The 72,089-nt window shown below is 39.9% G+C and overlaps 1 protein-coding gene across 2 annotated transcripts; it reads right to left on the reverse strand.

Moving 5' to 3' along the window:
* Nucleotides 1-2,678: 2,678 nt before the first annotated feature.
* COG2 (component of oligomeric golgi complex 2) lies at nucleotides 2,679-54,806 on the reverse strand. Of its 2 annotated transcripts, XM_049868648.1 has the most exons (18): nucleotides 54,607-54,806; nucleotides 47,867-48,028; nucleotides 46,478-46,543; nucleotides 44,604-44,684; nucleotides 42,782-42,885; nucleotides 37,842-37,950; nucleotides 37,120-37,299; nucleotides 27,445-27,569; nucleotides 22,401-22,527; nucleotides 18,522-18,661; nucleotides 13,165-13,226; nucleotides 11,843-11,994; nucleotides 9,885-10,082; nucleotides 8,884-8,956; nucleotides 8,456-8,598; nucleotides 6,389-6,528; nucleotides 4,923-5,103; nucleotides 2,679-3,360 (listed from the first exon to the last, which is right to left on the reverse strand). In XM_049868648.1, exons 1-18 carry the CDS (start codon nucleotides 54,676-54,678, stop codon nucleotides 3,259-3,261), a joined length of 2,217 nt encoding a protein of 738 aa, XP_049724605.1. In that variant the 5' UTR covers nucleotides 54,679-54,806; the 3' UTR covers nucleotides 2,679-3,258. The 2 variants fall into 2 exon arrangements, 1 of the variants encoding a protein (XP_049724605.1); XR_007515316.1 differs by lacking the exon at nucleotides 6,389-6,528 and having other exon boundaries at nucleotides 3,274-3,360.
* Nucleotides 54,807-72,089: the final 17,283 nt, after the last annotated feature.

A 72,089-nucleotide genomic window follows, 5' to 3' on the forward strand; every position in this document is an offset into this window, starting at 1 on the left:
AGCAGTCATCCTTGGAACAGGCTGCGATTCAGGCTTCCTGCTCCCTCACCAAAGTGCTGTGAATTCTAAGTGCTGATCACAGTCCCTTTGTTCACACATGAGGGATTCTGTTTACTCCAACAGTCCCCATAGTTCTTTGTTCATGATTCACCATCATTCACCTCTCAGCACTCCCTGAGTTGTTCCACTCTCAAAGGCCCAGTGTGGGGTAGGTGCCTGGCACAGGTCCTCCTGTTAGGATCTTTTTGAAACAACTCTTGGATGCCAAGTGTCTTGGGAGAACTGGGAGCCCAGAGAGCTGTAAATCTTGCTCCTCCAAGTGTGGAGCTTGGACCAGCAGCAGCATCAGTATCCCCTGGGAGATTATTAGAAATGCAGAATCTCAGGCCTCACCCCAAACCTCCTGAATCAGAATCTGCATTTTTGCAGGATGCCTGGTCATGCACATTAATGTTTAGGAAGTCTCCTTTAAGTGGTGCACAGTGTCTCAACGCCAAGCACAGGCTTCCAGAAGGGGCAGTGGCCACGAGTCAGTCACCTTTAGCTTCAGCTCTCAGGTGGATGATACATCTTAAAATCACAACTCTCACTGTGGCGTTTTTTCTTCTTTTTTATAACTCTTAAAACAACTGGAAAAAAAAAAAAAAAAAAAAGACCCAAATACGTATTGTCTATTGAATTCAGAAGTGCCAGCGGGGTGCTGGGCTTTGTGCTGGACACTGCGAGTCCAGCAGGAAGCCAGCTCAAGCGGCCCCTCGCTGACTCCTGCCATCAGCAGAGATGCCATCCTAAGATGTAAACAGGGATGTTGTCGCCCAGTGACAGCTAGGGGAACAGAACATTTGTGTTTTTAACTTTATTTTAAAATGCAACTGGCAAGAGACTAACCCATTTCTTCTACTTAGCAGGCTGCTTCAGCTTCTGGCAGTTGCTAGGAGCACAGTGTTGCCAACAGACTGCTGTTCTCCAGCTTTTTTTTTTCTATGTGCACACTTATAAATGGGAAGTTAGGTCAGAACAGATCTCTCAAACCTTACAAAGACACAAAATACCCAACTTTCTCAGATTACTTAGCGTAAAAGTATTAATCCTACGGTTTCAACTCTTTTAAGTATTTCTTCACTGAAGTCTACATCTTCCAGGGGTTGAAAGCGCTTATGCCTTAGACAAGGCAATTATTTAGCAACTAAAATCACTTTGCCAGGGGAATACTTCCTATGGCCCACCAAGGAAATTTAGATCCCAAATTTGTCACTCAAGTTTAGAAAACAGAAAATTTTGGTTACTCATTTTGCAGCAAAACCTGATTTGAACAGAAATGAGGGTATTTAAAGTCTTTGCGTTTCCCTTCAGAATTGTACTGAGCACAACTACACCATCTTTTTGCTTCCTCCAAAATTTATGTAACAGAGAACTAAATGGGCAGAGCTCATTCCCTCCACTGCTCTAGGCTACAAGGCCTCCTTCTGAAGAGGAATAAATAAACATTTGGGGCAGGTTATTCTGATGTGGCCTAGACCAAGAGCTAGGTATTATTATAGTATCACTCCTTTAAAACGCAGCAAAGAAAAACTTGACCACTTGCAAGGAAGAATTCAAAGTGTGCCAAATAACAACTCTGAAGTTTAATTTGCTTAGGAACAAGTCAGAGCTGAAATAAACTCAAGACATGGACATGAGGTACCAGCAGCTTTCTTCTCTATAGTTTTATACTTGTAAACACAACACAAATCAGTAGTGTGCTCAGCACAATTTCTGTAGGGAAACCTGCTGCAATGCTGGGCTCAAGTTGTCCTGGGCCCCTTTCTCATCATCAGGCAACATGCTGGCTGGCTGGGGTTCTGGAACATGATTTTTGAGAGTTACCAGTATCTAACAAAACAGCAAACGTGGCATATACTATAGCAAGTAGTCAAATCAAACAAGCATTAAAAATAAATTCCTATACAGTAAGTTGCAGTTGCACCAGATGCTTTGTTTAGACTGTGTGGCGCTCCCCTCTGCCCTTTTGGTGTGTGCCCGCCCACAGTCACAGTTTATGGATGGCACTGGGGAAATGCTGGGGAGGTAGGAGGAGAAGGGAAAGCAATAGTTCTACCTGGTAACTTTGTGGACCATGTGATTCTAGAAATTAATTGATTACTGAATCTGCTTCCTTCATTCCCTACCATTTGTTTCTTCTTTTCCTTTTTCTCTTCATAGTTAACCGCTGAACAAAGAATAGGAGGTTGAGAAGCAAAGAAATGTGAAGGTAGAGTAATAAAAATGCCTGCCTTCATATAATCATCAAACTGAAGGGACCACTGCTGTCTGGGTAGAAACTACAGCTAAGCGCAAGCTCCAATAAGCACGATGCTCCACAAAAGGAAAAGACGTGTGAATGAACGAGCCAACTAAAACCTTTTAGTGCCTCTCTCCACTATTAGGACGTCTTTCCACCCTATATCCATGAGCAGCTTTCAGAAAGGGCGGTACCTAGGGACTTCCATGGTAAGGTGCATTGATTCTTCTCTCATGGAGCAGAGCTCCCACTGTGGGACTGTCATGCACAGGACCCTTCATTAGGTGCTAAAAAGAGGCATTTTCCTGTAGGGAAACACCTGTCTTTAGAAGGCACAAGTGACAAGGAGTATCTAACTTGTGCTGAATTGGCAAATGAGAGGTGCACACACTCTTGGCAGACACTTTTTATTCAGGAAATATAATTTTTCCTACTGTCGCAGCTCCTGACACAGGTGTGCAGAATGAGCATGATCAGAAGCACTGTCCTTAAACACCAGTGTTGACGGGGACCCCCACTTCATAAACTCTCTTAGAAAGTCAATACATTGACGGTTCTTGTCATTTCAGAGAAGAGCGCTTCCATACAGTACGCTACGGTAACTCACTGCAGTCGTCTCTTCGACCTGAAGGCTAGGGAGACAACTTTTTATAGTCATATTTTTACTTTAATCATATTTTAGAAATCAGCTCTTCCACGCTAAGATTTACAATAAAAATAAAATAATTTGCTCTGTAAACTCTAGTAGAAAGTTTCAAATGTCTTAAAAACTATCTTCCATACAATGGAAAAAGGCTTTGTGTTCTTCTTTTTGGGTGAAAGAAGACCCAGCTATGCTGAGAGAAGATGCATTGACATGTTGCTGGAGATACGCTGGAAGCACTTCTTTGCTACACAGACGAGTAAGAGAACAGAGTCACTTTCTTCCCACAGGGCCAGAAGTCCAACTTTCTCTCCCTCAGCGTCTTCCAAGATGCTTAAGGCTGCTCTGCTGTTGCCTGGTCCTTGGCTGCAACAACAAGCTCTATGAGAGCCGGAAAGCTTTTTATGTTGCTTGTTTGCAGGCCCATCTTTTGTATCTGCGAAGGCCATGAGAGAATGAATTATATTACTGGGATCTAAGCTGAGTGTGAAAAAAAGACCCTTATAAAAAACATGACGAAAAATCCACCCCACCCTCAATCAGAAAAAACACAGCTCCCTAGAGATCGGTAGGATATTTTTTCCTTTAGGAAAAAGATTTACTTATTGTAAAAGTTTAATTTTTGGAGGTCAAACACTTCGCATTCTAAGCAGCCAGTATGTTAATTTATCTCAGTCCATCAAATCAGACTCTTACCAGGAAAACAGCCTTTTTTGTGGACTTAAAAAAATGCTAGAAAAGAAAACTCGCACTAAGAGAAGTAGGCAATTAAAAGTATTAACCTGGGCTCTTAATTTCTTAACATATCATCAACATTTCTTAGAATCTGATGAATTGAAAACACTTTGGCACAGCAACTGTTATGGATTATTCTGGTAACTAAGACATGGCCTAGTATGTTTCCACTTTTGTTTAAAAGAAAAACATACACACACCCACACACCCCCTCAGAGAAAGATCTGGAAAGATATACGCGAAAGTATTTGTTAGCGTTTTGTGGTTTGTTTTGGGGGACTGAGATTACGGTAGTGCCTTGTCTTTTCCTTCCTCTCTCTCCCTGCCTTCCTTTCTTTCTTTTGCTTATCTGTTCTTTGCATTTCTATAACAAACTGTCTTGCTTGTAAAAGACTTTAAGTTTTTCTTGTGAAATAAAGAAATATGACAACTGAATTTTGCCAGATATATCTCTAAATTCACCCCAAAGCAGAAAAAATTTAGACTTTTAGTGACAGCCCTGAGATGTAAGAGATACTTCACAGTCAGCTAGAAAACCAAGTATCTTCTGATAGAAATTTTACAATTTCATTTCTTTCTCTCTGGAAAAACAGTTCTTTCTCTGAGGATCTATTGCTATATAGAAAACCTAACCAGTCTCTGAACATCTAAATGTTTTATGATACTCCATGAAGTCACTTTAGTAAAAATACAAGTACATGTTACCCATATCTGCCTCCTGAGTGACACATATATCAATATGCATCCAGGTTTACAGAAGGCCTACAAAACCTAGGCAGAGATGCAAAGAAGTTATGCTTAGATAATTTCTCAAGTAATACAGGAGGGGTAAGGCTTTTCTAGTTCTAAGTCAAACCAACAAACATTTCAAAAGATACTGACTTAGCACTAATTATGTCTCAGGTACCTTCTAGGCGGTGGACAAAAATGATAGCCATCTCTGTCCTTGTGAGCTTATAGTTTAGTGGGTTTCATGCAGATGAGCACTACTGAACAAAGATGTCAACAGCACTAATTATCAATTCATGAGATTTTACATAGTTAATGTACAGTATTTTTCTATATATTCTTTCTCATAATTCCTAGGTGCAAAGTCCTGACTTTCAAAGTATTTTGGGGCTCTAACCCTTTTCTTCCTACCACTTGGGAAGTCAGCTCCCTAGGTACCTTGACAGCATCTTGGCCCACATGAAGCACCAGGCAACTTCCCAGCCCTTAAGATTCATTTTCGGAGTTGCTGGAACTGATGATGCTGACTGTTACCTGCTCTCCTAAGTACTCAACATCTAAGGCCAACTGTAGCCTGATCTTGTCGTCATCACTCATGCCGCCACTGGAGCCAATGGGGCTGGCTGAGGTGGTTTTCCTGGCTTGTTTCAGCCTTTTCAGGCTTTCCTCCATTTTCTTCACGGAGTTCAGTACGTCTGACACAGTTTCGTAGTACCTTGAGAACAAGACACATTTACTGGTGAAACGGAGGCATTTGTGTATAACATCAAACACAGTAACTGGCTTTGTTGACAAAAAGATTTTTAAGATAAAAAAATAATCTCCAATAAAGCATTCAGCCGTGGTAAATATTTAATGTTTCTTCAGACTGTGAGAATAATAGGGTCTGAATTATCTAGTACTACATTCCTCAGAACATAAGAGATAGGTACATGGGTTTTGTTTGAAATTTTAATCCCAAACGCTAAAAGGAAATCGTCTTTCACATATTCAGGGTGAACACATATAGCTTGTTCCATAAATGCAACTAACAAGTTAATTTATAGTAAGTTCTAGGAACAGCTTATCTTTTAAAGAGTAAAAGTATTTTAAAATTTAAAATAAAATTGTCTTCAAAATATACTTAAGTACAACTAAATTTTCAAATTATAAATGAGTTCTGTTTCAAAACCTTGTTTACAAACCATTAATTGGTATTTGGAAGACATCTGACCATAAAAACATTATAAATTACTGTTATGTTATAAATTAACCCACAAATGGCTGCTTAGTTCTAAGTAATTAAAATGCTGTTATGAAATTAATAATTAAACAAAATTCAACAATTAAATTGAATATTTTTTAATATCTTTAATGCTGGCATTTGGCGAAAAGGAGATTTAATTAGAATTGAAGAGACATTCAATCACAGTGATTCTGGAGACTTTCTCATATTTTTTCACGGGTTTTAGACATTGATTCTTTATCAGTTGTAATTCACTTCAAAATGTATGTTTTCTATTTCCCAATTACAGGGTCTCGCCAGTCTAAGCCCTTATCTGACAGATGAGAGCTGTTTTTGAACAAGCAGAGCTGGGGAGAGCAGGGGTATTAAAGGGAAAGATGGGAGTGGACCTGTGAGAATGATGTCTGCTGGGACAGCAGTAAGAGCAGTGACGGGTGGCATGTTTAGAGGGAGCACGGGATGTGCTTGCACCCCAAGGTGGGGGATCGAGCTGGTGGGGCAGCATGTGACCTGAGAGGCCAGGTAAACATGGACCAGCCTGGCTGCAGTCACAGGTATAAGGCAGCAGCCCTAAGAGCCTTGTGTGTGGGTGGTAGAGAAACCACACCTCGGTCTGCAACAAAAATGGGCAGTTTGAGTCAGGCACTGGAACTAACTGAGTGCCTACCTTCCGACATGTGTCTAGTGACTGTATCTACGTACAATCCAAAAGTTTTAGTGATCTCTGCCTCAGGGCTCTTCTAAGTTCCAGATGTTGTACTTTGAAGTTACTTACTTATGAGTGCTCTCAGAAAGTGCTCCTTCTAACCACTGTTGAATTATTGCTTGTTTGAGCTTATCCTTGTGTTCACTCTGAAGCTGGTAAAATGGCTTCAAAGCACTGTCCACATAGGAGGAAGCTTTAGTTGGGACCTCCTGTAATAGTGTTGGCAGGGGTTAAATATGCACAGAAGAAATAATGCAAGAGAACAGTTAACCCAGCCTCAAGTTCAAAAGGATACTACTAGTATATCAGTTTTGAGACATGTACAACCTCTGTCCCCTGCCTCAAAAAGTAACAATGATACCACAGAAGGATACCTGGAGAACAGGAGGGAGTCTACAAGACCAAGTAAGTGCGGATGATGTTTGGAGCCAGACTAGGTTCAGGTTCTTGTTCAGCCACTTACAGCTTATTTACCTACTAATGTCTACACAAATCACCCGAGATCTCACTAGTTCAGGTTCTGATTCAGTAGGTGGGGGCTTGAGCTCTGATCACCTATATTTCTAACAAGCTTCCACTAGGTGATGCTAATGTGGCTGGCTAATGGACCATCATTTGAGAAGCAAGGATCTAGGGCAAGTACCCAAGGTTTGGTTTCTTCATCTGTAAATAAGGATAGTGGCTCCTACTTCATAGGATGTGCTATGAGGAGTAACGAGAGCGTATGTCAAGTGTTTGGCAGTGTCTGACTCAATTCAAACACTTAAGTATATTATTATAATATCCTATTGAATAGGAAGGGAAAGCTGGTATATTACTAAAAGAAAAATAACGTATTTTGCAATATAAAACAGGCCCTCTCTCCCCCACTTCCAAATGGGAGCTACGAATCACACTGGAAAGATCAAATTATATGACAAGTTAACTCCTGCTAGAGATAAGTCTGTTGAAAGTCCCATATTTTAAAATGAAAAGGAGAAAAAGCCATAAAGGAGACTGGCTAAAATCTCAGTTCACCAGTGAAGAACGACTCATTGCATCCAGGCGTTCTATTAGATGGGAAGACTAATGCAAACAGTAGACAAGGGTCTGACACTAGTGGATCAACAAAAAGGCTGGCCCCCAAAAGAAAGGCTTGTTATCCCAAAAGAGCACAATGTCTTAGGAGATTTCTACTGTTCCTGAGAATAATTATTTGTTTTCTTACTGTTTTATTGCAGTAAACCTTTGCCAATTCACATTTTTTACATACACAATTCAGTGACAATGGTTTTGTTCACCATGTTGTGCAGCCATCACCACTGTTTCCAGATTGTTCCACCACCATTTACAGAAACTCGGTACTCCCTAAGCTAACATTCTCTTCCCTCCTCCCTCCCACTCCTGGTAAGCACTAATAAACTTTGGTTTCTAAGAATAATTTTTTATAATAATCTGTCTAAAATCCAACTCTATGACTGGGAAAAAAAGAAAAATTTGAAGGAGAATTATATGAGACCTAACAAGGATGAAATGAGAATAAATGCATGAAAATTAGAGCTCAACAGGGAAAACTTAAAAACTGGTTAAAATAAATTCCCCAAATCAGAGTTCAATATGGGAAAACAGGAAAATTTGACTTTGAACACCAGCACGTGCTCAATTGTTCATCTTGTAAACGCCTTTAATGTTTTTAAATGCAGCTCTTCAAATCTTACTCAAAAAAGAATCAGTAGAAAGCAGGTACTTCCAATGATGACATGAGGTGAACAAAGTAAATTTAAATTTTTGGGATACGAGACACAAAGACAAAAGAATATCTAAGACTTTAAAAATATTTTATTAAAATGCTTTCTTTTGAAAAAGGTATCTTTCCTTAAGGCCAAGAGAATTCAGAAAATGTCCATACCACCCAAGTCAACTACCTATGTTATGTTTGCCCAAAGCACCTGACCATCCACCTGTGCAGATAGAGACACCCATCTCTTCTTAAAAATAAGATTTCTTTGAATGTGACAGATTAATTCTATCTCAGGTTACTCCTGGGAACCTATTTCTGTCTCTACCCTAATCATTCCCTCCCTCTTCTGGTTTGTCTTGGCCTTACCTAATATATATTTCCCCATCTGCGAATTTTTTTCAGTGAACAGCACTGACCTTATTGGTTCTTCGGTAAAGCCTCGGAACTTCCAGGGCACTTTTCAGGTAACTGAAACAAGAATCGCTTAAATCTTGGATGATCTTGTTACTCAAGGAAGGCATACAGGCTGACAAAGAAAGCTGGGAGTCCTCAAGGGCTGCTGTTGAGACATATAGATTGTATTTAGTCTATTCAGGCCCGGATATAAATTTTGCTTGAAACCCTGCCATACTTCAGGGAGTGTACTATAATCAATCGATCAAATTACTAGAACTAAACTTGAGATCTCATTCAGGGAAGTTATAATCACAGAATATAGAAGCAGCCAAGGATTTACAACTAGAGAAGAAAATATTAATTTAAATATATCCTACAGTCTTTGAAATAAAAAAAAAAAAAAAATTTCTTATTCAAAGAATTGCTGAGTCTAAAGGTTCAATTTTACCTGAGATAGAAGCAAAATTCTTAAAGCCAATCATTTCAAGTTTTGGTTTGATTGTTTCCAAGAGTTCTGGAAGCTGAAATAAATACACACGTTATATATTCAGCTGCTTTTTATAAATCAAAAGAAAAGGCAATTCTATGTGCATCTACAAACTCTAAAACACAGTTAATGAAAGGCAAAAGTAAAACTGGCAATTTTGGTAATTTTCTTTAGAGGACAGCAATATTCTTAATTAATGGTTTCACTTCTCTAAAATAAGTTAAGAACATGGGAAACAGCAAGGTGTAATAGCTATCAACAGGCACAGAGAATAAGCAAAAACAGTTTCTATTCCGTGGCTCTCCCTGATACAAAAAAAGCTGACAATAAGGGACATTTTCTTGCTCAAAACACACAATCTTATTTGTTTAAACACCACACAAAATATTTAAACCTGAGAAAAGCAGACTTATATATCAGAGGACTTAAAAGCTAAATTCATCCCACAAAGTTCTTTAAACACTAAAAGCAAAAACATATGGGACCTGAACATAAAAATGCAAAGGAAGAAGTTTAAATATTTTAACAATTTATAGCTGAAGATTAAATGGAAATATCTAAGTAAATTAAAAAATAATTAAAATTCAACCTACTAAAGATCATGCCTGCACAGAATAAGCTGAGCTAATGGAAAAAAAAACAGTGGAGCATGACTTGCTCTGAGCATACTGTATCACTACTAAAAAAGCAGCAGACGTTACAGGTTACTAAAATATCAGAGTAGACTCATAAGCAAGGAGGTAGAGAGCCCATTCTTAGATACCTTATGAGGAGACTACCTGCTATGAATAGCTGGAGAAACACCTAGAAGAGGAAATGAAGAAGAGGACCTCTCTTGGGATATCCTCGGGCCCCATAACTCTAAGCCTGGTTATACCAAGTGGTGTCGTTTCTTTTGTACACACTACTTTCTGTGAAAACAGTGAACCTTCCACTCAGAACTTTCTAGGACACATGCTTACCTGCTCCTGAAGCTTGTCCAGGTCTGCAACCACATACACAAGGTGAGTGCTGGAGATGAAAACCACAGGCTTTGTTTCGGAAGGACCATTTCCTTGATCATCATTAGTTCCTTGGATGATGGAAGGGTCTTTGCTACCAGTTACCAAAGGTTTTTTAATATCTTTGGCACTCTCATTAGAGATGGGCCTGAGTAAAAGCTGAAAAAAAGATTTCAAACTTTAAATACTTTTAGATGAGCAAGACACATAAACATTTACATATGTGCGGGTCAACAACTCACCTAAAATGCTAGATTTCTACCAAGTATTCAGTAAGTATTTACTAATGATGAACACCTATTGTTTCTCTACAGGCAGGTAGGAAGGGCTGTGAAAGGAACAAGGACAAGCTACAACCCCACGCACACTGGAACTCCCGGAACTCCTGTCCCATTTCTGTGATTACAAAGTAACAGGCCAACGATAAGTAAGTCCCTAAACCAAGAAAAATTAATGTCTGGCACATCCCAGGTTTTAGAGAATTAATTGACCATGTTAGGTAATTAATTTACTAAATTTATAATTAGAATTAGCAAAGGTAAAAAAAAATCTAAGCCTAAATTTCATTTTCCTCCAAATAATACAGTAAAACTTATGAAAGCTGGAACCTGTGTAAGGTGGAAACCTGCCACAGAAGGAAAACTCAAATATTTTCCACTAAAAAGACCAATAGAAAAGTAATAAGACTGCACCCTGTCAAAGGCAGAAAACTTCCAAGACCCGGAAAAACAAGGCAGTCCTGTGGAGTTCCGGTTATCGCAGGTTTCACTGTATAAACAAAGTCTTTCTTGCATAACACGTAGTTACAAGGGGAAAAAAAAAAAAGCATACAGCATCAAGAAAAGAATGGAATACTGAACATTCAAGTCGAAGTAACGTATAAAAAAAACGTATAAGAGATATTAAAAGAAGAATTGCTGGCTAGCAAGAATATACGCCTTAGCAGGCACAGGCCTAATCAAAAAATCTCACCACCCCCACCCTGTCCTGGGAATTGCACGGTGAGTGGTCTTTAGACACTGCTTGATGGACCGGGACAGTGTGTCCTACTGCCTGCCAGGCCCTGCAGTCATCAGTCAACAGCCATGTGTAGATCTCGTCAATTCCTACGACAGCCATGTGTAGATCTCGTCAATTCTTACGACAGCCATGTGTAGAAGTTATTTTCCCATTTTGCGGATGATGAACTTGAGACTCATGAGAGCTTAATTTCCTCGAGGTCACAAAATTAAAAAGTGGAAGAGCTAAGATTTGAATTTGTCTGACTCCAAAGCCTACGCTCTTTTTGTTAAAACACAACACAAGAGGATATCTGGGTTACCCTCCTGCTCCAGATAACAGAGATTTTATTCCTTTCAGTGTATGTACCTGGTATTTAACTGTACCAGGGCTCTTGTGGGTCACACACTTCTGGCTTGCCATCTAATGTCTAATAAGTCATCATCAGCATGTGGATGTTTAATATATTTGACTGCTTAAAAAGGGACAAAGTGGGATATTTTAAAAAGAAATAAAGGCTTATTTTGCTACTTTTTATCTCTATAAATGTATGACTTTTAACTTCTAAATATTAAAATATTTATACTGTGATTTCATTGTCATGAAAATGAGCATCTTTATTTAAATTTAGAGATATCTCAAAGATTCTGATTTTGAGAAGCTTTTCAAGTGTGGTGCTTTTCAACAGGATAAAGCATCGAATATGTGATGATAAATACTCTTAAAGGGAATGCCTGGGAGAGAAAAACTGAAAGACAGAAAGAAAGCTGGAAACACTCTCGAGAAGTTAGCCTACTAGTGACTACGAATTAACCCTCATGATGACATGTCATTTAAAAATTTCATTGTAGTATTTCGCTTAGTGTGTCTTTGATTCTTATCAGTCCTGACTACTGATGGGCTGTGCAACCAGCCCTTACCTCATTGACAAACATGGAGTACCGGGCTAAGATCTGAAGTGTGAGCTTCCACAGGCGGTGCACTAGCAATGGTAAAAACATCTCATCTGACCAACACTTTCTAAGGCTGCTCCACGTTCTGTGAGAAGCCAAAAGGCAATACGAACTTCCAGCTAGAGGAAAAGAAAAATACACTTAAGGAATCTCAGTCAAGTTAAGTCACTGATGTGCTAAAAGCTAATATTTTCAATGCGTACTTCAAGAGTCCAGAAAGCAGCATTCTGAAGACTCATACAGTACTGTGGTTAGCAGCTGCCAGTGGAGGCAACGGGGATGACCAACTGCCACCGCTCAGTGTTTATCAAACGCAATAATTTTACATGCTATCACCTCCCAGGTGTTTGGATAAATAGTAAACATAACATTCAGAAATAATTTGGGGGGAAGAGGGTGCAAACAGGTTACTTTACCCAAATAAACACAAGGTGGAGTGGCAGCTGCTTGCAAGGACTTAAACTTTAATTTCATTTGTCTACTTTTTTCTTTCTCTACCTCCATATACTTACTATTTGCATAAAGGAAGTCAATTAAATATGCCCATTTTTGGCAAAGACACATGAAAACTAACTCTGAAGCTAAAACAGTGCAGTTCAGATGTGAGAGTTAACTCAGTTGCTCAAAAGACAACAGAAATTTAAGGCGAGGAACCTAGAGACCTATGTGGCTACAGATACAGCCATACAGTGTTTCAGTGGTTACCAGGAATGAATACAACATGATGCAAAATTAATGATGGCTGTGAGGGTGTGCAAACGTGTTCTGGTCAGCCTGTAACAAGACCAACACCCCAGGCCTGAGGTTTAGGGTGTGGGGAACCCAGGATACAGGCTTCAGCGAGAGTCACTCTGGCGGGAGAGGAAGGAACATACTTGTTTTTTATGATACAGACCAGTCTCAGCCTGGGATGAAATCAGATAACAGCCATTTTGCTATAAAAAGGGTCGAACATGTACACATTCTGTAGGCTATATCACCTTGACACGCTGTGTATTCAGGAATGAAAATAAGCCCTGCTTCATCTTAAAGCATTCTTCTCACCATTTCTATAAAGCAAGAAGTTTTATAGCATCTATCTAGAGCAAGATACTCTATAAACAAAAAAAAAAATTGGATTCTTTTTGCCTCTTTAAAAAAAAGATGTTAAACTGAATGTTTTTAAGACCCAACTTACTATATGATAGGAAAGGTGAAAGTGCCCCTGAGTTATTAAGGTCTAGCTGATGTGATAAACTTAATTAACTCATTTAGTGACATCTCGTCATTTATCACTTTAAGGAAATTACCTGGAGCGTCTTCCAGTATGTCTGTAAGTGCTGCTTCTAAGGATCCCGCTATTTCTCTAAATCTGGGATAAAGCAAGGACACAAATTAGGGTTTATGGCAGAGATGGCTAGATGCCGCACCCTATCCTTCCACACTTCTTCCCGAGTAAAAGCAACTACCTCCAGGAGCTTGCCCGCAGGTCAGCGCTCTCAGAGGTGTCCTGCCAGGCCTGGACGCTTCTTCTCCCAGACGTTTCTTTCTGAGAAGGAAATAAGCCACCTGACTACGCCACTGTTATGTGTGGGTTTCTCTGTTACTTGCAGCTGATCTGAATAACAAACAACCTAATGTTTTTCAGTTTAAAACTGTCCATGTAAGTCTCCATCAGGAAGTCACTTTTGACAAGTCCCCCTGCTGACAAGCATTCCAACCGCTCCAAAGCCAGAGAACTTTGGTTTCTCCATTGTACTTGGTTTATGGTTTCTCCAGTTTCCAAAACTGGCTGATACACTGTATTTTTCACCAACAACATGCCCATACATATAACACGCATAGTGTGCCTAGGAATATAACGTGTAAGGGGGTTGTGTGGTTAGCATAAAAAGCCCAACATGCAACGCAAGCGTTATTTGTGTAAAAATATAGTATTAACACTATCAAAGGAAAACAAATGTTCCCATACTAAAAAATGAGAAAACGGCAGTCTGCAGCTGTTTGCAGCTTAAGGACAACTACTGGCAGTAGCCTACAGGCACTAGAATTCATTGCCTGGTCCTCTTCTTCTTCATGCTTTCCTGTCACTTGTCCCTGTTGGTCACTACTGCTCAGTACCTGCATCACTGCTTCCAGAATGTGCTTTCTTCCTTCCCTGATAGCTGGACCACGTGGCATCTCAGATCAACCTGCCACTGACTTGTTTTACAAATGAAATGGCAATATATGTATTTTTAAACTAGCTGCCTACTAATTGGCATTCAGTTTCCCAACTATATAACGTCTCCATTTTCATACTTCTCTGTACCAGCGCACTCTTCTGTCACACTTCTAGTTCCCTTGCTAGCAATAAATTCTGACACATGGTTAAGGTCAATTTGTCTCATTGATCATTTTGTGTTTCGACAGTACCTATGTGCTTTTAAAATGCAATTCAGAGTCTTGGTCTAAGGAAACTGGCCAAAGGGTAAAAAGAGCACCACTGCAGACAAAAAGCCGCAGCACCTGCCCTTAACAAGAGCTCAACACAGCCAAGGGCAGAAGGTTTTAAGATTACATAAAAGATTGTAACTGGCTAGTTTCCTGCAACTATCCTGTCTGCTTTGTGGAAGGAAAGGAACTCTATGACTGCCTAGTGAAACTTATAAAGGCTGGTCTTCTCAAGCTAAAGTTGAGAGGCATAGAAGAAACAAGTGACAACTACAAAAGCAGAGACTGGCACAAGAACATCAAAGGGAGCCAGGGATACTGACAACCGTGAAGGTAGACCGGTAGGGCTGCTCTGCGAGCCTGGAGAGCAGACAAGCTCCTGTATCTCAATCCTAGAACCCTTAATTTGCCTTTTGAAAATCTACACAAGCGTAGAAGTAACCAGCAGTAGAGTAGAAGCCATTTTTCTATAGAAAAGGTTGAATACTTAGGCATTCTGTAGGCTATATCACCTTTCTATGCTATATATTCAGAAATGAAAATAAGCCCTGCTTCATATAGTTTTAAAGCATTCTTCTTACCATCTCTATAAAGCAAGGAGCTTTATAGCATCTATCTAAGCAAGATGCTGTATAAACAAAAAAAATTGGGATTCTTTTTGCCTCTTTAAAAAAAAAAAAAAGATGTTAAACTGAATGTTTTTAAGGCTCAGCTTACTATAAGAGAGAAAAGGTGAAAGTGCCCCTGGGTTAGCAAAACATTATTTGTAACAGGGAAAAACTAGAAGCAACATAAGTGGCCACAAGTAGGAAATGGTTAAGTACCTCATGGTACCTTTGGTGGGCTAGTATGTGGTATTAAAAGCAGTAACTTGAAGCTACAGAACAACGATGAAAAACACGTACAATTTAGTATTAAGTAAAGATACAGGATACAAAATTAAATGCATGTCTATAACTTTGAAAGCCATGAACATGAAAAAGACAAGAAATAAATGCAGCAGATTGTGCTTTTGACATAATTTCTGTGCATTTAACACAGACATTTTGACTATCTGTGAGAAGTGGAAAGGTCCATGAAACTACGAATGCCTGAGATCACTTGGCATAGATGAGCCTCCTCAGCCAGAAGCCCAGCATCAGTCCTCATGTATCTTTGCTTGCAGTGGCTTCCAGGAGTGAAGTGATAGATAATTTTTCTTCTTGGAAAATGGCAAAAAGTGAGAGAGAATACTTTGATGAAACTTTAAAAGTTGTGCTGTGACTTTTATACGCACAGACAATGTCATCCTACTCTCAGTGGAATATATGTAAAAAACAAAAACAAAACCCAAACCCGCTGCTGTGGAGTTGATTCTGACTCATAGGGACCCTGTAGGACAGAGTACAACCACCCCATAGGGTTTCCAAGGCTGTAATATTTATGGAAGGAGACAGCCACATCTTTCTTCTGCAGAGCAGCTGGTGGCTTCAAACCACCGACCTTTTGGGTAGCAGCCAAGTGCTTAACCACTGCGCCACCACGGATCCTTACGTAAGAAAGTGAACCCTAAATACAAACCTTTCTGAATTCTTAAATTTGGATTTTGGGAAGGTCTCTAGACATACCCCTCCATGAATGTCACAGGTCTGCAATAATGCGAAGACTTATATAAAAATTACGGTTATGGACTTTGCTTTTTTCTTTTCTCTGTAGCATCAGAACACCCTAAGGGCATAGCTCTACTGTGTGCATATGAGGAGGGTAGAGGGAAAGGGTAGGCAAAGGGCTACCTTCATGTTAACACTGTATATAATATTCTACACTGTAAAGAAGGATATACCAAACATAACATATACGGTATATACAAGTGAATATTCTGGGAGCCTATAACTTTCCACAAAGATTTCGATTCAAAAAAAAGAAGCAAAACAGCCTTTGGAATTTAAAGAGTTAACACTGTTCCCTACAGTTTCCAGGTAGCGATTTTTTCACTACAATTTGAGACCGGTCACCTTTGTATTTATTGTTTTCCCATGAGAAACTAACCTTGAAACCATCTTTCTACTACACCAGAAGAGCAAATTCAATGGAGACACAGTGGCATCTCAGGATACAGAATGTGTCAGGAATGTTGGGGGGCAACCCTAGTGCCTTTCTTCGACAGGTGCCAGCAATTAGTCAGACCCAGGGGCACAAACCTGTTCTCGAGAGTGTAATATTAATATTTCTCCTTAGAAAAATGTCAAAACATTATCACCCACTGTTTTTTAGGTTTACTCCGAATGACCCTGTAGTGAATTAGATGACAATGCAACTCTGACTCTGTGTTTGCAGAACTTTTTGTCATCCTTCTGAATAAATAATCCCAAGCCTGCTAAAAATCAATGCAACAGTTCTACAAAGTATTATTTAAAATTTATTTTTAAAATGGAAAAACAAATGTATTGAAAACAAGTTTCATATTTCATAAATCAAATGTAATTTTTTAAAGCGTTTGCAAGGAAAAGTTAACTAACCCCTTTGAATGCTTAAGGCTAAAATCTTCGTGCAGGCAAAAGTCTGTCAGGGAACTGATTGTGTTTCAAAGCAATTTAAGGTTCAACTCCCAGCTCTGAGGGAAACTGTCATGCAAGTCAGGGAAGGTCAGGCTGTGTCCTCACTGGGGGACCCAGCTGGCCCAGGCCAGAGCACAGGGCTGAACACAGCCCCTGGGAGCTTCAGGAGGTGCCATGGTGGGTTACCATGCAGTCTGAGGAAAAGGACTAGAGAAGAGGAGTGTGGAGGCAGCAGGCAGAGGAGGCAGGGATGGAATGACATCAGAGATCTAAAGTAATCTAACTTCAAACATGAACTTCAAAAGGTGAAATTTAAATATTATTTCTCTACTAAACTCTTATTCTGTAAAGTGTTGCTTTACTATTTTAAATTTTGCTCATGGATCAAAAGGGCTTCTTGCCCTGGCTTTATCCTGATTATCATATCCTGATTTTATCTTGAATGAGCATATCACTAACTTTCTACTGAAAAACAAATTACATGACAATTTAACTTTGGAAAATTAAGCAATAAAACACAGTATTGTACATTAAAGGACACCTTACTGCTTTATTCTGAGAAATGTGATTTGATTTTCAAAAAGATGATTACATACATTTTCAATCATGGCAAGCAATTATAATCAAGGTACCTAATTCTTAATATATTCCCTTTCTGGAATTTTCCCTCAGAACTCTGAAGGAAAGGACTGTATCACATTTAATGAAAGCACCCAGCAATTTAAACAAGAATTTTAATTCTTCAAAGAGCATGTCAACTAAAATGATTTAGTTAATGCCATTCCATGGAGGAACTTACCAGTACCTTGTTTAAGAGAAATGGTAAAAACGGCTATTATCATCTATTTTTTCCAGTAGAACACAGGTTGTTAATTATCCTAAACTTCCTCAAGAGTTCCACAGAATCGCCTACAGTACTGACTTACTTAAGTCATACCACCATCCAAAACCAAAAACCCAGTGCTGTCGAGTCGATTCTGACTCATAGCGACCCTGTAGGACAGAGTAGAACTGCCCCATAGAGTTTCCAAGGAGCACCTGGTGGATTTGAACTGCCAACTCTTTGGTTAGCAGCCGTTGCACTTACCAACTATACCACCAGGGTTTCCCATACTACCATAAAATAGAGCTGTAATTTTCTTACAGGTCACCATTTTCCATAATAAAGAGAACAAATATCATAAAGATTATAATAGGAGCAAAATGAAAACTAGGATTCTCATACATGGATAGATGGAATTAGCTGCAAAAATTACCTAAGTTATGCTCCTTCCCATGCCCTCACCTCCATGGAGGGAGAAGTATTTCAAATGTGGGATGGGCCCACTATTTGATGCAGGTGATGAGACAGGAAAGTAGAAAGAGTGGCTACATAAGTCCTTTCTCTATCAAAGAGGATGATCTTCAAACTGAATGAGTGTAAAACAAGTAGATTTAAAGCTGGGCTTGGAGTCCAACCTGTTCTCAGTCTAGTGTTCTGAGTTCTTTCAGTACTAAAAAATAAAATCTATCTTTTTGTCATGTAAGCTAGAACTTCAACAACCATGATACTACTTGTACGTTTTCACTTTAAAGTTTGTCTCCCTAAGAATAATATGATAACTACAAAGGAATAGCTGTTAATTGGGGGCAACATCCTTAACTGATATTCAAATTCTACTTTGGAATGGTGATGATAGGGTGAAAAAACTACTGACCTTATTTGAAAATAAACAGGCAAGTTCCACTTATTATTGAAACTGTGATAGGCAGGATGCGACCTTAATCTTTTCACACTGGCCTGCGACCCACACTGCACTTCAAATCTTCTTACAAAATCCATACTTATGGTGTACTTCTAAAATAAGAACAAACAGAATTTAATTACCAGCAAACTAACCAGAATCCAGAACATGTGCTGCAAACTGTAATCAAGATAGAAAAGGTCAACACACAGAATCATAGTTCCCACAGCCAAGAGAGCCTGCAGAGATTCTCCTTCCTTGTCCCCTGCTTTCACATGAGGATATTAATGTCCAACATGGTTACGTGACATGCTCAAGATCTTCAGTGGCAATGCTCATTCTGAAACCCAGGTCTTCTAAATGACATGCTGAAGGTCTTCAATAGCAATAACTGTTCTGAATCCCAGGTATTTTAAGTTCAGTACTATTTAAATGGCAGCTCATATTCTAGGGCACCCTTAATCACCTAGTCCATTGAAATTGGAAGAGACAGTAGAGTAAGTGGTGTAATTCATCACTGCCTCTCAAAAATAAAGAAAAAAAAGGGGATGGGGTGGGGATAAATACAGAAAGAGAATCCAACCATGTGAGTAATCTCAGAATTTTTATAAATGAGAGTGAGTGAAAATTGACAGGGAATTAACAACATCAAGATCAGCAACTATCATTCATTTAGCATTTACCGTGTATGAACTGTGGCTAGAATTACGTTATTTTATTTGACCTACAGGACTACCCTACAAGGTAACTACTACTATTATCCCCATTTTACAGACGAAGGTTTCCCTTTCTGTTTAGGCTCAAAGAGAACTTGCCCACAAGACAGAGCTAGGTAGTAGAGGAGAAGCAGAAGAGCAGTCAGTGGATAGGGCAAAAATGTGGCTGTCATATGATGCACATTCCTTTCCCGGGTACTCAGTTATCCAGGTACCCCAGGATCTGTGAAGAACACCACTGGACTTACGCATACACTTCTCAATTAAGAGGGACTCAATTGCAGGTCACCAAACTATTAACTTAAATACGTTGATGTCTGTGCTTGAACAGGAATTTTAGTGCAGAGAAAACCAAAGGTTTTAAATTTTCTTTAGCTGGCTTTGACACTTATGAAATACCCTTAGTGTGGTCTAGGTTTGTAGAATTATTCCTCCTTTTGGGGATAAAATTATACTTCTGCATATAATAGCTGCTAAAGGAAACTTGGTGGCGCAAATCGTTAAGTGCTCGGCTGTTAACCAGAAGGTTGCTGGTTTGAACCTGAGTGGCTCTGTGGGACAAAGACCTGGCAATCTGCTTGTGTAAAGACTGCAGCTTAGGAAACCCTATGGGGCAATTCTTCATATGTTGCTGATATGAAGTCTATCATGTTCCCAGACTCCCCATACCTGTCCTGTGCCTCTCTATACTTTAAAAATTAAATAAGCAAATAGGCCAGGCAGATTAGAAAAAGAAGCAAATAAAAATTCTTGATGTGAAACATAACTAATATTGGAAACTCAGTGTACATGTGAAAAAGGAGTTTAGATACCACTGAAGAAGGAATTAGTGAACTGGAAGGCAGATCCAGATAAAATTATCTAGAATGCAGCACAGAGAGACAAATAAAAAATATAAAAGTGAATTTAAGAAACATGGAGGATATGGTTAGAAAGTTTAATCAAGAGCTCTAGGAGACAAAGAATAGAAGAGAAGCACAATTCAAGAGATAATGGATAAAAATGTTCTAGAATTGATAAAAGAAAACCCAACAAATTCCAAGTACAATAAATTAAAAAAAAAAAATTCACAATAGGCATGTCACAGTGAAACTTAGCACACTAAAGTCACAGCGATCTTAAAAACATCAAGAGAAAAAAGGCATTAGATGTAAAAGAACAATAGTCAGATTAACAGTTAATTTCTCAAAGCTCTAAGTGCTGAGAATTCTATATTCAGCCAAACTACCTTTCAAACATAAAGCAATAATAGTTATTTTCAGACAAACACAAACTAAGAGTTTATTATAAAAAAAGAAGTTTATTATCAATAGGACCTTATCAAAGAGTCTTCTAACAGATGAACTTTAGAAGGAAGGAAAATAATCCAAGAAGGAGGTCTGTTATGGATTGAATTGCGTCCCCCCAAAATGTGTGTCAAATTGGCTAGGCCATGATTCCCAGTATTCTGTGGTTGTCCAACATTTTGTGATCTGTTGTGATTAGCCTATGAGCTGTAAATCCTAACGTCTATGATGTTAATGAGGCAGAATTAGAGGCAGTTATGTTAATGAGGCAGAACTCAATCTACAGGTTTAGGCTGTATCTTGAGTCAATCTCTTTTGAGATATAAGGGAATCGAGCGGAGAGGAGAGGGACCTCATGCCACCATGAATGAAGAACCAGCAGGGGAGGGCATCCTTTGGACCTGGGGTCCCTGCACTAAGAAAACTCCTGGACCAGGTGAAGATTGATGACCAGTACCTTCCCTGAGAGCCAACGGAGAGAGAAAGCCTTCCCCTGGAGCTGGCACCCAGAATTCACACTTCCAGCCTCCTAGACTATGAGGGAATAAATTTCTCTTTGTTAAAGGCATCCAGTAGTGGTGTTTCTGTTACAGCAGCCCTAGATAACTAAGACAAGGTCTGACAGGGAAGAAGGAGCAGTAAGTAAAGGAAATGATAAACATGTGGGGTAATTCTAAGAAGATGATTACTATATAAGACAGTAAAAACAATGCCTAACCTTTCGGATAAAAAAATCAAAATAGAAATAAGACTCTAGAAATAACATATACTATGAAATGGGATGATTGGCCTTAAAGTATTCTAAGTTCTTTATATTGTTCAGGAGGAGGCTAAAGAACACCAATTAACTTTAGATTTTGTTAAACAACCTCTAAAATAGCCAGTTAAAAGATAGATATAAAAGGTATAACTTCCAAATCAGTAAAGGGGAAAACATAGGATAAAGGAGGAAAACATAGGACGAAGGAGGAAAACAAGTCCCCCAAAGTCCAAAAGATGAAAAAGGAAGGGAAGAAGGAAAGAAGAGAGGAAGAAAAATTTGGACAAATCAAAGTACAAAATAAGAGAATAGAAATGACCCCATCAGATCAGTAGTTAAAATCACTGTAAATTTAATAATAAACTAATTAAAAGACAATGATCATCATATTGGATTAAAAAAACAAGAACAAAAATCTAGGGAAGGAGGAGGGACACACAAGTAGTAAACAGGAGGGATGGAACTGGAATTCACGCCATCTAGCTCTAGAGTCTTTGTTCTTAACCATGATGCTAGTACTGCCTTAAAAAAAATGATATAATAGAGAACACGAATATGAATTTACTTTTGAAATATCAACCATGAAATCTTTTAAATCTTACTAAAAAAAAAAAATTTTTTTTTCCAGGAGGGAAATATTAGGGTCTCCTAATCTTTTATATCTTTTAAATGATAAAGAACATTTACATAGTACATTTAAAAATCCAAATCAATACTTTTTGTTTTCTTTCAAAACTAGACAATTTTATATAACTATATGATTACAGAGATATACAAACCTAATTTTTCATGGGACACAACTGCAAAGATACTGGCTTTTAATGGTCCTTAAAAATTGGATCCTTTTAAACAGGTGAGAAAATAACACACATATCTAGTCATGAATGTACCTAGATTAAATTACACTTTACATTCTAAAATTAAAATTATTTCTAAAAGTATTATAGACTACAACGTAGATATAACAATAAAGCAACTTACATTTTTATATTTAATGAACCACAGAACCAGGACCATTAAATAAAGAACACGATTATTCTATAGCCTCAGGCTAACAACTTAAAGAATCAAAATAATCAAGGTCAGTTACCTCATGAAATGCATCAGGGTTCCCAGGATTAAAAAGCGATGGCAATTTTTCTTCTAATCCTCGTACTATTTCTGGCCAGACAGAATTCACCAAAAAGTCATATCCAGGAACAGTATTGCTTTTCTCACTGTAAGAGAACAAAATTTTAGTCTGTGTATGTAGACTTTAAAAGTGGGGTGCTTGGCATGAGTTAAGGTGGCTGACCCAGACCTAAATTAGATTCCATTTTCGAATCAAACTGCAGCTTGACCTAGAAGCTTCTGCTTTTGCTGAAAAGGCAATTCAGCCTCTTGTAAAAGTTTAACTGCTTGTAACTCAAAAGGAGGACAACTTTAGTTTGTGCTGAGAATTGCTTGCTAAAAAATGTTTAAGAATGCTCACACAGAATGTTTGTCCTAGGAAAAATACTTTTAGTCAACACTGTCCCAGGGGGTTAGGAAATAAAATGGATAAAATAAAGATGAAGCCCTGCAGCTGTCTCACAACTCTAACTAGGATGAGGTAAATGCCAAACTCAGTTTTCATTCTAATTTACTGACTCCCTCATATCAGACTTCTTTCACTCACTGGGACCTTTGCTCTGTTTCCGCTTTTTGTAAATCTGTAAAAGTATAGCTTGTTACCTTAAGATAAGAGGCAGAGGCAAACATGCAGAAAGTTGACTCAATTGTTCCCCAGGATGTTGGCAAATAGATTTGCTGATGTTAAGAATGTCAGACATGTTCCAGGAGGTTAGAGATTAATGTTAGGTTAGAAATTTGTTACGTTAGAGATTACCGTTAAGAAAGTTTGTAGTTTGAGAAACCACTTGTAATTTTTGCCGTGTACTCTATCCCCCACCCCCCACCAGAAACCTTTGTTTGCTCCACCCGATAAAAGCCTCACTGCTCTCCCTGCAACTTGGAACACACCACAGTATCCTGCCTGGATTCAAGTGTGCGTTTCCCAGATTCAGGAATCCCTTTCTCTTTACCTCACGATAAAACTTTTCGTTTTCATTTCTAACAGAGTGCAAGTCTCGTGTTTCGCTACAAGTCAAATACACCATAATGTTTTCTTTACAAAGAACAAATTTTCACTGTGGTGCTTCTAGGTTCCTCAGCCTGAAACTTATTTTAATCTTTTTTAAAAACCGTATTAGTTTGTTTCTAGATCCAGATTTCTATTTTATTCCTTCCTTGATCTCAGTCTCACCTTGAACCTGACAAATTTTCTGAACCTGATTCTTATATCTATCACACAGGAGAGCAAGCTGGTGATTAAAATAAGACAAAAATACTGTATAAAATCATGTTGGTATAGTTTTTCTCCCACAATATTCTACCATTTTTACACTCTACCATGGAAAAGAAGCAGTCTAATATCACAAGAAAAGCAATCTTTGCACTTGACCTGAACACCGTTAAATTCTAATGCATTGTAAGTTATGCTCATATACTATTAATAGCTTTGTGATTATTTAAAAAAAAAAATTTTTTTTTCTTTAAAAAAAAAAAAAACCTCTAAAATCATTTCCAGCTCTAAAATTCTACGACTCATTTCATGTAAAATCTTGATCATGCTGATCTAAAACATATAACAGATTAATGATGTGTCTGTGTCCATGTTTTTATTTGCTTTTTTAAAGCACTGGATTCTAGATTTCTAATTAACAAATTAATTTTGTTAATTAGAGGCAGCATAGAGACAAACCAGGGATTCTGGAGTCAGACGACCTGGTTTCAAATTTGGGTCTTGGGCAAGTTAATTAACTTCTATGTGCTTTGGTTTATTAATCTTTAAAATGGGGATAATAACAATACCTACACCTCAGGGTTTACACCTCATGGTGCCATTATAAGGGTGTACATTTGTAAAGCACTTAGAATAGTGCCTAATATAGAGTAAGTGCTATGTAGAAATAAATAAGGAAGACTCCTTAAGTTTCTCCTGAACTTAAAGACTTATAAATATGTTTTAGCAAATGTCTCACTGATCTGCCCACTTTGGTTGCTGTATATTGAGTAAGTGGCTATATATTAAAACAATTTTCTAACGGTCTTATTTTAGCAAAATTGGGAGTTTTGTAGCCAAGTTGTCCTATCAATCAAATTGGGACTTCATATTTTGGTAAATATTAAAACAAAGGGAAAGAAGCTTTCATAATTTTCCTCCTTAGCAAACATTATCAAAGAAGCTTTGCTTCACTGTCTAGAAAGAGCTATCAAGTAATTTGATTACAGTTTGAAATGAGTACTGATAAAACATTACTGGTGTGGGTGGGGAAGGGCCGAAGAGGGAAGAGAAGATGCCTACTTTCCCTGTATCCATTTCCACATGTCATTACACACTTTCAATCATAATAAAAGCTGGTTATAATAAGATATCTGGGGAAGGAAAGAACAGAACAAAATGAGGATTTTAAACAAACCTACTCCTTGCTATCGACTGTCTTATGATCTGATATTTTAAAATTAACGGCAATAGTAAAAAATCTACTATCCAATTATTTTGCACATTAATGAGGCAGCAGACATAGTGGCAATGGCTGCTGAGGGTTGCTGCCCTCGAGGAGGGTCTCCAGGTGCCCTGGGGGAAGCTGGGCCACACTGCCCTGCTCCCTCCTGCTGGCAGGGGGCCATGTCCAGCTGCTGCGCAGGGCGGGCCTCCTCTGTGGACATGCAGGCAGCATGAGCCAGTGGACATCTGTTCTGGGTTCCTAGCTCTGACCCAGCCCAGGAGGAAGGTGAAATGGTTAAGCTGTGGGCCCTCCATTCAAACAGCCCGGCTTTATCCAGCTTTGTCTCCTCCAAGCCTCCTTCTCTGTGGAGGAAGAATCCATAACTGGACTTGTCACACTGATGAGCACATCAGTAAATCTTGGCTGTTATTATTTTATGATCATATTTTTGAAATTAAAAAAAAAAAAATCAGAAAAATGGGTGGTCTGAAAACAGAAAAAAAAATATCCTCTATTTTCACATAGTGTCGATTTTCACATAATGACCTCGTCTTTGGAACCTAACCATGTTGCTAAGTGAGGAGTGGGTGAACTACACTCAATATTAAAACACCAGATCTCCTCATCCCCAAAATAAATGTCTAATTAAAACCCCAAACAGAAAATTTAAAACCTGAAAGCTTAACGGTTATTTTAAAACACATACACATCCCAAAATAAAACTTCATTACCACTAAAATAAGGCACATAAAGTCCATCAGATGGCTAAGTAGAACACTTGATCCATATCCTCTAGATTACTCTTGAATGCTGCTGGTGTTGCCAGGTATCAAGGGTATCAAGGGAGATACGTGAAAGAGAGACAAGGACAGAGGATGCACCAAGCATTTAGACACCTGAAAGCAAGGGAAGGAAGCTCAGAGGTGCCCAACAGGTGCGACAGCATCATGAAGGGTCTTGCAGCAAGTGAAGATGACCTAATAAGGCACAACTTAGAGTGTTCACATTTCTGAGGCTTCTACACGAATTCTGACACACTGAAAACTGTGGAAAAGAACTTCGAAAGCTATGAAATTTGGCGCTTCGAGTCTAGCCTTGTGACATCTAATGACTGGTTGCTTCATAAGTGTGGTTTCTTTAATTTTACATCATGACTTCTACTTCACAAATTCTTACCCCAAACGCAAACCCAACTAAATCCTCATGATTACTAAATAAAAGTGGCAAAACTAGGCTTCACCTGAAATTGTACTGAGGAAACAGGAAGGATGCTTCAAAGGTCAAGCAGCATATTTATTACTCTAAAGATTTTCTTGAGGACAAAAATTCAAGGTCAGATATATTGTTTACTCCATGAAGACAGGCACCTTATTTGACTTTCTGTCATTCAGGATACATTAATTCTTTCATTTTGCAAACACTGATTAGGCTCTTGATATCTTTAAGACACTGTGCCAGGAGGTGGGGGATGATGTTGGCAGTGCAGGAGGTGATCATATTACTAGAAATTAGTCCTCAACAGAAGTAAAAGCAACATGTAATGGAATGCAAATGTAATATTAATGCTGGATGTGAGGATTAAGGATGGTCTCTTGAAGGAAGTGGTATTTGAGCTGAATGTGGAGTAACAGTTCAATGGGAAGGCAAAAGGAAGAGGAAGGGCAAGGAACAAGAAGGAAAACAGATACATACAAGGACGAGGTGTGTTTAGGAGGGACAAGTGGGACTATGTGTCTGGGGCACAAAATGTTATAGAGGGAAAGCTCTATGGTGAAGAATATTGGCGCCAGATCATGAAGGGTCTTAGAGGCTATACCAAAAAACCTGGATTTTCATCCTTAAGCAATTTAGAAGCTACTAAAGATTTCTGGAGAAGGAACGGTCTATGAATCTCAAAATTCCGGATAAATGTGATCATATGAAGGGTAGGTTGGAGAGGTGAGAGTCAGGAGGCGGGGATAACAGAGGCAGATCCTGTTACTCTGGACAAAAGAGGAACAGGCCTGGACTGGGTGGGGCAATGGCAGTGGTGAAAGGTAAGCGGGATATTTGTGAAACAGAATTGGAAAGCTGAAGAAATTGAATAAATGTAGGAAAGAAAAAAATTGAAGATGACCTTAATCACAATTAGTATAAAACTTATTAAACTTAATTAATAGACATATTATGACATTAGAAAAACAGAAGGAAACCAATTTGATTTCAAACCTGATAAAGGAAAAAGTGTAGAGAAGAAAAAGGTATAGGCTTTGGATTCAGCCTCAGCTTCATCTCTTACAGTTTCCTCATCTGCAAAACGTGGCTAATGCCAGCACTGTGGTAACAACCCTGTCCTTGTATGCCTCTGTGTCTTCCTTCTTGTTCCTTGCCCTTCCTGTTCCTTTTGCCTTCCTACTGAACTGTCACTCCATATGAAGCTTCCTTCAAGAGGCCATCCTTAATCCTCATATCCAGCCCTTATCATCACATCTGCACCATGGTAACAACTAAGAGAGAACGTACATGGCGTACCTGGTACATTCTGACGGTGAAGAATCACCAGTGTAGTTTATAGGCACAATCATTAACATGGAGGTGGGTTCTAAGCATAGTGATTTAAATTACCTTGAGATGGCTCCTCCTGTGACTTCTCGAAGAAGGCGGCAGTGGTGAGGAACAAAATCCAGAAGTTTATCATACATGATCTGAAGGCCATTTGGATGAGACTGAACAAACTGTTCCATAATCACCTATTAAAAGGAATATCATTTTTTAAAAGCAACTAAAACAGAAGTATTATTATATACTACACAGAAAAGAATAAAGAAAACCTTAAAAATGTTTCCTCATGCCCCTCTTCTACCAAATTGACATATTTTCTAGAATAGTAAGGTAAATAATATATCACACTCAGAACTAGCTCCTAGGATTAATGGGCACAGTTTTGACCCCGGAGCAGAAACAGGCTTAGGTGACAGAGAACTGGCCTGAAGCAGATGAACCAGACACATTCATCTGCTTCCCCTGGGAGCTGGGAAAGTAAAATAATACCTTTAGAAACAAGTTCAAATTAAACACATGATTCATGTAAAAATGGCATGGTGGGGGCATCTGGCCTTACCTAACTTCACGAAGGGGAGGAAAAATCATTATTAGCAACCACAGCCCAATGCTGATTCCTACGGGGCGGAGCTCAGACATGCCTCCTCTCCCCGCAACCTTGTTAACAACTCTGAGTCCAACCATCCCTCCCACCGCACTCTCTACTCTGTTGGGTTTGATAATTCACTGCAATGGCTACACAGAACTCACAGACCAAATTCATGATTATGGGGTTTATTAGGGAAGTGACAGGTTACAATTCAGGATCAGATACAACTCACAATATAGTTCTTTGATCAGGACAGCCTTTTCTCAGCTGTGCCTGCAGGCAGGCTTCTCCCTGGCCTTCAGCCTCTCAACCCCTTGGCCCCTCGGGCCTGTTGGGCTGGTTGACCTGTGTCCTCCTGCTCAGGCAAGTGTTAAAAAACTCTTTTAGCTCTGCCGATAAGTGCCTAGAGGCACCCCACTTTGCCAGCAAGCCTCTGCCTGGAGGTGCTCAGCTCTCTCGCTCCACGGGTCAGCAAGCCTAGCTCTACCATTAAGTGCCCAGAGGCATCCCACTCCACCAGTAAGCATCAGCCCAAAGGTGCTCTGCTCTCGTTTCATGGGTCCGCAAGCCCAGCTCCAGTGATAAGTGCCCAGGGGCACCCCACTCTGCCAACAAGCCTTCTGTCCAAAGGAGCTCAGCTCTCTTGCTCCGTGGGTTGGCAAGCCTAGCTTTGCCAAGGGCCTACAGGCACCTCACTCTGCCAGCAAGCCTCCTGCCCAAAGGTGCTCAGCTTTCTTGCTCCGTATACTGGGAAGCCCACTGCACCATTTCCCACTGGTCTCCTGGTTCTGCTGCCTCTGTTTCTCTGCTGCTGCTTCTCACCATCTCCACTGTCTTCTCTGTCTCCTGGGTCTAGGAGATTCTCAGCTCTGGAATCCCAGGTCCAAACGACACGTTCTACTCCTAGCTCTTCTTTCTTGGTGGTAGCGAGGTCCTCCTCTGCTCTGGGATTGGCTCTTATAAGCCTAGTGGGATGGCAAAACTGACTAATCCCCTCTTTAGGGTTTCATACATGTTATTTACATGGTCCCCACCCCCAAAAGGGTACCATGAACCTTATTTACATTATTAGCAAGCTATCCAATCCCCTTGATGGGCCACAAGCTCCTCTTTTGCATAGCTCCACCCAATCATTTGGTGGGAGTTACAAAGGATATGGCTAGAAGGGCCATATTAAGTAATTCACTGCACTGCAATTCCTCATTGCAATGACTTCTCAGTGTCTTGACCCTCACTTTTTCTTCTACCCTCAAGCACATCAGGGGAGGGTCTGAGATAGAGAGTGATGGTAGAAAATACATTTCATTTTCTTATTATTTTTTGTGATTAAGGTTGGGAGACAAGAAGGGATATAACAGGATGATAAGCACACAGGTTTAAATGAGATGTAGCCATGGTTCATTTCCTATGCTACTGAAACTTCAAATATTTCTTTAATTTAGCAGATCAGATTCAGCTCAGTGGGGAAAAAAGGCATAAATTAGTAACCAAATATTTACACTTACTCATAAAGTACATAATTTGTCTTTTTCACTTGCATCGAGACAGTTATGAAATGTAACAGCTACAAGAAGAGGGAGTTGATAGGTCATTGTAAGAACAGTGTGGTGGCAGCGTCACCTGACCTCCTTGTCTAACTTCACAAGGGAGAGAGTCATTATCAGCATCAACAGCCCACGGCTGGCTCCTATGAGGTGGAGGTCAGGCTCGCCTCCTCTCTCCAACCTTTTTTTTAAAAATTCTGACACCAGCCATACCGCCCACGACATTCTCTACTTCTCTGCTGTGTTTAAAAATTCACTGCAGTGGCCACAGAGAACTCGCAGCCGATACTCAGGATTACAGTGTTTATTAGCGAAGTAACAAGTTACAAGTCAGGATCAGAAATAACTCAGGATATAGTTCTTTGATCAGGACAGCCTCTTCTCAATCATGCCCACAGGCAGGCCTTTCTCTCGGGCCCTTGGCCCCTAGGCCCAGCCTCTGCACTGCTCAGGCAAGTGTTACAAATCTCTTTAGCTCTGTCAGTAAGTGCCCAGGGGCACCATGCTCCACCAGTAAGCCTCAGCCCAAAGGTGCTCAGCTCTCTTGCTCCATGAGTAGGCAAGCCTAGCTCTACTGACAAATGCCCGTAGGTATCCCACTCTGCCTCCTGCCAGAAGGCGCTCAGCTCTTTTGCTCCGCAGGTCAGCAAACTCACTGTAACTTCCTTACTCCTTCGGCCAGGAAGTCCACTACACCATCTCATGCTGGTCTCATTTCTGCTGCTGCTGGTTCTCTGCTGTGCTTGCCGCCACTTCTTGCCATTTTGTGCCACCTCCAGTAATACAGCTCTCTGCCTCCTGAGTCTAGGAGGTTCTCAGCACAGGGATCCCAGGTCTAAAGGGTGTGCTCCACTCCTAGCTTTCTCCTTGGTGGTAGTTCTCCCCCCCACCCCCGGCTCACTTCTCTCCTTTAATCTCTTGTAAGATAAAATGTGTCAATCAAATAAGGGTGTGACCTGAATAAAGGTAGTAAGGGTAGTGACTGGGATAAGGGTGATGACTTGAGTCACACTCTCTACGAAGGTGTTGACTCAAGATATACCCCAATCCTGCCTAATTAACATGACGGACAACTCATTCCCACATGGGACAAAAACTACAGGCATACTAAAACCAAACCAAACCCATTGCCGTGGAGTCAATTCCAACTCATGGAGACCTAGGAGCTAGAATTTATAAAAACTAAAAAAAATTTTTGACACAATACAAAATGGAGGATAATTACATCGGATCACAAAAAATGGAAGATAACGACATCATTATATAACTCTCAAACCACTAAAAATCATGGTCCAGCAATTTGACATATAACCCTAACCATCACAAGTTTCATACATTGGATTTCCATAATTCCACCTAATCATTATGTGAGAGTCACAAAGAGTACAGTAGAAAGGCCATATTACATAATTCACTGCACCACAGTCCTTTTTTTATATATAATTTTATTTTGTTGTTGTTCAGAATATACAGAGCAAAACATATACCAATTCAACAGTTCCTACAGTTTAGTGACTGACAGTAATTACACTCCGTGATATCTCACTTGTGTGACCATTCTCACTGCCCTTGAGTTGTTTCTCCCTTATTAACATAAACTCACTTCTCCCTAAGGGTCCTATCAAATCCTTAGAGTTGCTGTTGTCAATTTGATCCCCTATAGATAGTTTTTAAAAGAGCATAATGCTCAAGGCAGACTTTTTTACTAGTTAAACTAAACTACCGTGTGGTTTTAAGATGACTTCAGTGATATTTTTGGGTTAAGGCTTAAAGATTATCTCAGGGCAATAGTTTCGGGAGTTCATCCAACTTTAATGGCTCCAAGAAAATAGGATTCCATGAGAATTTTAAATTCTGTCTTGCATTTTCCCCTTTTGATCAGGATTCTTCTACAGAATCTTTGATTAAAATGTTTAGTAATGGTAGCCAGGCACCATTCAGTTCTTCTGGTCTCATGGTAAAGGAGGCAGTTGTTCATGGAAGCAAATAGCCACACATTCCATATCCTCCTCCTATTCCTGACTCTTCTTCTTCCTCTGTTGTTCCAGGCAAATAAAGACCAATTGTTGTGCCTTGGATGGCCGGGTGCAAGCTTTTAAGACCCTGGGCACTATGCAGAAAACTAGGACGTAGAATAGAAGCATTAAACACCTTATTAGGCCAATTAACATGATGTCCCATGAAACCATGACCTTAAATCTTCAAACCAAGAAATGAAATTCCACGAGATTTTTAATTATACATAAGCAGCCTCAACAGCTACTCTTTTTTTTCTGTCATTGTTATAAATATATGTATCACACAACTTTTGCCAAGTCAGCTTTTTACAGGTGTACAACTTATTGACAGCAACTGTAATGACTGGCTGTGTGACCCTGCCCTTAACCAATGTGGTATTTCCATGACTGTTAACCACCCCCCTTTCTTCCTCTTTCCCACCTCTGGTAATCACTAATGAACTTTGTTCTCTATACATTTGCCTTTTCTTACCTTTTTATATAAGTAAGGTTATACAATATTTGTCCTTCTGTGATTGACTTATTTCAGTCAGCATAATGTCTTCCAGCTCCATCCACATTGTAGCAAGGTCACTTATTTTTAGTAATTCTACCAAAGCTGAAATATTACAATTAATCACTAAATTTCATTTTTTTTATTGGGATTCAATTTTCCCCTTTAAACAACTTGAAGACTTTCATCAAGAAGGCAGGCTAACACACAAAAAGAAATTCTAAATGGATTAAGACCTTAATGTGCATATTAAAATCATGAAATTCTTAGAACAACAAACAGGGGCAACATTGTCAGGTCTAGCTTTCAACAATGGATTATCTAATATAATAACCAAAGCACAAATGGCAAAAAGCAAAATAAATAAATGGGACCTCATAAAAACTAAAACTTTTGTTCATGAAAAGACTTTACCGAAAAGTGAAAAGACAAGCTACTGACTGGGAGAATATCTTCAGGAACTACATATCCAACAAGAATTTAACAACCAAAATATACATAAAATTTCGACCACTTGACAAAGAAAAGACAAATAACCCAATCATAAAATGGGCAGAGAACTTGAATAGACATCTCACCAAAGAGGACACTGAAATGGCCACCAAACACATTAAAAGATGCTCAGCATCATTAGCCATCAAAAACAACCAAACCCAAACCTGTTACTGTCAAGTTGATTCTGAAATCAGAGAGGAGCAAATCAAAACCACAATGAAATGGCATTTCACTCGCACTAGGATGGCTAAGATTAAAAAAATAAATAAATAAATAAAAATAACAAATGCGGGGAAACTGGAACCCATATCCATTGCTGGTGGGGATGCAACATAGTACAGTTGTTGGGGAAAACAGTGTGGTGGTTCCTCAAAAAACTAAAAATAGAACTACCACACCTGTTGCCATTGAGTCAATTCTGACCCATAGCAACTCTATGACCCAGCAATTCCCCTCCTTGGTATATACCCAAAAGACTTGAAAGCAGAGACTCCAACAGAGACTTGTATACCAATGTTCACTGCAAGACTATTCACAAAATTCATTCAAAAGATGAAAACAAACAAAATGTGGTACATACATACATTGGAATACTACTCAGCCAGTAGGAGAAATGAAGTCTCGATACATGCTACAGTATGGATGGAGCTGGAAGACATTACACTGAGCGAAATAAGCCAATCACAAAAGGACAAATATTGTATGACCTCACTTACATAAAAAGAGACGAAAAGGCAAATGTATAGAGATCAAAGTTTATTAGTGGTTACAGGGGCGGGGGGGAATGAGAGTTAACAGTGATGGAAAAATTGCACTGATCAAGGGTAGGGTTGCACAGTTGATTATTGTAATTGCTGTCAATGACTTGTATACCTGTAAAAAGTTGAATTGGCAAAAGTTGTGTGACAGATATATTTACAACAATTAAAAAAAAAAGAATAGCTGCTGAGGCTGCTTATACACAACAAAACATTTCATGGGATTTGGTTCCTTGGTTTGGAGGTTTAGGGTCATCGTTTCATGGGACATCCCAGTAAACTGGCCTAATAACATGTTTAGTGTTTCTGTTCTACCTTCTAGTTGTTGCATAGGGTCTGGGCTTCTAAAAGTTTGCAAGTAGCCATCCAAGGTACAATTGGTTTCTACTCATATGGAGCAATTTTAGAAGGACAGTGAGGTATAAGATGAGGAAATGGAATGTGTGATAACTGCCTTCCTTACAATGAGTCCAGAGGAACTGGAAGGTATGCCTGGCTACCTTTACTTAATCAAAGATTCCAGTGAAGAATTCTGATTAAAAGGGGGAATATGCAGAACAGAATTTCAAATTCTCATGGACTCCAGACTTTCTGGAACCATGGAGGGTGGATGAACCCCTGAAACTACTGCCCTAAGATCATCTTTAAACCTTAAACCAAAAATATCCCTAGAGTCATCTTAAAACCAAACAATAGTTCAGCTTAACTAGTAAAGAATGTCTGCCTTGAGCACTGTGCTCTTTTAAGAACCATCTATATGGAAGAAAAAATAGGGACAACCCTAGGAGCCCTAATACAAGGCATAAACAGAATACAAAACATTACCAAAAATGATGAAGAGAAACCTGATAACTGGGAGCTCCTAAAAATCAAACACCTATGCTCATCTAAAGACTTCACCAAAAGAGTAAAAAGACCACCTACAGACTGGGAAAGAATTTTCAGCTATGACATCTCCGACCAGCACCTGATCTCTAAAATCTACATGATTCTGTCAAAACTCAACCACAAAAAGACAAACAACCCAATCAAGAAGTGGGCAAAGGATATGAACACATACTTCACTAAAGAAGATATTCAGGCAGCTAACAGATACATGAGAAAATGCTCTCAATCATTAGCCATTAGAGAAATGCAAATTAAAACTACGATGAGATTCCATCTCACTCCAACAAGGCTGGCATTAATCCAAAAAACACAAAATAATAAATGTTGGAGAGGCTGTGGAGAGATTGGAACTCTTATACACTGCTGGTGGGAATGTAAAACGGTACAACCACTTTGGAAATCTATCTGGCGTTATCTTAAACAGTTAGAAATAGAACTACCATACAACCCAGAAATCCCACTCCTCGGAATATACCCTAGAGAAACAAGAGCCTTCACACAAACAGATATATGCACACCCATGTTTACTGCAGCTCTGTTTACAACAGCAAAAAGCTGGAAGCAACCAAGGTGTCCATCAACGGATGAATGGGTAAATAAATTGTGGTATATTCACACAATGGAATACTACGCATCGATAAAGAACAGTGACGAATCTCTGAAACATTTCATAACATGGAGGAACCTGGAAGGCATTATGCTGAGCGAAATGAGTCAGAAGCAAAAGGACAAATATCGTATAAGACCACTATTATAAGATCTTGAGAAACAGTATAAACTGAGAAGAACACATACTTTTGTGGTTACGAGGGGGGGAGGGAGGGAGGGTGGGAGAGGGTTTTTTATTGATTAATTAGTAAATAAGAACTGCTTTAGGTGAAGGGAAGGACAACACTCAATACATGGAAGGTCAGCTCAGTTGGACTGGACCAAAAGCAAAGAAGTTTCCGGGATAAAATGAATGCTTCAAAGGTCAGCGGAGCAAGGGCGGGGGTTTGGGGACCATGGTTTAAGGGGACTTCTAAGTCAATTGGCAAAATAATTCTATTATGAAAACATTCTGCATCCCACTTTGAAATGTGGCGTCTGGGGTCTTAAATGCTAACACGCGGCCATCTAAGATGCATCTATTGGTCTCAACCCACCTGGAGCAAAGGAGAATGAAGAACACCAAGGTCACATGACAACTAAGAGCCCAAGAGACAGAAAGGGCCACAAGAACCAGAGACCTACATCATCTTGAGACCAGAAGAACTAGTTGCTGCCCGGCCACAATCGATGACTGCCCTGACAGGGAGCACAACAGAGAACCCCTGAGGGAGCAGGAGATCAGTGGGATGCAGACCCCAAATTCTCATAAAAAGACCATACTTAATGGTCTGGATGAGACTAGAGGAATCCCGGCGGCCATGGTCCCCAAACCTTCTGTTGGCACAGGACGGAAACCATCCCTGAGGACAATTCATCAGACATGAAAGGGACTGGACAGTGGGTGGGAGATAGATGCTGATGAAGAGTGAGCTAATAATATCAGGTGGACACTTGAGACTGTGTTGGCATCTCCTGTCTGGAGAGGGGATGGGAGGATAGAGAGATTCGGAAGCTGGCAAAATTGTCACGAAAGGAGAGACTGGAAGGGCTGACTCATTAGGGGAGAGCAAGTGGGAGTACGGAGTAAGATGTATGTAAACTTATATGTGACAGACTGCCTTGAATTGTAAACATTCACTTGAAGCTCAATAAAAGTTAATAAAAAAAAAGAACCATCTATATGGGATGAAATTAACAGCAACTCAAATGATTAGACAGGAATCTTAAGAGGCAGTGAATTTGTATTAAAGGGGTAGAAACAACTCAGAAAAGGACAGCGAGAATGGTTGCACAACTCAAAGAATGTAATCAAGGTCACTAAACTGTACATGTAGAAACTACTGAATTGGTGTACATTTTGCTGTTTATATTCTCAGCAACAAAAACAAAATTAAACAAACAAACAAAACAAATGGGAAATGGTCTGGGTTTTAATGCAATATCTTAAAACCTGATAATAAATTCCTTCAACAGAATTCTAAATGTGGCGGGGGGGGGGGGCGGTGGGAAACAGTCATGCTGAATATCAGCATTGACTGGACAGAAATAACAGTCACACTGACAGATGACTGGAAGAAAGTCTCAAAACACTGAGGATGGACTGTCACTTCTGTCAGTGTGACCCTGATGAAGCTGTCCTTTTCATATGTCAGAAATGGTCAAATGTCAGCAGTTTTAAATGGCACAACCGATATTCCGGCTGCTCAATGGCAAGTGAACGGTACTGGACAGCCACGTTCTGGATTAAGATGTTACTGTCAATTTGAACATAAAAGTCCTTCATTTTGAATATTGTTCCCTCCTATCTTCCTGCCCTGGCAAACTCCTCCATATACCTTCAAGGCTGGGCCAAATATCATGTATCCAGTGAAGATTTCTGGAATACCACTGTCTTCCTACTTAACGCACTTTTCTATGCTCACAGAGTTCTTTGTGCACACCTCCACCCAGGCACTTGTATGCTGTCATGTTGCCATCGGTTTAACTGCTTTATTCTGCTCACTAGACCAGTGGTCCAAAACTTTTTAAAAACAACTTTTTGAGGTATAATTTATATATTCTTGATAAAATTGACCTCAAAAACTTTGTTGCATATCTTTTTCACAGGCAAGACTCTTGCCCCCACTAAATTATGATGATGCCCAGCTAGAATCTACTTGAGGGTATGCCTAATGCCTGGCATGCTGATTGTAACCAAAAAGGAATCACCCCTTTCTTCCAAATGATACTGCGGTAACTATGATCATCTTTAAGGAAAGATCTCTACTATATTTATCTTATATCCTCACACCCAGCGAAGTGTCTCAGACATAGTATATGCTCTATAAACGTTTGCTGAATGAAAGCTTTGAGGTGCACATACCTCATCTATATATGGTTTCACTAGTACTTGACCGACTAATGCCTCTGCATCACGTGTCTTGTCGATTGTTGCATAAGTCCGCAAGCAGTGCCGTATTATATCAACGTTGGAAGTCTGAAGGCCTTCTAACAGGAGGCCTTCCAGGGATTGTTGTAACATGGCTGTAATGCCAGCTATACGCTGCAAGAAAAAAGAGATATGTAAAGAAAGCTCTAGTTGGAACAATTTCTAAAAATTCAAATATATACATAACAAGTCACTTACCCCAATAGAATATATATAAAATTAAAACATTAACATTTCCTGGGTGGTAACAATCCCCTTAATAGTAAATCTTCATTTTACCAGAGAAGAGTTCAGACAGAATTACTGAGTGAGAAAAAAGTTATTTTCCTCCTAAGCCTGAGGAAAATCTGATAAACACCATGGTTTTAAAGTCCAAAGGCTTCAGATACACTAAATCTGGCTATATCATATTATGTGTCAAGTTATGTGGAATTCAGGAAAAATTCTACTCTTATAGTTCAGAGAATGTGGCTGAGTCTCTATACTACATCTATAATGCAGAGCCCAAAAAACAAAAAGTAAAAGGACAAAAAATTGAAGGCTAGCTTAAAAATCCTGTAGACCAACAACTAATATCACAGGCAGCACTAAGTTAAACCAAGACTATTGTGCAAATTCCTGAACACCAAACTATGAGAACCCAGAAGAGCACTTACTGGTCTTACTTTGTCCAGAAGAGGCATGCCTTTGCTCTGAACAGCATGAAACTGTAACTGGTTAAATTCTGTGGCAATTCGCTCCAAAATCTGTCCAGTCAAAAGTGGGCTAGCAGGTACAACAATCAAAGAAATTTAATTCACAATCACAGGGTTTTTATTTCTAAAAGAACACATCATACAGGTCAGCAATGGTGACGCTCTAACACTGACTGTTTCCAAATCTTCAGACAGTGTTTTTCTATGAGCGTTCTGTTATGAGGTGAAATCTTAAAGCTATTTTTTTCTCTGGGCATCTTCTGAGCCATCAATCGATTCCTACTAGAAGCCATATGCATGGCATATTCTAGACGCAGTGGGGTGTAGTGACCCTGCCTGGCTCTGACCACGGGGCCCAGAAATAAGCAGGAGGGGGCTAGGTCAGTGTGGGGGCAATCACAGGGTCCCACCACCTTCTCCAAGCACTCCCATTTGTGACTTCTTCTTGACCTTTAACCTTCTTTCTCTCTCCCTTGCCCTACCCTATTATTCACACCGAGTGCTCTTCTACTTCTCTACCTGCCTAATTCTCCGTCCTTCTAAAATACCTCACTTTCGTCTCTTCAAGAAAATAAAACTGGCTTTTCAAATAGCAAAATCTGTTTTGTGGAAGCCCATTTTTTTACTTTTATTGTCACTATTTTATTTTATAAATTAATTATATTGTCTATTTCACCAAATACATTATAAACTTTCTATAGGTTAATAACTGTAATATACAGGAGACAGCTTGCTAAAACAGTTTATCCTCACCTTACACCAAAAGGAAATGTACTAGAGATAATCACTCACTATAAGAGGAGCCCTGGTGGTGCAGTGGTTAAGAGCTTGGCTGCAAACCAAAAGGTAGGCACTGTGAATCCACCAGCTGCTCCTTGGAAACCTTATGGGCAGCTCTACTCTGTCCTATAGGGTCGCTATGAGTTGGACTGACACTTTAAGAGGGGACTGAAAAAACCAGTCAGCCATCCAGGCAAGACAACCATAGTACACGATGCTTTCCCTCCCTTTTGAAGCCCTAATAAAAGCACAGCAAAGATACAAGACTTTAAAAAAAAGATCTCACTCAGAAGAAACAAGGATAATGCAAGGACTGAAAAATGATTTACAGGTGACTGCTAAAACTAAAAATTCAATTAAAGAGAAGATAAAGTTAAGACAATCTCCTAAAACACAGATCAAAAAACTAAACACAGAAAAAAGATCAAACATAAAGCCTAATTTGTGAGTCCAATATTCCATTGACAGAAGTGAAAGAATGGAATGAAGAGAAGAAGGGAGGGAGAAGAAAACAAGTAAGAAAAAATAACCAAAAGATAACTAAACTCAGGCACAGAAAAAATACATCCCTATTCGGTTATACAACGTTAATGGAAACCCTCGTGGCGTAGTGGTTAAGAGCTATGGCTGCTAACCACAAGGTCGGCAGTTTGAATCCACCAGGCGCTCCCTGGAAACCCTATGGGGCAGTTCTACTCTGTCCTATAGGGTTGCTATGAGTGGGAATTGACTCAATGGCAACTGGTTTGGTTTTTGGTTTACACAATGTTAATGGTCACCAACATGTCTAACACAGGGGACCGATATACACAGCTTTTCTAAAACATCAAATCAGTTGCTTTAAACATTTCTCTAAAAGCTACGTACTATATGAGGGTATCATAGGCGACAGAGACTTTATGAACAAGTACAAATGGCCTTTACTGAATTCAAATAATTAAGACACTTTCATTTAGAAAGAAATGACAATGGTTCACTACCTATACTACTACAATTTAACAACAAAGAGACAAACAATACCATTAAAAAATGGGCAAAGGATTTCAACAGACATTTCAAAGAAGATATACAAATGGCCAATAAGCACATCAAAACCATCATGAGATACCACTTCACACCTACTAGGATGGCTATGGTCAAAAACACAAAAAACAACAGGAGAAACTGTAACCCTCATCCATTGCTGGTGGAATTCCAAAATGGTGCAGCCACTGTAGAAAACGTTTGGTGGCTCCTCAAAGAGTCAAGCATAGAATTACCATATTATTATTTTAGCTGTACTCGAGTCCATTCTGACTTGTAGTGACCCCATGTGTGCAGAGCAGAACTGTGCCATAAGGTTTTCAAGCTGTAACCTTTCAAAAGCAGATTGCCAGGCCTATCATCTGAGGTACCTCTAGGTGGGTTCGCACTTCCAACCTTTTGGCTAGGAGTGGAGCTCTTAACCATTTGCGCCACCTAGGGACTCCTAGGGCTACCATAAACCGCCCCCCCACACAAAAAAGAACGAACCTGTTGCTATCAAGTTGATTCTCACTCATAATGACCCTATAGGGCAGAACAGAACTTCCCTATAGGGTTTCTAGGGAGCAGGTGGTAGATTCGAACTACCAACCTTTTGGTTAGCAGCTGAGCTCTTAACCACTGCACCACCACGACTCCAGAATTACCATACGACACAGCAATTCCACTCCTAAGTTATATATCTAAAAGAACTGAAAGCAGGAACACAAACAGATACTTAATACACCAATGTTCACTGCAGCACTATTCACAATAGCCAAAAGGTGGAAATAACCATCAAAGATGAATGGATAATAAAAAGTGTGCTACATCCATATAATGGAATATTTTATTTGACCATAATGAGACATGAAGTCCTGATACAAGTTACGATATGATGAACCATGAAAGCATTGTGCTAAGTGAAATAAGACAGATGCAAAAGGACAAATATGGTATGACCCCACTTAACATGAAATATCTAGAATAGGCAAATGTCTGGAGATCAAAATTCATTAGTAGTTATCAGGGGTGGAAGTGAGGGGGAAAGAGGGAGCCAGTGCTTAGAGGGCACCAAGCTTCTGTTAAGGGTGATGGAAAAACCTGGAAACAGATCGTAGTAACAGTTGCACAACATGATGAACATACTTTATGTCACCAAATTGTTCATGTAAAAGTGTTGATGGCAAATGTTTTGTTATATATTTTTTACTGCAATAAAAAATAATAATGGGATAAAGCCTATGAAACATTAAAGTCAACTATATTTTTAATAATTATAATGCCTTCTCATTGAGACTTAAAGTCATTCCTTTCTTGACAACCAAGTTGATGATTTCAGTTGATGCTACATTAGGAGAGTTCTGTTTTAAAAGAGTAAAGATGGTAGGAACTGGGTGGAGCTAGAATAGAAGTCTGTGGGTAACAGGATCAGTGAACTTAAGCACATCCTATACAGAAGGTGGACATAGGTTCACAAAAAGATGTACAAGATGGTTCACAGCAACACACTTTGCCTTATATCGGTTATTAATATCCATTCACCTCCCTTATTAATCTGATGCTCCTAGAGGGCAGAAGGCAGGACTTAATTATCTTAGAATTCTTCATTATGTGTTTTACTCAATAAAAAAACCAAAACCAAACCCGTTGCCGTCAAGTTGATTCTGACTCATAGCAACCCTAAAGGACAGAATAACTAGTTTTGTTTTCTGCACTTAGTTTGCATTTGCTAGAATTTTATATAAACAGGATCATATTATGTACTCTGCACCCAGTTCTGTATTTAAAGCATCCAAACTAGTTTAGAGGTAGAGGATACCTAATTGTCCAACATGACCAACTCAAAAGGTTAACTCTCTGTCTTGAATATTCCTACCTCTTCCCTGAATCACCTACTGTGGACATATTACAAATTACCTAAACGTTTCTTGGCCTAAGAAGCATGATATATTTATGATTCACTTAACATTGCTCCGGTTTTGCCTTTTCTACAGACTAAAATTGCTGATCTGAATTAAAGAAAGCTCCTCAAGGCGATTCTGACCAAGAAGGAATACAATGTCTATTATGTTAAACATGGTAAGTAGAAATCTTGTCTGCAACCCCAGCTCTATTCCTCACTGTGGGTGACTTTTGGTACCTTTATCAGGCACCTACTAGTACCAGACACTGTGGGTGTAATGACGCCAAGGGCCTTCAGTCTGATGGTAAAAGCATGTAAGTAAATCAGTGGTTCCAACTGCATGTAGAAGTTCTCTGGTAGATGGCCCAGAGGCCTGAGAGAAGCACAGATATGGGCCATCTAAACCAGAGTGGTCAAGAAAGACTTCCTGGAGAAGGTGATCCTGTAATTGTGTTTTATAAAAGATAACTTTTACAGTGTCTTGTTTATATATTCTCTCTCTTACAGGCTCTATTAGCTTACATTCTCTGTAATCGTAGGCTACCCAGCTGGTATGTGCAATATAAATTCAGATCGATCTAAGTCCAGAGCCTCTGTTCCTTCCACTGTACCACGGTGCCTCCCAATAGTTTTGATACGATCTACTGTACTCATTTTGAGTCACTTACTTACCAAACTGGCTGGCTTTAAATTCTAGAGTGGGAAGGTAATAAGAAAGTCACAGTACAACAAAAGAAATGTCATCTTTTTCTTATTTCATAAGCTTTTTCTTCTTTCTTTACACATTTCTACTAAATGGGTCCTGTACTATTTCCTAATGATACAATGCTAGCACGTTTTGAACCTCAAGATACATCAAACGCAATACTATGGGCATGTCTAAAAAAACTCTGAGAAAGCTGAGTGTTATTCCACATCTCGATGATGAAGAAGGCTTTTACTAGTCCTTGGGTAATGAAATTCCCAAGATAAAAATCTTCTACAGAAGGTACCCTGCCTCTGATTCCCCTAAAGGTGGTGTACTGAAACTGACCTACGCAGGGTTTAAAACGCTGTGTACTGTAAACTTTACTATTTCATGCCCTCGACTTTTCTTGAGCTACGTTTAAAAACACTCAGCACATAAACTTGGATTTTTTTTCTTTGTCAGAAATGAGTTTTAACTAAAAACAAAAATTTAGGCTGGGTGTGGCATTTAGTAAAATATACTTACCTGCTTGCTTCTAGTGCAGATGTTTCTTTAGAACTTTGAGAATTTAAGATTTTTTCAATTTTCTCAACTGATCGAATAACTTGTATAAGCCTTAACACACACATCTATAAAAGTAAAATTGAAGCAAAAACAAAACAAACAAGTTATCATGTTAATCTTAACTACTTTATTTCCTCATTCTAAATGCATGAAAAGACAAAGTCAAAAGCTAGCTTGAAATATTTAAAGCCGTCTACATTTTGAATATTCTACATAACACTGAATTCCCAAGCATGCAAATCTTAATACTGGTTTTCTAGAATAAGCATACGTCAACACTGCAAGTTTAGTTTTTAAAAAGTAGACTTTTTATTTCTCGTATTCTGCATTCTTATTCCTTCTTTTTCTTATCTCATATGAATGTCCCTATGTGTACTATATTCATTTCCTCAGTTCCTTTCTTGCTGTTTTAATTTTCATTTCTGATAATATGTATCCTCTACCCTTATATGTGAGTGATATGCCTAAGTGTCAAAACAAATAGTCACGTGAGTGACTAGTCAGTGAAGATACTTATTACACAAGGCAAACATCTGATAACGCTTTGCTAAGCAGCTCTTCAGAGGGTTGTGGAAAGGTCAAGGAATAATACAAACACACTTATCTTTAAAAGAACAGAAAAAATAAAAAGTCATCCATTAGACAAATAGTTACTGTGCACTTATTATGTACCAGACATTCTTCTAGGTACTGGGACATGAGTGAGTAAAACAGGCAAAAATCCCCTGCTTTATAAAGCTTATGCTCTTTTCTAGAAACATGCTATATTCTTGAATTCTTTGGACAAAAGCTGAGAGGGAATCCAAAGAAGAATCAACAAGTAGGTCTCCAAAACAGACTTCTCTCCCTTGAGATGTGAAAAAAAGCATGCTAATAAACTTAGAAAAGGTTGGAAAGAGCAACAGGCCAGAGTGAGAAGTCTTGAATTCTAATTCCAACTCTGCCAAGATAAAATCAGAATAAAACCAGAAAATAAAACTGAAGCATACAGGCAGAACCACTGAATAGTAAAGGCAGTGCACACAGAAGTATACACAAGGGGAAAACAAACAAACAAATGTTGCAGAATGAGAAAGCAAAACTCTGCTTTTTTAAAAACTATAAACCTGCAGTAGAACATTAAAATCATTTGTTTTAGAAAGCCCACTAACTCTCTAGTCTCTAAAATACTAATAAGGAGATCTTCTTTACAGGGTTGTTAAAAAATAATACGCTTGTTAAATTTTAAAGTGCTTCACCGATGCCAGTTATTACTGTCCTCTTTTGAAAAGTGAGAAACTTTAATTTAGTGGCCACTTGGGTAGCTCTAAAATTCTTTTGCTTCAAACAGATAACATTATAAAGCATAAATATATACATGCAAAAGACCTTTGGGGAAAGAACAGCTTCACAGCACTGAAATGTATGAGAAGACATGACAAGAAAGCTTTCAGCTGGTATGTAACATGAAATCCAAAGTTCTCTTTAAAAATGGTAATATTGCCATGAGTAAATTAAAGCACAAGAAGAATATGCAATTTTCCTTTTTTTTTAATTAATTACTCCAAACCACCCCTCTTATTACCTGGACTTGAATTAGACCAGGAGAAGGCCTGGGCTGACTCTGTTCTACCCCTCACTAGCCTTGCTGAGCTACTGTTTCCTAAAATGTGAAAGAGAGATGTCACCTTTCTTCTCTCTAAAGTTGCCACGAAGAGTAAATGAAACCATAAATGTGAGAATGCTTGTAACTATAAGGTGATATACAGAGTCAATGTTTTAAAGTTACAGTACTTGAGTATACCTTCTTCTTCCTAATGTCTTCTTGTTTAGACAGGCGTTCATCTACTGCCCGAATTCCTTCACTCACAGACGATCTAAGACTCTTGAAAAGAAAAAAGAAAATGTACTGTAGAAATTGTTCTGTAACATTATTAAATTAACCTTTTAACTCAGTTCCACAAAACTTAATATCTACAGGTCATCTTATGTAGATATTGGCAAAAATACAAAATATTATTTAGACACGATTGCTGTTCAGGGAACATATAAAATTTAGGGGCAAAATGACATATAAATGCAAGGTCAAACGGGATTAACTGCCAAAAGAATAATAATATATACACAATGAATTTCATAGGCGCTCAGGGTAGAAAAAGGATAATCTGAGTTAGAGCCTAGGCAAATTCTATGAAGGGAATGGCCTTGAGTCAACTTTGGAAATCTCTGTATGCTGAGAAGGGTGGAGAGGAGATGATGCGAAAACACAAAAGGCAGGAAGGTAGAAGTGAGTCTGATGTGTTCAGCATCAGTGAGGCATACACCTGAGTGCGCCAAGGCTTCAGTGTGGGAAGAAGTAGAAATGGAGTTGGACAGATGGTGAGGGGGTTAAATTTAGGAAGACTTTGATTTGATAAAGTGTTTAGGCTAGATTCTACAGATTTTAGAGAACTAAAGAATTTTTAAGCACTGACATACCTTGATGGAAATGTTCTTTTGGAAAAATTAGGAATGAAGAAAGAGCTAAGGAAGAAGATGGCCAGGAAAAGGGAGAAGCTGTAAGTGGAAAAACATGTCCAGAAGCCAAGGAAAGGCCCCCTGAGAAGAGGAGAAGCCTTCGGAGGCTGTGTGTAATCACACAGTGCGCCACAAAAACCATTTTCCCTCAACTCCAAAGAAAAGTATTTTAACAAGTTGGGTGTGTGTGTTGCCTTTATTTAATCAAAAAAGACTTGAACATTTGAAAATATTTCCTAGTTCAAGGCAGAGTTCAAGACTTAGTTCTAAGAATTCTTTCCTGCCTTCCCTGCCTCTGGACTCCTAAGTTCTGATATTTCTGCTATTTTGCATTTGTTTTCCAGCACTATACAGGTGCTAAATATTTACTTACATCATCTGCTAGAGCCCTCTAGGGGTCAGACGCTGTCCTGGGGCTAGGTGAGTAAGGCCGTGCCAGCTGCTGATGAGCCGGTAGTGAAAAAGACATTATAATACACTAAGTTTAATGACAAAAACAGGAGTGCTAAAGCAGTCTAGAAGTCAGGCCCCAACACAGACTGGAGGTGGGGAAAGGAAGACAGCCCAGTTTTCTGTAGGAAGTGATGCCTGAGTTAGGTCTGCTGTCCATCCAGACAAAGCCCCCATTGCCAGTGGCTTAGAGGTGGGCAGTCCCATTCCCACAACAGGCATTTTCTCAGGGAAACATAAACTATAACACTTATTAAGTATTACATTATTTTTATATTATCTTTCAGTTACATCATAGGGTAAATAGCTTTTGTGGACTGGTCCAGGAAGCTATGAGTAAAATATTGCTTGGGAAAATACTTTTAAAACTACAAATTTTAAAAATATAAGCCACTCATAAGTTGAGGAGCAGTTACAGGAGTGATGTGCCATTAATAAGCTGAATTTTCACATAGCCTTCTACTCCCTGACAATTTAAAGCTGTTTATTCTGAGAATCTGTCATCTTCAAAATAAACACGCTTTTTTAGGTTATAATATAGCATGCAAAAAAGAGAATGATTTATAATTTTTGGTGGGGGGGGGAGTAGGTGGGTACTATAACCACTGACCATTCAAAAAAACCTGACAGATTAAAGGCATTCTTCTTTGAAGAGGCACACAAACACATCGCGCTCTGTGGTAGACCGTGTGGTATTATTTGAGAGCTTACCAGAACCTCTTCTCGTAATTGTCCCAAAGGCACAGAGAGCTGATTGAGGGCTTTGTCCATGCCAACCTAAAGCCAATCATGTTGACATAATAAGCACGATGCAATCAAGAGTAATAGGTAAGTATCTATTATCACCAAACCAAAAACCCACTGCTGTCGTGTCGATTCTGACTCATCGCAACCCTAGAGGACAGAGTAGAACTGCCTCATAGGATTTCCAAGGAGCAGCTGGTGGATTTGAACTGCCAACCTTTTGGTTAGCAGCTGAGCTCTTAGCCACTGCGCCATCAGGGCTCCTTAATGATCATAACTGTACTGAATTTAGGTCATCCTTGTCGTATTACAAAAAAGGAAAACCACAGATCACTAAGTAATTAGTTTAATAACAGAAGAGTTATTTTGCCAAAAATATTACTGATAGAATATGAAAAAACTTTATATACATGAAAGCTATAGAAATAAGGAAAGTCATAATAAATAAAATTCTCCTTATGCACAATTTGCCTTTGGATAAAATTTTTAAATGAATTTGAAAAATGTCAACTGGAGGTGAATAGCTGTCTGTAATTTATGATATTCAACCAGCTGATGCGAAGTCTCCTCTCATAAGCATTATTATAACCCTCAAGAAAAAACTCAAATTAAGTAAAATAGAAATAAAATTTCCAGTTTTCTAATTCTACTAGAACATTATCTTAGTTGTACATTTCCCAAAAACAAATATGGTTAATTAATTTTAGTACTTTTTGAAATTCTAACAAAGGTGGCTAATGCCTGTCCTTCTTTGGACAAATAGATTTAAAGAGCAAATTAAAATATGAGCAGGAAGGCTAAAGGCAAACTTTGCAAGTACTAAAATGCAAGGATTTCTAAACTACTTTTGCAAACAACTAATGCTGTTATTACAAACCACTTTCATTTTTATAAAACCAAATCTCCAATTAACACTGGCCAATGTTCCCTCAACCTAGCTCTGGTTAGCACATGTACCTGAAAGTAAATTAAGCATTTCCTTAAGAATGGCTGATACTTTCTCTTGCAAATTACTCTAAATCAGTGAGATTTCGTGGAAATCAGTAAGCAATTAATAAAAAATAACCACTCTGATATGACTATCTTTTTCACTTATATTTACTACCTCATTGAAAAAAAATAATCAAGTTAGAACAGTCTCAAATGAGTAAAAAATAAAAATATGTATATAAAAACATACACCAAGAAAGTCCGGTTATTTCATTAATGAGATTAGTGATCTCTTCAAGTATATGGGAGGAAAATCAACTAAAAGGTTTTTAAAAATATTCAGCATTTTTAAGAGTAAATATGAATGAGACAGAAAGTGTATGTGTAAATGTATTCATGGGTAGGAAATGTGGACTTAAAGTTTACCAAGTTTGTGGAAAGGTTGACAAAATCTGCATAATCCTTGTTGATGAGTTCAACCATGGCAGTCTTAAGAAGTTTATAGTAGAGTTCAAGATCATCTCTAAGTTCTTCCAGCTGGACCCGTTTCCTACAGTCAGACACAAAATGATCAACATCGAAATCTTCCTGAAAAATAAAACCAGAAAGAAAAAATTTATTGTAATGACATCACATTTACATATAAAAATAAAATGTGAAAAAAGAATAAGAAAGAAATCCCATTCCAGTCTTTCCTAAGGCTATATTGCTATATTACACAAGATGACATAAAGATGCTGGCTCACAGCATAACCCTGATATCAAAACCAGGTAAAGACACCACAAAAAAGAAAATTACAGACCAATATCCCTCATGAACTTAGATGCAAAAATCCTCAACAAAATTCTAGCCAACAGAATTCAAAAACATATCAAAAAAATAATTCACTATGACCAAGTGGGATTCATACCAGGTATGCAGGGATGGTTCACCATTAGAAAAACAATCAGTGTAATCTATCACATGAATAAAACAAAAGACAAGAACCACATGATCTTATCAATTGATGCAGAAAAGACATTTGACAAAGTCCAATACCTATTTATGATAAAAAGTCTTAGCAAAATAGAATAGAAGGAAAATTCCTAAACATTATAAAGGGCATTTCTACAAAGCCAACAGCCAACATCATCCTAAACAGAGAATGACTGAAAGCATTCCCCTTGAGAATGGGAACCAGACAAAGATGCCCTTTAACACCACTCTTATTCAAGATTGTGCTGGAGGTCCTAGCCAGAGCTATTAGGCTACATAAAGAAATAAAGGGCATCCAGACTGGCAAAGAAGTAAAGGTATCTCTGTTTGCAGATGACAGGATCTTATACACAGAAAAACCTAAAGAATCCTCAAGAAAACTACTAAAATTAACAGAAGAGTTTAGCAGAGTATCAGGATACAAGATAAACATACATAAATCAGTTGGATTCCTCTCCACCAACAAAGAGAACGTTGAAGAGGAAATCACCAAATCAATACCATTTATGATACCCCGTAAGAAGATAAAATATTTAGAAATAAATCTAACCAGAGACATAAAAGACTCATACAAGGAAAACTACAAGATGCTACTGCAAGAAACCAAAAGAGACCTACATAAGTAGAAAAACATACACCTTGCTCATGGACAGGAAGACTCAACACTGTAAAAATATCTATTCTACCCAAAGCAATCTATAGATACAATGCAATCCCGGTCCAAATACCAGTGACTTTTTTTAATGAGATGGAGAAAAAAAAATCACTAACTTCATATGGGAGGGAAAGAGGCCCTGGATAAGTAAAGCATTACTAAAAAAGAACAAAGTGGGAGGCCTCACACTACCTGATTTTAGAACGTATTATACCGTTACAGTAGTCAAAACAGCCTGGTACTGGTACAAAAACAGATACATAGACCAATGGAACAGAATTGAGAATCCAGACATAAATCCATCCGCATATGAGCAGCTGATATTTGACAAAGGCCCAAAGTCTGTTAAATGAGGAAAAGACAGTCTCTTTAACAAATAGTGCTGGCATAACTGGATATCCATCTGCAAAAAAAAAAAAATGAAACAAGACCCATACCTCACACCATGCACAAAAACTCACTCAGAATAGATCAAGGACCTAAATATAAAATCTAAAATGAAAAAGATCATGGGAGAAAAAATAGGGACAACGCTAGGAGCCCTAGCACATGGCATAAACAATATACAAAACATTACTAACATTGTACAAACACCAGAAGAGAAATTAGATAACTGGGAGCTCCTAAAAGTCAAACACCTATGCACATCCAAAGACTTCACCAAAAGAGCAAAAAGATTATCTACAGATTGGGAAAAAGTTTTTAGCTATGACATTTCCGATCAATGTCTGATCTCTAAAATCTGCATGTTACTGCAAAAACTCAACAACAAAAAGACAAATAACCCAATTAAAAAATAGGCAAAGGACATGAACAGACACTTCACTAATGAAGACATTCAGGTAGCTAACAGATACATGAGGAAATACTCACAACCATTAGCCATCAGAGAAATGCAAATCAAAACTACAATGAGATACCACCTCACTCCAACGAGGCTGGCATTAATCCAAAAAACACAAGATAACAAATGTTGAAGAGGTTGCGGAGAGACTGGAACACTGATACACTGTTGATGGGAACATAAAATGGTACAATCACTTTGGAAATTGATTTGGCGCTTCCTTAAAAAGCTATAACTAGAACTACCATACGATCTACGATCTAATAGTCCTACTCTTTGGAATACATCCTAGAGAAATTACAGCCTTTACACGAACAGATATACGCACACCCATGTTCACTGCAGCACTGTTTAAAACAGCAAAAAGACGGAAGCAACCAAGGTGCCCATCAACGGATGAATGGATAAATAAATTATGGTATATTCACACAATGGAATACTGTGCATCGATAAAGAACAACGATGAATCTGTGAAACATTTCATAACACGGAGGAATCTGGAAGGCATTATGCTGACTGAAATTAGTTGGTTGCAAACGGACAAATATTGTAATGAGACCACTATTATAAGAACTCAAGAAACAGTTTAAACAGAGAAGAAAATATTCTTTGATGGTTACGAGACGGGGGGAGGGAGGGAGAGGTGGGTTCACAAATTAGATGGTAGACAAGAACTAATTTAGGTGAAGGGAAAGACAACACACAATACAGGAGAGGTCTGCACAACTGGACTAAACCAAAAGCAAAGAAGTTTCCTGAATAAACTGAAGGCTCTAAAGGCGACTGCAGCAGAGGTGGGGGTTTGGGGACCATGGTTTCAGGGGACATCTAGGTCAACTGGCATAATAAAATCTATTAAGAAAACATTCTGCATCCCATTTTGGAGAGTGGCGTCTGAGGTCTTAAACACTAGCAAGCGGCCATCTAAGATGCATCAATTGGTCTCAACCCATCTGGAACAAAGGAGAATGAAGTACACCAAAGACACAAGGTAATTATGACCCCAAGAGACAGAAAGGGCCACACAAATCAGAGGCTACATGATCCTGAGACCAGAAGAACTAGATGGTGCCTGGCTACAACTGATGACTGCCCCAGACAGGGAACATGACAGAGAATCCTGGAAGGAGCAGGAGAACAGTGGGGTACAGATCTCAAATTCTAGTAAAAAGACCAGACTTAATGGTCTGATTGAGACTAGAAGGCCCCCAGAGGTCATGGTCCCCAGACCTTCTGTTAGCCCAAGATAGGAACCATTCCCAAAGCCAACTCTTCAGACAGGGATTGGACTGGACTACAAGATAGAAAATGATACTGGTGAGGAGTGAGCCTCTTGGATCAAGTAGACACATGAGACTATGTGGGTAGCTCCTGTCTGGAGGGGAGATGTGAAGGCTGAGGGGGACAGAAGCTGGCTAAATGGACACGGAAATACGGGGCGGAGAGAAGGAGGGTGTTGTCTCATTAGGCGAAGAGCAACTAGGAATATATAGCAAGGTGTATATAAGTCTTTGTATGAGAGACTGACTTATTTGTAAACTTTCACCCAAAGCACAATAAAAATTAAAAGAAAAAGAAAAGAATGTATATTTAAAAAAAAAAAAAAAAGAGGGATAGGATAACAGTAGGTTCCTGAGAAGGCAAGGGGGGATGGGATCCAAAGCTCAGGTCGAGGAAAGAAAGCTCTCCTAGTAAGAGACAAGGAGGGCAAGAGGATAGGTGCAAATACAACAATCTATGATTGCTATCAGCAAGACAGGAGTTCCTGCTTGATTGGCCTCTGCTATTTCTGTAAAACAGGAGATGAAGTCATATGCTGAGACAGAAGTGGCAGGGCAACTGATGTGGCTTCAACAGCACACTAGGCAAATGGGTCTAATTTATCTTTGTTAGCATGTCACCTCCTCTCTCCTACTACCAATATCTCATGTCCTGTTACAATTATTAGTTGGCTGTCAACTCTAAGATTTCTGTAGTTTTTTAAAGCTGACAAAGCTAATGGTATGATGCTGCCATTACCCCTGCCCCAGGAGATTCTTCCATCTGCCACGCGTGCCTTTTGATCACCTGAATCTTTCACAAACCTGTCCCTTCCTCTGCATTTCTCATTAGATCTTATAAGGACCACTGAAATAAGCAGCCTCCTGAGATCAGTCAGCTCCAGTGTGGTCAATATCACCACATCATTGCCTACTATAAACCACTGTAGCTCCACAGTGAATACTGCATCGAGCACAAACCCCTCAGTGTACTATACAGGACCCATTACAACTTGCCACCCCATCCTATCTACCTTTCCAGTCTCATTTCTCATTTCACTCAGCCACTTTGAACTAAGCGCAGTTTCTCAGAACGCATGTTCTTCATATCACCATGCTCGAGGGCCAAAACCACATATTGTTTATCTTTATAACTTCGATGTCTAAATTGCTGGTTGGCATACAATAGGTAACTAATAAATGCCTGCTGACTGAATGAACAATTACTGTCATTACACTGGCAGACCCTCATCATCTTCAGCACATTAATGAAATAGTTTCCAACAACTGACTGGATTTCAAGTAATCTCACCTCTCCTAATGCAAATCTGATATCCTCTAAATCTATCTAATTACCAAGTATGTTCTGATGAGACACAAATGTAGAAATATAATGTAGACAGCTGCACATAAGCTCGCCAACCATCCCTTCTGCCGTGGAACTATAACTTAAAAATTCTCTTTGAATGAAACACAAATTGCAAATAGCCTGTATCTCCAGGTCCCACCTAGAAAATCAACAATGTTTTACATAGAACAGCTGTTCCACGTATTTTCTTCTACATATGGAGTAGTCACATTTATGAGTACTACAAATTGCATGGTGTATTCAGAGGTTTAAGAGCCAGGAAAAAACCTGGATTTGCTGGCATTCTAGCCACACTTCCAGTTGGCTCTCTCCTATCTCTAAGTTCTCTTTTAGAATTAATATTTTGTGATTTCTACTTCCTGAAGCTGCATTACCACAGGCATTCTGTCATTTCACGGTGAGAAAGGAAATGGGGCTAGAGTCAAAAAGATGTCAGTGTTGGGCCCACAGGAAGTCTGATGAAGTCAAGAGATGCACAAGTTAAGATATTTCTGTACTTCTGGATTCTTAAAGTCAGAACAATATTCCTTCCTTATCCCTGTGTGTGCCCTTTCTCCTTCCATTGTACCTCTCCCAGTGACAAGTCCTTAGTTTGTTCCTTCTACCTTCGCTTCAGGGTAGCTCTTAGCCAGGGGGTGGAACAAAGAGTTTCTGAACCAGAGTCCACTTAACACCTTCTTCTGGACATCCCACTGTGATTACGCTTTTACTACAGTGGTTTAACAAGAACATCAAAGACAAGAGTACATTATTCCTAGGTCTAGAGGATTCTCATGTATAAAAATGATACGGCCACACAAGAGAGCATCCAGATATAAATAGCTTTTTAAAGCCACAGTTTTGGAGATGTGATCTGAATGCAAATATAACAAAGAGACAGGCTGATTAGCCTAGAGAATGAAAAAAAAAATTTAACTTAAAAAGTCATTTAAAAAAAAAAAAGAGAGAGAAATTCACTTGTTCAAAATTTTAAATGTCTACTATGAACCAAAACTTTTAACTTTACAACACTAAAACTACTAAGTGGTGTCAAAAATCCCAATCCTTAGATTTTGGGTGGCTTAAGTGCAGACTCCGAAGGATATCCGAGTAAGTAGCCCAAGTTCCTCCAACCTCTGATTCAAATCCTGAACATTTTCAAAGCTGTACCTGATGAAGCTTTATCAGTAAAATGTTTCCAGTTTACATTTATTTTCTGTAAATCTGTCTTACAATTATCTGCAGGCCAACTTCAGGTTCACTTTATAAAGAGAGGTAGGCCAACTTTAGGAAAGGAGAATGTTTTGCTTTGTTGAACTGCAGCAAAATCTGTATGTATATTCGAATCTTTCAAATATCTAGTTCTAGAGATTTAAGATGAATGTTAAAGCTTTAGACTAAATGCCCTTTTTTGCGACCGTCCCTAGGGTAGGTACATAGGTTCAGAGATTCAAGAAATTCTTACCCAGCTCCCACGTGCAAACACTAAAGAACAAAAACAAAAAAACAAAACCGTTGCCATCCAGTCGATTCCGACTCATAGCGACCCTATAGGTCACAGTAGAACTGCTCCATGCAGTTGGCAAGAAGCGCCTGGTGGATTCGAACTGCTGACTTTTTGGTTCGCAGCCGTAGCACTTAACCACCACACCACCAGCGTTTCCCCTACGCTCAGGGCAGTGGCCAAACAAGATTCTGTCTGACAACAGGACTTGCAATCTGAGTACACTGCACAGTGACACGGTCGGGTGCATACCAAGGTTTTTAACACTTAGCCCAAAACCACTTGCCCAGAACCTTCAAGCCTTCTCACCCAATATGCACGATTTCACAGAAGTGCTTTCTCGGGGCCACACCTGTCAAACCTGAGACCAAGGGTCTGGCCAAGAGATTCACCGCAAAGTGCACCGAGGTCCCCACCAAGGCCCGTCACAGGGCAGGTCCCAGGTCCCACCCTGGCAGGCACTGGGAGAGGGCGTGCGCGGCACAGGACGGCGGCAGGAGCAGAAGCCCCGCGAGAGGGCCCAGAGGGCACAGGAGGGCAGTCACGGCCCGGTTCAGGGACCCGGAGCCCAGGCGCGCACCTTCATGAACTCATCCTTGTCGAAGCAGAGCGTGTCAGGCCCCTTGGGCAGGTTCATCCTACTTTTTTGCATCCCGCCGGCCGCTGTCTCTCAGCGCCGAGACCCCGGCGAGGCGAAGGAGTAGAATGCCACGCACGCAGACGCGGCGGCCGCAGCCACGGCCACTGTCCACAGTCCAAGAGGCAACGCTTCCGCCAACATGGCAGCGCCCGCGCCTCAGCCAATGAGCGAGGGCGCTGGGTGGGGCCTCCTCCGAGCGTGATCAAGAGGGGCCCCGAGCCGCCGCCGCTGCGCTCAGCGGAGCTGTGCTGTCCCCATGCGGCGAGAGGTGGCACTGCTGCCTGCGCAGGCAAATCTGCAAGAGGATGGGGCTTCTCCCGCCTCACCGTTGACGTTGGGAAAAGATATGCCTGCGGTGCACTCTCAGGGTTTTCTCCCCTGAGATATTCCCATTTTGTTATGCTCAAAGAAGTAGTCATGGATGACTCAGGCCTGTCTTCCACTTTTCCGCCCATCATCTTTTTCTTCCTGATACCCCTGTGCTGGCCACTTCGGCCGCCCTAGGCACTGAGGCTGCATGGGGGGCCCCCAGGGCCTGCACCATTTTTCTCAGCTCCCAGAGGCTCTGTATAGCCTCTCCTGCCATGGGTTCAGCTACAGGGAAGTTATAGGAACAGGATTTGGGCAGCCCTGGACCCTCTGGGCAATTCCCTGGTCAACTTGAGGCTCAGTTCTAGGGTGGCCAGCCAACTTTGGACATTCAAGGTTTCTACAGGAGGGCCTCACTGCCTGCTTAGTCAAAACACAGTAGAGAAATATATGTGTATATGTTTTTAAATCTAAACCAGGAATGGGACAATGTTTGTGTTTTTGACCATTATTGGTGCAATCATCCCTATTTCTCAGACTTTCTCCTTAATTTCTCTATCCCAATATTATTCTGAGTTCTCCTTTCTTTTTCTCTTCCCTTGCTTTATCTTTTTTGTCCTTTCTTCTAACTGTGAATTCCATGGTCAAATTATAATGATGCATTTCTCTCTTTTTCCCCTTCAGACTCTGGCAACTCAAACCACAAAACTCACTTCACACTCTTCACCCTTGGAGTCTTTCTTTTCTACAGCTTTGCTTTTATAAACTTCTAGGCTGCTCCTCTCAGTGCCGTTTTCTCCTTTCCTCATTGGAGATAACATTAGCCCCATGATACTCTGTAGTGGGGCAGAGATGGTAGTGCCTTAATATAATTATTTAATGTGAGACGCCTATGTTTCAAACCAAAAACCAAACCCCACTGTTGTCAAGCCTGACTCATAGCAACCATGCAGGACAGAGTAGAACTGCCCCATAGGGCAGTAATCTTTAAGGAAGCAGATTGCCACATCTTTCTCCCGCAGAGTGGCTGGTGGTTGAACAATCAACCTGCTGGTTAGCAGCCGAGCTCTAAACCACTGTGCCACCAGGGTTTCTGCCTCTCTTCAAGTTACCCCAAAAAGGAAACTGGTCACTTTTTAATGGAGATAGAATCCAAAACAATACACCCCCTAGCACTGCGCCTGGCAAGCCTTATTAAAAAAAATATTCCCCACTTCTGTCTAGAAAAATTGATGGGCCAGGAACTGGGCTGCTTATTGGAGCTATAGACTGTGGCAGTGGTGCAGTTCACCAAAGCCAGGAGCAGCAGGAGAGGACCCAAATGCTAGCAGAGAACCCTGGTAGGGACAAAGGCAAGAGGCTCTCTGGTTAATTATATGTGTCAACTTGCCTAGGCTGTGGTGCCCAGTTGTTTGGTCAAACACTAGTCTAGTTGCTGTTATGAAATAGTTATATATAATTAAATCAGTTGATCTTAAGCAAAGCAGATTAGTCTCCATAATGTGGGTGGGCTTCAGCCCATCAGTTGAGGCCTTAAGAGCAAAAAGAAAGTTTTCCCTAGGATGTGTTCTGCCTCCAGACTAAAAAATAGACATTTTACCTGAAATCTCTTCATTTTTCCCATTGCCTGACCTGCAAGAATTTCCAGCTCATCACCTGACCTGTAGATTTTGAACTTGCCAGCCCCCCACAATCATGTGACCCTATTACTGAAAATAAATCAGTCTGTGTACCTATCTATCTACCTATCACTGGCTCTGTTTCTCTAGAGAACCCTAAAAGAATCAACCTTCCTGTGACCTTTGCACCCCCAGAGGACACCTCCCTGGGTTTTTATCCAGAGCTAATGGTATTCAACTTGTACACACCATTTCAGCCATGCTATTTGTTAAATATTGCAACACCTCCATAACAGTGGGTGAACAGCCTCTGTCAAGAGTGTGCTCAGAGCTCCCCTGCTGCTCTCACCCATTCCCCAAAACCCCTACCCCAGACTCCTGATCCAGCTGGTAAGGGGTAATGCTTGGCTCAGCTGGGGTCCTCCAGCCACCTTTTGATTGACTAGTGCCTGTGCTGTTAAATCTTTGTCTATTGTTAAATGCTTGAATATTGGCTCTGGTAATTTTTTTTTTTTAATGATACTTATTTCATTGGATTTGGGAGAAGATTACATCAGAAAGTGGATATAAAGTACCTAGTCAGTGCAAGACATAATAAAAACAAACAAACAAACAAAAAATCCCAAACACATTGCCATGGAGTTAATTCCGACTCATAGTGACCCTATAGGACAGAGTAGAACTGCCCCATAGGGTTTCCAAGGCTGTAAATCTCTACAGAAGCAGACTGCCAGCCACGTCTTTCTCCTGCACAGTGGCTGTGGTTTGAAGCGCCAGTCTTTCAGTTAGCAGCCGAGCTCTTTAATCACTGCACCACCAAGTCTCCTTAAGACATAAGGAGTCATTTTGTACTAATTTTCTTTCCCCTTCCCTGATCTCTACCTTTCTTAAGAATGAGACTTTAAGTTAACAATTTTTCTGTCTTTTCAAGTCTCTCTCATATTCTCTAGTTTTTCTTGTCTTCAATTTTTATAAAGCATGTGCCTGCTACTTTATTCTTAAGTAAAAATTAAACCCCCTTTTACTTTGCATCTCTGGAAAATTCTTGGTTCCCTTTTTCCAGTGACATTGTGACAGACCCCATTCTTTCTTTGCACTCTCTCCTATTTATAGTTTTCACACTTTTGGTAGGTTTGCTAAAGAACATTCAAAAACTACAGAGAGAAATATTGTGCTCAGGAAATTCATGTGGGCATTTTCCCCAGTTATGATCATTATATTCTCACTCTGATCCTCTCCTGAACTGTGTTATTAAAGCAGCTGAATCTTCCAATGGCAACCAAAGGGCCCTTATTCACCACGCAGGACACAGGGATTTCCATTTTTAAATGAATCATGCACTCGACTTAGAGGTAAGTGTACAAGAAGGCATGTAAGGGCAGGATGGACTGTCATCAGGACCTCCCTTTGGCTTGTAAACCTCATAAAAATGAACTGTCAAAGAGAAAAATTAGTAACAAACATCTTAATTTGATTTTAAGGTTTTTTCTTACCCAGGGGACCAAATATTAACCATAAAAATTCCTGACCCAAAATGAATCCTGCCTGCAGATTTGCTGACCTGTTTTTTTTTCACCCACAGCTGCGTATCGATTTTCTTTTCTGTTCAATAGCAAAATTATTAGCAACCAGGCCAGAGACCGCCTAGTAATCTGATAAGTGTGTCTCAGTAAAACGGGAAAGACAGGATTCAATCAATCATCTTAATATTTGCCAATAGTTGGTCTTCTGTTCTTCTCCCTGTTCTCTTATGAGCCTCACTGTAACTAGCCTACTTGGAACCTTGCTTTTTTTTAGAATTGGAATGGTCTTCCTATATGCATAGAAAACAGAGTTAGAGGAGGATACTTCCAAGACCCCTGTTGTTGCCTAAAACCGCAGATAGTACTGAATCTTATAATATACTGTGTTTTGTCCTGTACATACATACCTATGATAAAGTTTAATTTATAAATTACGCACAGTAAGAGATTAACAACAGTAAGTAATAATAAAAGGCAACAATTATAACAATTTAATAAGAGTTCCACAAATGTGTTCCCTGGGTGGGACGGAGTAGAACTGCTTGGGGTTTCATTTAACATTTTCAAAATGTAACTGAAACCACAGAAAACAAAACCACGGATGGAGGGGGAGCTACTGTAACTACTCAGGACAAATCTTATATTTCAATTTCTTTGAGTTTTGATTTTTTTTTTAACAGAACCAAGAGGGACATTCTAACATCTTATGTATTTTATTTACACTCTGCTTCATTTAAAAAAAAAAAAATTTTTTTTTTCATTTTAGAGAGGATTTGAGGTGGCTTGGCTCGATTCCCAAATATTTTCCATTCCAATTAGAAGACAGATTAATGCTCAAAACCAAACCAAACCCATTGTCGTCGAGGCGATTACAACTCATAGTGACCCTAAAGGACAGATTAGAACTGCCCCACAGGGTTGCCACGGAGCACCCAGTGGATTCAAACTGCAGACCTTTTGATTAGCAGCCATAGCTCTTAACTGCTACACCACCAGGGTTTCCAGATTAATGCTCAGGAGTCCCAAACTCTGCTTTGTGTCTCTAATTGATAAGGAAATACTCTGATATTCAGGTACTATCATAATATTTTTTATCCTAATATTTACTTATTAATTATAATATTACCTGAATATCATAGTATTCACTTATCAGAGACATGAAGCAGAATTTGGGACCCCTGAACATTAACCTGAATGTACTTCAATGTGTATTTTATAACAAACCCAACTAATAGAAATGGTAGAGATAATCTTTCTTTCTTTTTTTTTTTTTTAGCATTACAGGGAAAAATCAGGAAAGACTTTGAAATAAACCAAAAAGAGTACAGTTGTCTTCAGTGGAAAAATAGGCATTTCTAGTGCACTTTTCCAGATTATCTGATTCTATGTGGTACTTTTGCCCTTTTTATCTTTGAGCTGTTTTACAACTCTATAAATTGTGGGTGATCGATGTCAATGCAAATGACTCTGTCTATAGGCATGCAAATGAATTTTGTCCAGTGGAAAGTACAATTGATCTCCCCTCTCCCTTTGGAAGAAGTCAGAAATCTATAAAGCAAATTCATTTCATCATGCTTGATTATCTGTATATGTGTGTGCTCTTTGGATTCTCCTTTCAAGTGGTTATAACACACAAGCTCCTTTATTTATTAACAAACTAAATAAAATCTTTGACAAGTATTCATTTTGCGTTTATATGAGAGTCATGATTTTACCTTTAGAAAAAAATTATCCCTCAGCAGCATTTAAAATAATAAACTATGATTGGATTCTCCTAAACAAAAGTGCAGAGAAATCAAATCAGGGCAAATTTTAAAATTATCTTTTGTGTGGCTATCACTAAGCTAGAGACTCTGAATGAATGAAACTGACCCCTGGCCCTGAGGAGCTATAGGTCTGCTTAGAGAGACAAGACTGTCATGCATGACTAATGCATGAGACTCACTGGTGCTCCTCAGGGTCTGTTACCCTCTCTCTTCCATACTACTCTCTCCTGCAGTGATCTCAGCTATACCCTTGATTTCAGCTCCCATCTTCATGCTAACAACTCCCCCCATTGCATCTCCATCATGGGCATCTTTCCTCCCAACCAGACCCATGTATCTGAACTCGTACTAGAGTACTTCACTTTGATGTCTTAAACTCAATATGTTTAAAACTTGGTTAGTTTTCTTTTCTGGAAGACCTGCTTCTCCTCCTTCATTCTGTTTCTCAATAAATAACTCCATCAAACATTGGTTGCAGAAACCCAGGAATCAATCACACAACTGAGATGACCAGCTGAGCTGAAAGGTGTACTTTCAAGTGCTTGACCACAAACCTCAACTGGGCACTCAACACTGACTGGAAACTTTTGTCTCTCCAATGGTTTTGTTTTCCCTCTAATGTAGATGACTATTTCAAACCTTCAAGCTTTGCCCTTACCCCTCCTCCCCACATCTTCCCCACAACACCTCCTCAATCTCAGCCGATGCCGTTGTGTTACACTTATTGAGAAATTAGAAGGAAATTAGACAGGCACTTTCTTATCTTTCCACCATCAACTATATAAACCTACCTGTACCTGTTATCGGAGGAGCCCTGGTGGCACCGTGGCTAAGCACGTGGCCGATAACCAAAAAGTCGGCAGCTCCAACTTGCCAGTTGCTCCACGGGAGGAAGCTGTAGCAGTCTACTTCGATAAAGATTACAGCCTTGGAAACCCTATGGGGCAGTTCTACTCTGTCCTACAGAGTAGCTAGCTGTGCGTCAGATTTATTCATTTGTAAATTTATTCAACAAATGTAAGTAAGCTCCTATTATGTGCTAAGCACTGAGTATTGGTCATGTTGGTGACACAGTGGTAAGCAGTACAGAAAGGCAGCTGTAGTCATGGAATTCACACTGTAGTTGAAGAAACGCACAGTAAACAAATAAAAATGAATGCTAAAAATAAAGCAGAGCTAGGGAGAAAAAGCTGTGAGAAGCCGTTACCAGGAATTAGGTGCTCTGGTAATTCGGTGACACTGTGGTTAAAGTGCATGTCCATGGGAGAAATGGTGGCAATCTGCTTCTGTAAAGATTTACAGCCTTGGAAACTCTATGGGGACAGTTTTACTCTGTTCTATGGGGTCACGGGAAACCCTGGTGGCTTAATGGTTAAGAGCTATGGTTGCTAACTAAAAGGTCAGCGGTTCAAGTCCACCAGCCCCTCCTTGAAAGCTCTATGAGGCAGTTCTACTCTGTCCTGTAGGGTTGCTATGAGTCGGAATCTACTCGATGGCAGTGGGTTTGGGTGACTTATAGGGCAGTGGGCTTTTTTTTTTTTTTTACTCTTATCAGAGCCCACTCCCTCCACTTGTGCTTGGGATTCATGTTTCCCAGCTCTCTTAAAATTCTACTCTGGGAGTTATCATCAAGGTGCCCTTCCAATGAATCATTCCCATCAGCATGCAAACAATCTTTAGAACCCTCCATCTTTAAAATAAGTGTCCTCCAACAGCCTCTATATTCCTTTGACCCTCTTATTCACGTTATAACTTCTAAAAGATTTGCCTATGCTGTGGCCACCCAACTGGGGAACCATGCCCCTGAGGATACTGAAAGACTCTCCCAAAAGTACTTGTGCGCACAGGTAATTTGAAGAGAACTCACTTTGAGATCCTCTACCTCCATATGTATTCTTCAGTAAAACTGATATGCCCAAGAATGAGTCTGATACCACAGTCCCCTCACTTTCCAACAGAACAGAATACTGCTCCCCAACCAAATCTTATTCTAGTGTATGCCTTCGGGGAATGTCAAATAATAAGTTGAAATATTGGTTTCCTTTTAGGCCATCTCCTTCAGTAGTTAAACCTTCAACCCTAGGGCTTGCCCTCTTTCTGTTAAGCTCAAAGGCTGGTTTTAGAAAAAGGATGTTTGGGCTGACACTGAAATGCTCTGAAATCAGTTTGGGTTAGTGACACTGATTCTTTCAAATTAAACTGTAATGTTTTGAAAAGACTACCAAATTTTTCCAGATGCAAGAGAAAAAGACTACAAATAAACATTTTAATATTTCTTTTAATTTGAGACTCAGTGTGGCTTATTCAATAAAATAGTTGAAAGCTAGATTTTTATTTTTCAAAATCAAATTGTATCAGGAAAAATTCATTCCAATTAAGTCAATCCTTTCCTACTCCACCTTTCGAAAATATCTAATATTTTCAACCTCTAAATAGTAAAAATACTTACATAAGCTTATGATGAAAAATTTCAGGTCTCAACTTAAGAATGTTCCAGGTAGTACATAAATTCTATTAGGGGGTATGTGAGCAAACACATATACTCCTAGGATGTACACGTTGTCTCTTATGTTCTTATTTCCCATCCTTAGTTCACTCTAGTCCCCATGCATTGTAGGATGTTTAGCAGCATCCCTGATCTCCATCCACTAGATGGCGGTAGTATCCCTCTGCTAGTTGTTAAACCTAAAAATGTCTCCAGATATTGCCAAATGTTTCCTGCTGGGAAAATCACCATGGTTGAAAACCACTGCTTTCGATGTTTCCACCTAGTATCACTAATTCAAATACTTTCTATGTCCTGATGGCTCTGAAATTAATATCTTCAGTCCTGACCTGCCCTCTGAGCTTACACTCAATTATCCAGTTTCCTGCCGGGTTTCTCCATTTGCGTATATAATCAAAAACCAAACCAAACCCATTACCATCGAGTTGCGTTTCACTCATAGTGACCCTGTAGGACAGAGTAGAACTGCCCTGTAGGGTTTCCAAGAAACGGCTGGTGGATTCGAACTGCCGACCTTTTGGTTAGCAGGTGTAGCTCTTAACCACTGCGCTGCCAGGGCTCCAAGTTTGTAACAAGCACCTTATATTTAACACAATTTCCATCCTGCTCCCTCCCCTCTGTCTTCACCATCTTAGCAAATGGCATCCCACCCGCCTTGTGGTTATAGCCTCAAACCCTGGGGTAATTTATTCCTCCCTTTCCCTTAGCCCCCATATCTAATTCATCAGCAAATCCTATTGATTTTTCTTTCACAATAGAACTAACTTGATCTCTGCCCTTCGTCTTCCTGCTCCCATTCAAGTCCACGCTTCAACATGGTTTTTAACCTCAGACATTGCAGCCAGGCTCGGTCCCCACCACTACACTGAAACAGCTTTTTTTTTTTCAAGGTTGCTAGTAACCACCACATTGCCAAATCCAATGATTCATTCTCAGACCTCATATTACCCGGCCTATCAGTCCTATTTGACGTCGCAGTCCCTCCATTCACTTAGCTTCTGACTCTCCCTTTGCATTCCTCCTTTGTTATTGGCCGTTCCTTTCAGTTTTCTTTGCTGGTTTCTCCTGAACTTCCTGACCTTTCAATGTTGGTGAGCTCCAGGGCATATACATTCTGTTTTAGTTTTCTACTGCTGTGTAACAAATTCCGACAATCTTAGTAGCTTAAAATAGCACATATTTATTATCTCACAATTTCTGTGGGTCAGGAGTCTGGGCAGGGCTTAGCTGGGTCTTCTGCTCAGAATTTCACTCTAGGTATTGGAGAGGCTGTATGCTCACTTGGAGGCTCAACTGGGAAAGAATCGGCTTCTAAACTCACTTGGGTCGTTGGCAGAATCCATTTCCTTGAGCCAGTATAGCTGAGGACCCCAGCTTTTTACTTGCTGTCAGCAGCCCAGAGCTCCCTGCCATGTGGCCCTCCCTCTAGGCAATTCACAGCATGGCTGTTTGCTTCTTCAAGGCCAGCAGAACAGCCTCTCACTCCAATCTGCTAAAACAGTATTATGGAATGGAATGGAATCTCAGGAGTAACGTCCCATCACCTTGCTATATTCTCCTGGCTAGCAGCAAGTCCCTGGTCTTTTCCACATTCAAAGGAAGGGGATCATGCAGGGCATAACACCTGGGGACCACTACCTGGGGGCCATCCTCGAATGCAGGCTGCTGAACACACCTTCTCTATCCATACTCACTGTCTAGGTAAGCTTATCCAGGCTAACGTCTTTAAATGCCACTTATATTTGAATGACTCTCAAATTTATATTTCTAGCCTGGACCTCATCCCTGAGTTCCAGACTTGTGTATCCAACACCTTACTTGGCATCTCCATTTGGGTTCAACAGGCTTCTCAAATTTAACACATCCAGAATCTAACTCCTGACTTCCCTTCAAACTTGCTCCTTCTACTGTTTTTCCCATCTTCATAAATGGCAACTTCATTCTTCTAGTGGCTCAGGTCAAAACTCTTGAAATCATCCTGACTCATATCTTTTTCCCACACTCCACACTTAATGTATCAACAAATCTTGTGTGCTTTGCCTTCAAGATACTTTGAGAATCTTACTACTTCTCCCCACCTCCACGGCTACCACTCTGGTCGATGCTAATATCATCTCTCATCTAGATCAGTGGTTCTCAGCTGGCGTTGGTTTTGCCCATTTCACCCCATTGGGAATTTTGGTAACGTCTGGAGACATTTTTTGGTTGTCACAATTGGAGGAAGGGGGTGCTACTGGCATCTGGTGAATAGAGGCCAGGGGTGCTTCTAAACATCCTACAATCCACAGGACCACCCCACACAAAAGAAGACTTACCTGGTCCAAAATGTCAATAGTGCTGAGGTTAAGAAGCTTTGATCTAGACTAATGCAAATAGCTTCCTTGCTCCTATCCTCGATCACCACCCCTCAAGCCTCTTCTCCACACAGCAGCCTGAACAATTCTTTCCAAACCTCAGTCAGATGATGATTCTTCCCTACCCAAAACCATCCAATGGCTTCTCATCTCATACAAAGTTAAAGACAAGTCCTTCCAATGGCCTTTGAGGCCTTATATGATCTGACTCCCACCACCTTTCTTCCTCATCTCCTACCTCCTTTCCTCCGTCTTACTTCTCTTCAGCTTTAAGGGTCTTCTTGCTATTTTGTGAACACACCAGGCATGTCCCTACCTTGACTTTGTTTTGTCTTTTGCCTGGAATTCCTTTATTTCCTCCAGGTCTCTGCTTAAATGAGCGAGACTGCCCTGACATAACCTTATAAAAAAAACAGCATCCTGCTTCCTTAAGACCCTGTGCTCTAATCTGTCTACTCTGCTTTACTTTCTCTCTAGCACATACCGGCAACTAGGATATATGTATGTGTGTGCGTGTGTGCTTATTGTCTGACTCTTCCACTAAAATGGGAGCTCCATGAAGGTAGCAACTTTATTCTTTTTGTTCTAGACCCATTCTAGAACAGTACCTGGCACACAGTTTCTGCATTTGCTCTCATTCAGTCTGTTCTCCACACAGCAGCCAAAGTGGTCATTTAGAAGTACAAATGAGTTCTATCACCACTTCCCACCCACAGGTGTAAAAACGTTCAATGGCTTTTCATTGCCCTCAAACTCCAGGTGACAACAAGCCAGGCCAGATTAGGGCATTTGGAGTCTCTAAAACCCTGGTAGCACAGTGGTTAAGAGCTACAGCTGCTAATCAAAAGGTCAGCAGTTTGAATCCACCAGACGCTCCTTGGAAACCATATGGGGCAGTTCTACTCTGTCCTAAAGGGTCGCTATGAGTCAGAATCGACTTGACGGCAACAGGTTTGATTTTGGTTTTGGTAATCACTGAAAAGGGAGTCCTGGTGGCATGGTAGTTAAGTACTCAGTTGCTAATGCAAAGATTGGTAGTTTAAACCCATCAGCTACTCCACGGGAGAAAGATGTGGCAGTCTTCTTTGGTAAAGATTACAGCCTTGAAAACCTTATGGGACAGTTTGACTCTGTCCTATAGGGTAGATATTCGTGGGAATCAACTCAAGGGCACACAACAACTGATTTCAAAGCAAATTGTTAAGAGACGGTTTGCATTTGCAATTACTTGTCTCTAATCAAATTACTCTTAGGAAACAAAATTCAAATGAACATAAAATAAAACACAGATGAAGACTCTCAAAGTTGTCAACCGTAACCTCTGACTTCACATTTTTAATTTATCACCTCATGGTTCTTACTCTTCGACTATACCCAAAAACCAAACCCACTGCTTTCGAGTCGATTCTGACTCATAGCGACAGTTTAGGACAGACAAGAACTGCCCCATAGGGATTCCAACACTGTAAATCTTTACGGAAGCAGACTACCACATCTTTCTCCCTCTCTTTGACTATAAATTAAGTTGTTGTTGTTAGGTGCCGTCAGGTCAGACGTGACTCACAGTGACCCCTATGTACAACAGAATGAAACAGTACCCAGTTCTGCACCACCTCACAATTGTTGCTATGCTTGAACCCATCATTGCAGCCACTGTATCAATCCACCTCATTGAAGGTCTTCCTCTCTTTTGTTGACTCTCTGCCAAGCATGATGTCTTCCTCCAGGGTCTAGTCTTTCCTGATACTATGTCCAAAGTACGTGAGAAACGAAGTCTCACCATCTTCACTTTTAAGGAGCATGCTGGCTGTACTTCTTCCATGACAGATTTGTTCGTTCTCCTGGCAGTCCATAGTATATTCGATATTCTTTGCCAACACCATAATTTAAAAGCATCAATTCTTCGGTCATCCTTATTCATTGTCCAATTTTCCCATGCACATGAGGCAATTGAAAATACCATGGCTTGGGTCAGGTGCATCTTAGTCCTCAATGTGACATCTTTGCTTTTTAACAGTTTAAAGAGGTCTTTTGCAGCAGATTTGCCCAACACAGTGTGTCATTTGATTTGTTGACTGCTGCTTCTTCTATGGGTGTTGATTGTGGATCCAAGTAAAATGAAATCCTCGACAACGTCGACATTTTCTTCATGTATTATGATGTTGCTTATTGGTCCAGTTGTGAGGATTTTTGTTTTCTTTATGTTGAGATGTAATCCATATTGAAGGCTGTGGTCTTTGATCTTCATCAGTAATTGCTTCAAGTCCTCTTCGCTTACTGCAGGCAAGGTTCTGTTATCTGCCTATTATAGGTCATTAATGAGTGTTCCTCCAATTCTGATGCCCCTTTCTTCTTCATATAGTCCAGCTTCTTAGATTATTTGCTCAGCATACAGATTGAATAACTGTGATGAAAAGATATAACCCTGACGCACACCTTTCTTAACTTTAAACTACGCAGCATCCCCTTGTTCTTTTTCAATGACTGCCTTTTGGTCTATGTACAGGTTCCTCACGAGCACAATTAAGTGTTCTGGAATTCTCATTCTTCACAATGTTATCCTTAATTTGTTATGATCCATGCAGTCAAATGCCTTTGCATAGTGAATAAAACACATGTAAACATCTTTCTAGTATTGTCTGCTCTCAGCCAAGATCTATTTAACATCAGCAAGATATCCCTTGTTCCATGTCCTCTTCTGAATCTGACTTGAATTTCTGGTAGTTCCCTGTTCACGTACTGCTGCAACTGTTTTCGAATTGTCTTCAGCAAAATTTTACTTGTACGTGATATTAAGGATATTAAGTAAATACTATGCTTGCAGTTGTAAAATTAATTTATAGTAATAAAATTTACTTTCATCGATTTTATATGTAATGGATTTCTGTTAATATTTTTGCTTGTAACAAGTGTGCCATTGCTTTAAAAATTTTAAAACTGCTGGTTTGATGGTTTTCTAGAATCTAGACCAATTTCCGTGTTTTATCGGTGATGCTTCCTCAGAGGTTAAGTGTTCACAAAAGAAATATAGCTAATAGTGGCAAAGTGGCAACTAGCACGTACGTCCCTGGCAGCTTTTCTTCTATTTTAAATGCTTTCCTGGTTCTTCATTCTCAGAAGATGATGAGATTTGGATGGGCCTCTAAATTAGCCAGTGGCCTTCAGTTTGCATAATTCCTTCAGCTATTGGGTATTCTGCTCAATGGATTTTAAAGTGATGGAGAGACTCAAGCCACCTTGTGACTCTAGCACCTTTAAGTGCCTTAAAAAATATTTCCCTTAATTAAAGTTGGCATTGGCATACAGCTATGTGAGGCTAAAAATATGGTTTGAAAACCCTCATGTATTCATTCATTCAATGACTATATACTGAAACTCGCTATGTGCCAGATACTCTAGTAGGCACTAGACAGAGATCATGAGTGGAAAGAGAAAATGTTCCCCACCCTTATGAGCTTGTATTATTTTTCCTATTATTTTAAATAAAAGTTCCTCTGTGAATTGATGACTGAAAATGACAGAATTACATGTGCGCCTGTCCCCAAAATGTTCTTAATCCACAATTTATTTTTAAAAAAGTACATTTGACCCAAAATAATAAAATAATAAGTAACTCTAGTATATATATATATATGCAGTCCTTGGGTGGTACAAGGAGCCCTGGTAGCACAGTGGTTAAGAGCTTGGCTGCTAAACAAAAAGTTGGCAGCTCAAATCTACCAGTCACTCCCTGGGAACCCTATGGGGCAGTTCTACTCTGTCCTGTAGGGTCACTAAGAGTCAGAATCAACTTGACAGCAGTGGGCTTGGTTTTTGGTTTTTTTGGGTGGTGCAAACAATTAACACACTCAGCTGCTAACCAAAAGTTTGGGGGTTCAAGTCTACCCAAAGACATCTCATAAGACAAGGCTAGTGATTTACTTCTGAAAGATCAGCCATTGAAAACCCTGTTGAGCACAGATTTACTCTGACCCACAAGAGGTCACCATGAGGCAGGGTCAGCTTGGCAGAAATTAATGTTGCTTTTTCAGTTTATATACAAAATTAAATTGGATGAGTTGGGTTCTTATAGGAATTAAGTGGAGACTGAGCACCAAGAGAAAGCAACAATAAATGGAAGACATTGGGGATTTATATGTCGGCATTCTGGAAGGAGTTCCTGCACACATTCACACTCTCTGGTTCTAGATATTGCTGTGTCCCCCGGGAATTTAAAAGGTAAGGTCTGGAAGTGAACTGGGGCAGTCCTGGAAGCACTTGAAAGGGTGTCAGGCTTTGTCTGTGATTCAGAAGGCAGGGTCAGAGGTGTACAATGCAGCAGTGACAAGGAAGAAGAGGGCATTAGTAAGTTTTACCTATCGGGGATATGTCATTTTGGGGGTGCTGGCAAGTTTTGGTTTCTGAAGTTGGAAATATCAATTTACATTTTAATTCCTTAAGAGGAAATGAAAAAGAACAAGAGTCTCTGAGAGGGAAAGGAACAAAACCCTGCTTGCTCTCTCTAACATTGACTTAGGATAATGGATATAATCTTTTTCAAGGATGTAGTCAAAATATATTCAATTTAGCGTGAAGGTATGTTCTCTGTGGACTTCCATGCCTACAGACAAGGCACAAATTTTAGGCAAGGAGAGAGCAGGTACTACCTAAATCAAAGGAGCCATCGATCATTTTTGAGTTACAACATTGGATTTTTCTGAATCCACAGTTAGGAAAAAGTTCTTCCCTTTAACATTTTCAGAGCCTGGACTGATGGACCATACCATAAAGTTTTTTTTCTAGTGTAGAGAGAACACTCTTTCCACCATTAAAGTTGAGCTAAGGAGCTTTTTTTTTTTAAGGAGCTTATGCCTTCAGGATAGGGATAATACAATATAATGAAGAGGAAGAAGTGGAAAAGTCTGCATGGGAGATGGAGGGGCAGAGGTGGTTGGATAGATGAAAATAAAGAGAGCTCTTGGCTCCACATATTTGCAAGTGGTGTGCAGAGGACACAAGATTCCCCACGGCTCCTGCTGGGGTTCAGAGGAGAAACTGAGAGGAGTGGGCTAAAATGAGGAAGCCATGTTATGCAGGGACCTGGTGACCAGGAGCCAGCAAGACCCCCTGAAACAGTCCATACATTGAGGCCCCACAACAAAGCCCTACAATGCTAAGGATGCAGCATGAATTCATGTCCCTTCTGCCCCTTGCTGTAGGTTTCCCCACCCTTGCCTCTAGACACCCAAGCCCCATTGAGGAGAAGAGGTGGGGGAGGACTGAAAAAGACTGGGCTGAGCAAACCAGAGTATTTAAACCAGACTTGATAGGGAGTTGAGTTTAGAATTATCTGAAAGTCTTTTTAGACTAGAAGAGATTGTAATATCTAAAGTTTCACTGCCTCCTCACCTCCCCTACAAGGTCAGGGTTCATGAGGAAGAGTGGATAAGATAAATAAAGAAGCCATATTTTCTTGTTCACATCTGATTGTAGTATGTGCCCACCCCCCAAAGCAGGGACAAATGTAGGAATTTTCAGGAGTGACTCTGATGGTCAGAGAAGGACACTGAGACCCTGAAAGAAGAGTCTCACAGGAGCAAGGAGACCATTAGAGAGAGTTTTGTTCTGGTCTTTGAGGCACTGACTCAGCCACTTTGCCCCTATCCCGATGCAGGTCTATTCTAGGGAAGAGTTGTGTGTGAATGAGTGGAAGCCTGCCTCAGAAAAGCAAACTCCTCAGAACCATGCCAGAGTTAGGGGGCTGCATAGAAGTTCACCCAGGAGGCATTAAACAACCCTGGAGATATAATGAGATGGAGAAACTTCTCAAGGAGATTAGCATGTGGAACTGGAAGGACTACTCTGGCAAGCTCTTCAATGGGAAGGTGAGCTCCTGGGGCTTAAGTACCTATAGATGGCCACTAAAGCCCCTTCAAAAGAGGGTGGGTCCCTTATCCACAGGGCTGTGTTTCCTGATGGTGTAGAAGGAGGTGGGGTCTCTCACACCTCTTAGGCTGTCCTCTAAGGCACTGACCAAATTTCTGTCCAGTTAGCCTGCCATAGCGCCAACGTCATGCTCTAAGGAAAGGAGGTGGGCTAGGACATATTGGTGGGGTCATCTATAGAAAATATAATCTGTTCGGATGGAATCTGCACAACTTGTTATTTGTAAGCTCAGGGTTTTCATAAATGAGCTGATCATTCCTTTTATGTGCTCTAAAGTTTGGTGGTGCAGTGGTTAAGAGCTTGGCTGCTAACCAAAAGGTCAGCAGTTCAAATCCACCAGCTGCTCCTTGAAAACCCTATGGAGCAGTTCTACTCTGTCCTATAGGGTCACCATGAGTCAAGACTGACTTGACAGCAATGGGGTTTTTTAATGTTTATCAGGGAAACCTGTCGCGGTGGGGAGGGGAACCACAGCATCCGTTTGTGAGGTGTGATTCAATATGGGACACTAAAGGGTGACAGTCTGATGGAATGAGGCTTACCACTACTTCTTGGCATGTCATCAGGGCTCAAATCTGCCCCAAGCTAAATTCTGCAGAACTCGCCCGCCCGAGAGCTCTGCCTGGTAGAGTCTGCTATACAAATAATGACTCAATAAAATAACAGGAGCCTCTTCCATGTGTTAGTATCAGCAATCCGGGGTGGGGCAGAAGATGAGAGACACAGAGAAAGGGCATTAACCTGAAACCACGAGGTAGCAGTAGCTATAAGTAAGCAGGAGTCAGGAGCTACAGGGAATTCTGGAGACAAGAGAGAAGGTGATTCACAGTGGCAGAAGCAAGGAAGCAGTGACAACGTATTGAATCTCAGCAGTGGCTGAGCGTGAGAGCAGGGCTGTATAGGGCCTTCTGCTGAGACTTACCCCAAGATCACTCACCCTGTTGTCTGAGAGCCTGCTTGTGTGGAACTAAAGCTGAGAACTTTCTTCCAACTTCTCCAGGTCTTTGTACACCGAATCCTGACCTGAGATAATGGGAGACTTTCTTTGACCAGAGAGAGCCTGCCTGGCACAGGATCCCAAAATTAAATTAAGTGGAAGTTAATAGGGTACTTAAGATATTCCTACCCCCCCATCAATGTATATTCATAAACTGAAATTAGCAATACATAACCAAAGACCATAAAATCATTGCTTAGACAAGTCGTAGTTTGTTTGCTCTGTGTGCTCAGCACTGAATGTTTGTAGAAAGACGTTGTAGTAAGGGCATTTGTTTGGGAAATCCTATCCAATTATTTACCCCCAATTATGTTCATAGTTGAGGAAAGGACATTGTGATTGGTGAGCTGGTTAGCTGAAGGGCTCAGACCACGTCACAGGTCTCCCGCTCCCCTGTGCTGCCTCTAGGGGTCATGCTTACATT

The sequence above is a fragment of the Elephas maximus genome, chromosome 24, assembly GCF_024166365.1.
Source record: "Elephas maximus indicus isolate mEleMax1 chromosome 24, mEleMax1 primary haplotype, whole genome shotgun sequence".
NCBI classification, from domain to species: Eukaryota; Metazoa; Chordata; class Mammalia; order Proboscidea; family Elephantidae; genus Elephas; species Elephas maximus.

Coding starts and splice junctions, on each gene's coding strand:
- COG2 (XM_049868648.1), bottom strand. CDS start 54,678: ATGCAAAAAAGTAGGATGAACCTGCCCAAGGGGCCTGACACGCTCTGC. Junction 44,685..46,477: donor AATTACGAGAAGAGGTTCTG/GTAAGCTCTCAA, acceptor TTTCTTTTCAAG/AGTCTTAGATCGTCTGTGAG. Junction 8,599..8,883: donor GAATTTTGCTTCTATCTCAG/GTAAAATTGAAC, acceptor ATGTCTCAACAG/CAGCCCTTGAGGACTCCCAG.